Genomic DNA, 72,089 nt, shown 5'->3' on the forward strand with positions numbered 1-72,089 from the left:
CTTCCTCGGCTTTGGGTTGCATCTGATTTTACCATTGATAGGAGTTCCTTTGATAAAGTAAACAATTTCCTTAAACAGTATAGGTTGGTTAATGCTGTGTCTAGATTCTGTGATCCTGAATAATTTATTAAAGTTGCATTGCCAAAAATGACACCTTGGGCCACAATAAAGGACCATGAACCATTGGATGATGAAGATGTGGTTAGAAATTTGCTGAGAAAAGATGAAGTACAAGAAAGGAGAAGAAAATGGAAAAATTTGATGAGAGTTAAAGCAAAATTGAAGGCTGCTGACCCTAGTTTCTCAAGTTTTTGCCCTGATAGCCCGTACCTGGAGAGGATTAACAAAATGTTGAGTTTATATGAAACTCTGATGGAACAAATGCCTCAAATTCCAGAAGTGGCTGCTCAACAGCAAGACCCCCAACATGGACATTCTTCACATGGCAAGAGGCCACTTAGTGTGTATGTTGAAGATGTAGAGAGTGGGGATGAAGTTCAATCTACTCGAGTGCCAGCTGCAAAGAAACAAAAAACCAATGAGGTCGGTACAATTGTGAGGAGAGACCTTGCTAGAGCAATTGTTATAGAACAAGGACACATCTAAGAGAAGCAGGGCAGAATGAAGAACACGGAGAAACAAACGAAGCCCTTTCTCAAGGCTTTGATGAGCGTGTGATGTTGTCAGATGAGTTCATGGAAGATGATGACTTTATGAAGTCAGATGAATTTAAAAGTTTTTTTACAAGGTTGAAACAAAAACAATTAAGACAAAATCTTATCATAGAGGAAGCAAATGAAGAAAAGAAATAGGAGATCATCAACGCACTGTAGGAATATGATCCTGACAAGGAGCAAATATCTGTGGAACATGCAAGACAATTGATTAAGAGTACTAGTATGATTATGATCCCTGATTGGGATATCCAATCTACTTTTATTATTGACCAGATTAGGAAACAAGAGGACCCAATGTTTAAAAATGAATTTGAAATTGGAGATGTAATAAGAGGATTAGGATTTAATCCTAAGTCAAAGACACTTGTTGCTTGGTCTTTGGCCCCTTCCACTCAAAAGCCCCACCTTCTAAATATCCAAGTAGAAAAGAAAGCTGACAGAATGATCTGGAACTTGCAGATTACAACTGACATGGAGATTGCCTCATTTTTTACTCAAGTTTCTTTCATGAATTTGTAAAAAATAGAGGATTTGTCAAGAAGATACACAAAAACATATACCCAATTGATTGTATTGTCTAAAAAATATGAAGAGACACTGATGAAGAAGGGCGCTTTGGAGGAAGAGTTAGTGGAGTTGAAAGAAAAAATTGCAAATGAGCCCCCTCCAATACAGATTACAAAACAAGTACAAGAAATACCAGTTGATGTGATAGTAAAAATGGAGGAATACACAGGGAAAATTGAAAATCTTGAAAATGAACAAAATATCAAGGCTATCTCCCTTGTGTCACGAATTTTGAAACACAGGATTAATGTATTGAAAGGAAAATTGATGGTAGTGCATGATTTGCACATTTCTTTGAAAGAGGCAAGTAAAACATCCTCTGAAGCTGTCGCTTTTCTTGGACCTTTGTTCAATGTTTGGTCAGGAAGAAGCAGATTAATGGATAAGCTAGATACTGCAATGATGTATAGTGACGAGTTCCCTCCCAAGATCAGTGACACTAAAGACATGGTGGAGGTAATGAATGCAGCTTATGCATTTTTCACAGGGAAGGATGTGCTTATAATTGAAAAATTGCAGACATTTGGGGAAGGTTATAGTTAATTGGTGCCTTCAATTTATGGTAGTAATGGAGATTTGAAATTAGTTTCTGGTTGGACTAGCAAATTTGATTTGATTCTGGAGCAAGAAGAAATAATCAAGCATGTAAATGAACAGGTTGATGCTGATTTCTTTAACGGTATGCTTGATTCACTGTTCAAGGTTGAGGTTGACCATGCAAAGTTTATTGTTGAGTCTAGGGAAGTTACATATGCTAGATGGACAGATTCAGTTGCAAAGCTAGAAGAGGTAAAGGCATTTAGTTGGCCAATAGACAAAGAGGTGGATAGGTGGCAAGCCATGCTAAAGCCAAAGAAGAAATTTCAAGTTGAGGTTGCTACCCAAGAATCCTCACAGTAATCCTAAGCTTGTTGAATCCTCATCTTATAAAAGGATTCCAAGATTAATTTGAGAGGGATGGCCACTTTTTTCTTTTTGATCAGTAGGGAGGGATGGCCAGTTGGCCACTTTTATTGATGTTGAACTTGAAAACTCTTATATAGTTATAATAGCTCAACTGTTGAAGAATTTGATAAGTGCATAGTTGAATCGCATTGTGAATTTACTTTCTAATATCATTATGAATATAATATCAATATCATTTGTAGTTTGAGATCTTCACATAATTATCTTTGTGTTGAATTTATGTTTTCACTATGAATTGAATGGTCAAGGGTTTTTAAATTACATATGAATCTGGGTTGTGTATGTAATGGCATTATTCATAATTTCATTCCTATTTATCTACAAATGAATCTTATTGAAGTTTATTATCAGGTTGTCTTTAAATTGTAAGTGACTCTATGCCCTAGGATAAGGCACTGGTCTGTTGTCTTGATGTTTTACTAATTATGTTGTATTCCTATCTATTGTGGTGTTTAATACTTTCATTCTTAATACTCTTATGATTTTATATGCTATGGATGTTTATGTAATATATATGGAGGTGTTCTATGACTATGTCTATAATCCGCCCACCAATTACAATGAGGTGAATCCTTAATATGATTCCAGACTAACAAAAATTTTGCATTCCTCGGCATAATTGGATTAGGAAGCATTAAATGAAAAATTACATACACCATAACAATGCAACAAATGAAAAAAGTTAAATCTCATGATTCTGATCATTTGAAAGAGATAGAATTATACACAAAATAAATTTATATATAACTCCTTCAAGAACTTGCACAAAGCTTGACACTAAATGCTTTTCATTTTCTTTGTAAATGACTATACAGTATACAACTTGCTCCCTTCACCTAGAGTCTAGAATCACTACTAGAACCAGAAAAGGAACCCGAATAACTATACAACTTGGAAAACTGCTTGAGCCATGCCATTATCACACTGGTGCCTTTAGATGGAATGTGAGATGTTACGTTCTGTCCAACAAATCATTTCCAAATAGAGGAGGAAGCCTTCATGCCCAAGAACAGAGACAATGGAAAGAGGAGCTCGAGCCTTCATGCCCACGATCAGGGAAAGTAGAAACATGAGCTTTAGGGTAAATGTTATATGTTGGGGAGGGGTTGCAACTTCCATGTCATCACAAAGATGACTAGCTGCCACTCCCCACCCAAACAAATCCTTCTTTCATTCCTCTACGAGCTCCTTCTTCAAACCCCTTGCCATCCTATGGCAAAGTAGAAGCAGAGGATGTGTCATGCTTGGCCTTTCTTGACAAGAAAAGGCTTTCACACCCCCTTTGGAAATCCTTCTCACTTTCACAACCCCTCTGACAATAAACAAACTCACACAGAAGAAAACAAAAAAACACCCATCCGGTATCACAGATCACACAACAAATCCATGCACCAGCACAATCCTACTCAAACATCATCTTCCTTTCTGAGGAAAAAAACACTCTCAAAAAATGAAAAAGGTTTCTTTTCTGAGTTTCTCTTCTACCAATTAAGTCACCACTCCATTGTATTTATAACATTTTCACACTTCATTTGGTGATGCTCATTCACGTGAAAAATCATCATTTTGGTGTTTTTCAACATGACTGTAGACTCTAGAAGTCATGCCTATCAAATCCACTACATCTTGCTAAGGCTCATCTATTGTGAATGATTTTGTTCTAATTTTATTGCTCCTTGATTGCACAAATTCTACTTTAGAATCCTTGACAACAAGAAACCTTAGCTCTTATTTCTCAGAGAAATCCATGATCTCCCATCTCTAACTCAGAAGCTATCAAATCCTTTTATGCCTCTGAAACCGTCATCCTCGCTTGTCTAATCAACCTTGACTCAAGAGAAACCTTCAAACTAGTCCCTCAAGAATGAGTCAACATCCAAGCCTTAAAAATTTTAGGTTGCGAGCTAGAAACCAGATAGTTTGTGGTTAAGTTTTATGGTTATGGCCAACTCGCAAGGTAAAATGTCTGAAGACGTGATCAAGCCGCGAGCTGGCAACAAGTTGGTTTTGGTTTACATCGCAAGGTCTCTAGCTTTTTGGGTGTTAGCATTTTATGTTACCGAGCTGGAGATTGTTAGTGAAATTGTTTTGGTCGTGAGGTCTCGAGTTGGTCTGATGTCATACATTATAGCCGCGAGAGTTAGCAAGTAACTCATTTCATACAGTTGTCGCTAGCTCTCATGTTTCTTTAATGTTAGCATTTTTAGGTCACGAGCTAGCGACTAGACAGTTTGTGGTTAGGTTTAATGGTTATCGCCAACTTGCAAAGTTAAATGTCTAACGACCTGATCAAGTCGCGAGCTTGTGAGTGAAGTGCTAGCAGTTAAGAGATAAACAATTTTATGTTGGCGAGTACACGACAAGGGTTAAAGTTACCACTATCTCCAAGTCGCTGCGGTGACAAGGACTTAACATTTGTGGGTGAGAATTGGCGAGTGCCAGTTCAGTTTCCCTCAGTCGCTAGATCTTGAGGTTACGAAGGCTTCTCATTTTCAGCTTGCGAGTTGGAGATAGAGAGAGTCGTAAGGGCTTATCGCTAGGTCACGAGCTTTTCTAATGGGCAGTCTTCCAGGCAAAGAGTTGACGACTGTGTGCCACGTGTTTTAATGACTTAAAGTTAATATCTTGAAATCGCCAATATTTTTTTTTATGATTTGAAAATAGCTTGAAATCGCCAATATTTTATTTTTATGGTTTGAAAATAGGTTGAAATCGCCAATATTTTTTTTTAATGGTTTGAAAATAGGTTGAAATCGCCAAAGAAAATATTTTTTTGGTTTTAAAAACATTACAATTCACCCATGGAAATATTTTTTGGGTTTTAAAAACATTACAATTTGCTAGGATTTTTCACAAACTTTGAGCGATCACGACTAATTCGCCAATGGGGATTATTATTTTTCTTCGTAAACCGCAAAAATTCGCTAGTAAAATTAAATTTTTCCTCGAAATTATACAACTTTTGCCAGGTTTTTACACCTTGTCCAAGGGAAAGGTTTCTTAAAGTTTTCCCTGGAGGACATTGTCTTTGTTGCCATTAAAGAGGAGACATCAGATCAGAAGGCATTAGTCTCTCACATGGATAGTTTTGATGATTTTATTATACACAGTGGTTGTTCACACCACATGACTAGGACCGAAGTAAGTTTCTTACTTTGAAGGAATTTGATGGAGGTATTGTGAGATTTGGAAATGACTCACCCTGCATGGTAAAAGGAAAGGGAACCATTTCTCTTAATGGAAAGAGCAGTGCAGGTGATGTCTACTGGGTTGACGGATTGAAACACAATCTTTTGAGTGTTGCTCAACTCAATGGCAAAGGTTATCCACTGGAATTCAAGAATGGAATGTGCAAAATCTATGGGAGCAAAGGTGAACTGATTGCAACCGGCAAGAAGAGAAAAGGTAACTTGTTTCACCTAAATTCTAAAGTAGAAGATAGTTGGTTTTGGCATCAGAGATTTTGTCATGTAAATTTTAATAACATTGTCAAAGTCAGTAAGTCCAAATCGGTAAGAGGTTTTCCTCAGTTGGACAAACTGGTGAATGCTCTGTGTAAGGAATGTCAGTTAGGGAAGATGACATCCTCAACTTTTAAGAGCAAATCTTTAGAGCAACAAAATGTTTGCTAGATTTGGTTCATACAGACCTCTGTGGGCCAATAAGGACTAGGAGTATTCAAGGTGATCGTTTTTTTATGATCTTCACTGATTATTGCTCAAGAATGATGTGGGTCACATTCTTGGAGGACAAAATAGAAGCCTTCAACAAGTTTAAGGCATTTAGAGCCTTAGCTGAAAAGGAAAGTGGAAAGAAGATAAAGTGCTTAAGGACTGATCAAGGTGGTGAGTTTACTTTACAGGAATTCACTAGATATTATGAAGACAATAGAATTAAGAGGCAACTTTCTGCACCTAGGACATCACAACAAAATGGTATTGCAGAGAGGAACAACCAATCAGTTGTTGAAGCTACTAGAACTATGCAAATACAAGGAGGTGTTGCTAAGACTTTCTGGAGAGAAGATGTTAGCACAACTATCTACACAATGAACCGGATATTGGTTAAAAGAGGTAAAGATAAAACTCCTTATGAATACTGGTATGGTTGGTCGCCTAATGTCAATTACTTTAAGATTTTTGGCAATAAATGTTTTATCAAGATAGGTGACTATGTTGGTAAGTTTGATGCTAAGAGTGATGCAGACATATTTCTTGGTTACTCCATCAAGAGAAAAGCCTACAAATGTTACAACAACCGGACAAAAAAGATCATTGAAAGTGCTAATGTTTGAGTGAATGAGTCTCCTGAAGATTCATGAGAAAACAGTGAGGAGAAGAAGGAAGATGAATCTTACATTTTAATTTTGGAACCAAAACCGGTGAAGCCAGAAGTTGGTGAAATGAATACTGCAACACCAATTCAACTGGAACAGGTAGATTTTGTAGAAGATGAAGATAGTGAGGAAGAAGAACCTAAAGATCATGATCATGTTATTCCAAGGTATGTAAGACTCAATCATAATCCTGATCAGATTATTGGAGATAAAGATGCTAGTGTGTTAACCAGAAAAAGAATAAGAGAGAATTCTTGTATGATCTCCACTATTGAGCCTAGAACAACAAAGGAAGCTTTTGGACATGATCACTGAATCAAGGCTATGGAAGAAGAACTTGACCAAATTGAGAATAACAATACTTGGACCCTAGTACCCAAGCCGGTGAACAAAAATGTAATAGGTACTAAATGGGTATTCAGAAATAAATTGAATGAAGATGGAGTAGTAGTCAGAAACATAGCCAGACTGGTATGCAAAGGTTATCCACAAGGAGAAGGAGAAGACTACAGTGAGACATTTGCACCAGTTGCAAGATTGGAAGGTGTTAGGACTCCACTTGGATTTCTAGAATATAGAGTATTCAAAGTATATCAGATGGATGTAAAGTTGATATTTCTAAATGGAATACTGGAAGAGGAAGTCTACATTGAACAACCAGATGGTTATGCTTTGATTGATGCAAAGGATATGGTGTAAAAACTACACGAGGCACTATAAAGTTTGAAGGAAGCACCAAGAGCATGGTATGAAAGACTACATTCACATTTGGTGAAGATAGGTTTTCAGAGAACTAGTGAAGACAACAATATATATCTCAAAACTGAAGGAGATAAGATACTGGTTAGTGAGGTATTTGTGGATGATATCATTTTTGGAGGCAATGCTAACATGTGCGATGACTTTGCAAATGAGATGAAAAGTGAATTTGAGATGTCTCTGGTAGGAGAGATAAAATTCTTTATAGGTTTGCAAATTCATCAAATGAAGAATGGTATCTTTATCACACACTCCAGATATGTGAAAGAGGTATTGAAGACATTTAGAATGGGAGACTGTAAACCAGTTAGGACACCGATGGTTATAGGTTGTAAACTATCTAAGGAGGATGATTCTGCATCCGTGGATGAAAAGGAGTACAAGTCTATGATAGGGAAATTGAATTATGTTGTTCACAACAAACTAGATATTGCTCATGTAGTTGGATTAGTTGCTAGATTTCAGAAGAATCCGAAGGAGACACACATGGTAACAACTAAAAGGATATTTAGATATCTGAAATGTACTATTGATTATGGATTATGGTATCCATATGCAGGTAACTTTGATTTGAAAGTCTATACAGATGCAGACTGGGAAGGAAATGTTGATGATATGAAGAGTGAAACCAGAGGAGCTTTCTTTCTTGGAGGAAGGATAGTATCTTGGAGCAACAAGAAGCAGAGTTGCATATCACAATCAACAACTGAACCTGAATATGTTGCAGCATACATGAATTGCACTTAGGCAGTTTGGATGAAATAGATTCTAAAAGATTTTAAGTTAAAAATCTCAGAACCAGTAAGGATTTTTTATGATAACACCAGTACAATAAACATTTCAAAAAACCCGGTGTTGCATGCTAAAACTAAGCATATAGAGCTGAAATATCATTTCTTGAGAGAGAAAGTGCAAAGTAAAGATGTGTTACTGGAGCATGTATCTACTAAGGAACAACTTGTGGATATCTTTACTAAACTGCTGCCTAAGGTTACTTTTGAGTATCTTAGAGGTCAGCTAGGGGTTGTGCCCCTACATGAGGTCAATTAAGGTGATGTGGAAGACATCAATCTCGGAGCTTATTGAAGATCTTGAAGAAGGATTAGTGTAGAGTGGAACTACTCCACAGGGGGAGTAGCTAGTTGTAGAACAGTGAAGTGTGACACTATATGTTTTACTTTCACTTTGGCATTGTTGTCAAAGGGGGAGAATAACTGTAGCCAGTTACTAGCTAAAGACATGGAGACTTTGTTGAAGGAAAGTACATGAAAAAATGTAAACTAGGATGCCTGTGTATGTGCATTACTCTCAATCATCACAATCAAATGGTATTGATATTTTGTATTTCCATCAATGCCAAAGGGAAAGATTGTTGGCATTGCATGAAAATTGCATTAATGAAGTATAAGTGTTGTCATTGATTTCAATTGTAACTTCTAATGGAGTCGTATTGCAACCAGTAGTGATGTAGTAATGCAATCAGTAGTTGAGCAATGAAGGAAACCAGTATTACTATTGAAGAAAAGAGATCAACCGGTAACCCTAACATGTTGATATGTCGAAACCTAACCAATGGAGCTTGGTGAATCGATTGTGTTGATCTATGATCGAATGGTGATCAGAGATTATTATACCGTGTATGCATGATTCACGTGATGAGTTTGAAAGTGGTTTTGGCACATAGAGATAACTATTTTATCTTGGGAATGAGCCAGTACATTTCATGAAGTGGAAACTGCATGATGAGTTACAGGATTTGATGAGCGGTGATCAAGGAGCAGTCGAGGTTGTCTAGGAATATGTGCAGATGGTTTCTATGTAATCTAATGGTCATGTTTGAACCGATTTGTTTGTAATATATATGATATCTTAGGTTTTGTGTTGTGTGACTGACTTATTTTTTTGGTTATAAGGTCGATGAGTTGTTTTGTAATAGTGTTGGCAATTTTGGTTAAGTGTGTCAGTGTGATTGATTACCGAACCAGAAGGAGTATTTGCAGAAAGTGTGAAGGTAGATAGGAGCATGAAAAGGATCCAATCAAGCAGAGTAGTTCTATTACCAGATCAACAAAGACCCTATTTTTATCTAACAATTACAATAGTTAAATCCCTTAACCGGGTAAACTTTAACAGGCTCGGTGTTTTCTAAATCCTTTAGATCTAACCAGATGATCCATCAGCCTGGATTTGAAAACCTCTATCGAGGTTACTCCTAACAGGGCATTGCCTTTAACAGGGTATTGTAGTCAATCCCTTAACCAAGTGGTCCTTAACCAGATTTATTCCTAATAGGACATTTTTGTAAAGCTTCTAACAAGGCATGGATCCTAACAAGACAAACTTCAGAAGAGTTCAAAATACTTGTGGGTATTCATCCTCACCGTAGTTTTTCTCATTTGGGTTTCCACATCAAAAATCATTGTGTTAAGTGGTGAATGATTTTGTGGTTATGTTTTGATATGGTTAATCTGTTTAACTGGTAAAGCCACTTAGATATGTTTAGATGACTAGAAGTGATTTGAAATGTGCTATTACTAATATTAGTAAAGTGGTTTGATGTTTTGATTAAATAGTTTGAGAGTTTAAGATCTGTTACACTTATATTGGTATTCTAGTCAACCGGTAAACTTGACAGTGCAGTTGCAGTTTATAGTTCAGTGTTTATACCGGTTAGTTTAGTGATTGATTTATGAGTTGGGTTTGAGTTTGGTGAAAGTTTAATTTATTTTCTATCTACTGATTCACCCCCCTCTCCCAATAGTTGACCAATTCATTATTGATTCATCATATCATCACATCGGGGCTTCTTTCAGATGGACAAAATAAGCTATGGTTCACAGTTATGATTTCTCAATTGTTAGGAAATTTCAGACACTTGTGAATTGGAGAAGCAATAGCCTTCATGGAAGATAGCCAAAGATAGCCCAAATTCACACGGAATTGCTTAGAAGAGGGTATGATAACAAAGTCAACATCCATGGATTTAGTTTGAAATTCAACAGGAAGGGTGATAGAACCAATGGTAGGACAAGAGAAGTCATCAAATAACTTCACAACCACATTAGAAGCATTACATAGTGGTTTATGCAATCTTAAAGTGAAAAGATACTCTTCAGTTATGACATTAACCATGCAAGCGGGATTAATCAAGGCACCACGGCAAGTTATATCCTTAACCTTTGCAACTATGTATAAAGGGCCATCAGGTGCTCTAATGGTCTCACTAGGGTCAAATGTAATACAAGGATCCTTAGGCATATCTTATGTTTCTACCATATTAACCAATTTTGGAGCCATAGAGGTGAATTCTTTAGAAGAGAGAGAATTAGGCACAATCTCAATAACGTTAGAGGTATGACATGGCAAGGGATCAATGAAAATCTTAAGATTTTGATTAGGAGGAGCTACTGATTTATTCCCTTTATCATTCACACGTACCACAGATATAGTATTATTATTATCAATCGAGTCTTGAATCTTATTCTTCAATGCAAAGCATTTCTCAGTATCATGACCAGGTTGACGATGAAATAGGCAAAAAGAATTGTTATAAAAATAAGGGGATGCAAGTTTAGAAGGATCAATTTGTTTTGTAGAAGAATGTTTGATAACATTCTTGTGCAATAAATGAGACATAACACTATATAGAGATTCATTTAAGGAAGTAAATTGTCTTTCTCTTTGGAAAAATTTAGAAATAGAAGGCACACCTCTTGTAGCATTCACATTGTTGTTGTTGATTGGATCATAGAACTTGATGAAGATTTTTGTTGGTTTTAACTTCACAAATGGTTGTTGAACACTCTTCCCCTTATCACTCAGAGCCATAGGAGTGGATTGCTCCATTTGACTAACAACCAGTTGATAATTATGGAGTGTTGCACACAACTGTGGAAAGGAAGTAAACTCAGACAAAAGAAGCTTTTCCGTGATATCTTTTTGTAAATTAGAAATGAAAATTCTTTGAATATCATTATCAGGTACATGAAAAGAAATTTGAGCACACAAATGCTTATATCTACCAATGAAATCAGACACTTTTTCTTTAATGCCTTGTTTATAATACATTAAATCAACCAACGTGATTCTAGGGTCAATATTGTTTTGATATTGCTGGATGAAAGCATTTGCCAATTGTTGAAAGGAAGTGATAGAAGAAGAAGGCAAAGAGAAATACCATTCTAAATCCTTCTCTTAGTGTTCTTGTAAACAATTTTGCAAGCAATCTTTGATCATAAGCAAAATCAGTACACAAGGTTTGAAATGTTTTGACATGCGTAAGAGGATCACCTTTTCCATTATAGAGTTCCAATTGAGGGATCTCAACATGTTTAGGTGGCACAACTTTAACAATATCAAAAGAAAGTGGGCTCGACACATAAAAGGTGGGAACACTAAACTTGGATTAACTCATGGAAACAATTTGTTGTTGTAAGGAAGACACGGTTTGAGCAAGATTGTTAATTGTCTCTTCGGTAGAAGAATTGATGTTAGACATAGGTGATTGGTAAGGTGATGTGATGTTATTGAAAGAAGCCACGGACTAAGAATAAGGTGGAGGGACATTATGGTAAGTAGGTATGGGTGATGATTGGGTAGGAAAAGGGACACTCAAAGGAGGAATAAAGTTGTTGAAGGAATTGCCCCCTTGTGTCACACTGATTGGTTGAGGAATAGCAAGAATACTTATGAAAGACATAGGTAAAGATGAAGGATTATATGAAGAAGAGGGATTGCCCCATGACCAAGCGGTGTAGGAATGACACTTTGAGTTGAAGTAGCCATGATATTGGAGGTAAAAGTAGGAATACTAGTTGTAAGAGTAGTCAAAGGAATTGAAGGATTGACTTGTGTTGAAGGTTGTGAATAGGGTAAGGGCACCAAGATGGTGAACAAAAAAGTGGCCTCATGCAAAAAAAAAAAAAAAAATTTCATAACCCGTGCGTGTTTTGGAAATTCAAAAACATGCTAGGCTTGGTAACACCAAGCCTAGCCAAAAATAATTTAAAAAACAACAAAAAGTTCCTCAAAACCCATAGGTTTTGAGGAACATTATATTTTACAATAAAAAATCAAAAGTTCCTCAAAACCCATACTGGTTTTGAGGAACAATATATTTTATCATAAAAAATCAAAAGTTCCTCAAAACCCATACTCGTTTTGAGGAACATTATATTTTATAATAAAAAATCAACATTATACTTTTTAGAAACCCACAGGTAATGCAAAACTAGAAGTTTTTTTTTTAGTTTTGCATAACCCGTACGGGTTATATAGAACTAGGAACCAAATAGGAAGTTGGGAGAGAGAGAGGGGGGGGGGAGGAGAGGGTGAGAATATGATTAAGAGAGAGAGAGAGAGAGAGAGAGAGAGAGAGTAGGGAGTAGGAAGAGGGATAGAATAGGATAAGGAGACGGGGAGGGAGAGAGAGTTAGAGACAAAGACAGAATGTGATAGGAAGAGAGGGAGAGATAGGGAAAGGAAGAGAAGGGGGAGAGAGGGAGAGATAGGGAAAGGAAGAGGGGGGGAAGAGAGAGAGAGAGAGAGAGAGAGAGAATTGGATGAGGAGAGGGGGATGGAGGGAGAGGGGGATGGAGGGAGAGGGGGATGGAGGGAGAGGGAGAGAGAGGGAGATTGAGAAAAGGAGATGGGGAGAGGGAGAGAGAGAGAGAGAGAGAGAGAGAGAGAGAGAGAGAGAGAGAGAGAGGAAGAGGATAAAATAATGAGAGGGAGAGGGAGAGAGAGAGATAGGGAAAGAAAGAGAAGGGAGAGAGAGAGAGAGAGAGAGAGAGAGGGGGGGGGGGCGGAAGGGAGGGAGTCAAGGAGAGGAGGGTGGAGGGAGAGAAAGAGAAAGAGAGAGAGGGAAGGAGGGAAAGGGAGAGAGGGAGAGAGAGAGGGGGAGGGAGGGAGAGAAGAAGGGGTATGGAGGAAGGGAGAGAGAGAGAGAGTAGGGGATAGGAAGAGAGGGAGAGAATAGGATAAGGAGAGGTGGAGGGAGGGAGATGTGGAAAAGGAGGGGGAGAGGGAGAGAGAGTTAGAGATAGAGAGAGAAGGGGATAGGAAGAGAAGGAGAGAGAGAGAGAGAGAGAGAGAGAGAGAGAGAGAGAGAGAGAGAGAGAGAGAGAGAGAATGGGGGATAGGAAGAGAGGGAGTTGTGGAAAAGGAGAGGGGGAGAGGGAGAGAGTTAGAGATGGAGAGAGAAGGGGATAGGAAGAGAAGGAGAGAGACAGAGATAGAGAGAGAGATTGGGAAAAGGAGAGGCGAAGAGGGAGAGAGAGGGAGATTGGAAAAATGAGGGGGAGAGAGAGAGAGAGAGAGAGAGAGAGAGAGCAGGAGAACAAGGAGAGGGTGAGAGACATGAGGTAGAGAGAGAATGAGAAGGAGAAAAGGGTGAGAGACTCGACAAAAAGAGAAGTGTGAGGGGGAGAGAGATGAGATAGAACTCAAGGAGAATAATTAGGGCTCAAAATAGACAAATACGGTGATGGGGAAGGAAGATGAGAGAGAGAGGAAAATAAGGGATACATGCATGTATACAAACATATATACATATGTGTAGTAAATTCTAAGTTTACAAGCATACATTACTATATCTTCATAACCCGTACGAGTTTTGTGAAACACAAAATAATGGTTTTATTTCTTCATAACCCGTACGGGTTATGTAGAACTATGAATAGTACTTTTTGTTTTTCAAAACCCGTGCGGGTTATGAAGAACTATGAATAGTATTTTTCATTTTTCAAAACCCGTGTGGGTCATATGAAGAATTGCAAATAGTTTTTTTTTTTTTCAAAACCCGTGTGGTTTTTGGCTTGGTAAGAGGGTTGGAAAATGACCCTAAGGCTTGCAAGCCCATTTTCCCCCTATTTTTGTCCCTTTACATGTTTTTTCATCTTCCAACATGATTTCTCGACTTTGTCATCATCAGGTTTACAAATGATCAAGTGGGTATCTCTAAAATTACAACCATAATCTCACACGTCTTCTCAATTTTCTGACCATATAATTTTTTCTATTTTTGGACAACATTAGCATAGTAAACTTTAATTTTCTTTACCAGTGCCTTGAGAGTCCTTACAGACATATGTCTACCATTTTTTTAACAACTTTTTATATACTTGACCAAATTAAAAATAAATTACATATTATTGTTCTAAACTAGATTCTATACACTTTTTAAAAAAGAAGTTTTCATTTTCGATTATTTTGATGCCAGTTATGCCCAACGCACGAACAGGTACCAAATTTTCAGGGTGCGGTCACTTAAAAAAATCATTAAAAAAATAAATAAATGGAAAATTATAAAAAAATACACAACTTCTAGATCTCACTCTTACCTATCATCCTACCAAAGGGTTCTACAAAATAATATATATAACTATATATTTTGTGTAGTGCACGAAAACAACTATGTTATATTTTTCAAAAAAAATCAGGAACAGGTTTTCATGCGTAAAAGGTTTGACCCTCTTAATCTTATCCAATTTTTAAAAAAATTAGTAATTTAGAAACTATATTCAGAGCATTACAATTCTTATTCTTTTCTCAACTCTTAGTTTTTAGTGCATGACCTTCAAATATCTCTTTGAAGTTCAGGTTTACCTGTTTTCAACAAAAAAAAAAGTGGCCACTTATACCCCCCTTTTTGTTCACCATCTCGGTGCCCTTACCCAATAACATAGGGTTTCGACACAACTCTTGATGGACATGAAATTAGAAACAATAATGTGTGCAATGCCACACAATATATCAAATTCCATTCTTATCACTTTGAATAATGTGTTTAAGGCCTTCAATTAATGGAAGAGCTTCACTATTAGGATATTCTTGGGACATCCATTGTTGAAAGTTATCAAATTTATTGTCCAATGTGCAAAGTTGATCTATAGAAACCCTAGTTAAAGCTTCTTCTTCATCATGGGATTCATCAATGGGGTGAATAGGCACATGATTAGGATGGGAATAATTGGCATGATTCTCATTAACGAAGTCACCCAAATTAGGCTCCATCTCCTCGGTAATTAAACCTGGGAAGCCTTAATTCTAATGCTTCATCTAACGGGGATAGAATAAGTAGGACTAATAGTGGTAAAACTCATGCACTAGAGGGAAAATTTGAATTTTGAATTTTGGAAAATAAAATAATGACTACACAATTTGAACTTTGTTGGAAGAAGGGGATGACACAATTTCCAAAAATGAAAGGAAATTGAAAATTTTAAAATTAGGACCAAGGGATTACCACTTAATTTTAAAATCAGAATTTTTTAAATCAGGGTAGATTATAATTATTCTCTTAATTTAATTTAAAAAAATTCTTGAAAATTTGACATGTTGGATTTTGGAGGTACTTTCAATTCTAGAGGGATAAAAAATCGACAAAATCAGCAAATCTTCTGGATTTAGGCTATTAAATACAGTCATAACACTCCCCTAAAATTTCAGGAAAAAAGATGAGGACCATGGCGGGAACACACATAGTCCGACCAACTTTTTTTGAAATTTTCAGGGATGAATATTACGATGATTTTAAAGCTAACCCCCCAAAATTGGCAAATTTTACAATTTCTAAATAGGCAAAATTAAGGTGCAAATGTCAAAATACGACCCTATTAGGGTTTTGAAGAAAAAGAGGATTTGAGTTGTAATTTTGAAAAAGGTCAAACCTAATGGATAGGGACACCTTGGAAAATGTTTAGAAATATGAATTTGAATGAAATTGATTGAAATTTACACAAAATCTAATTAAATCTAAAAATTAGGGTTGTATTACCTAACCACTTAATTTTGATATTTGAATTTTGGGAAAAGGGGTGAAATTGAAAATTTGAATTGTAGGAATGAAGACAAATCTAAGAACAATCAAAAATCTGAAAATCAAATGGAAATGCAATTTTTGCACAAGTTCAAGATGATTTTTTGAAAGTTAGGGTTTTAACAAGTTACCTCTTAATTTTGTAAATTTTATTTGCAAATTGAACAAGAGAATGAGGAAATTGAATTTGATAAACAAGAGAATTTTTAGATCTAAGATAACCACAAGCTATTTTTACAAACCACAAGTTCAATTTTAATTTGAAAAAAAAACTAGGGTTTTTAATGATTTAACCACTAAGTTTGCAGAAAATTTAAACTTGCAAATGAAAAATATGCAATGTTGTTCAAAGGAAAGAATGCAAGACATTGGGTTCACCAAAATGTAATGGTGGGAAAATGGTAAATGATAGATCAAGAGGAAAAATAAACTTTCCCTCAAAGAGAGATAGGAGTTTCACTATTGATTACCCTTGAAACACTTTTCACCATGTTACATTTGGAAGAGGAGAGGAGAATTCACTAGATCCAACCTTCAAGGATGAAGATTGAATTCTTAATGAAATGAGACTGATAAGTTTTTGATTAATGAAAAAGCAGGTTTTGAAGGGGCCCCGAAACCCTTTACAAGCAAGACTTAAACAACAAAGCCACGAGAAAAAGAGAGGAACACAACTGAAAAGAAAAAACCAGTGGAAAACCGAAGAAAACCCACAAAAGCCCTGAATAGCCAGCAAGCCATCCAGGAATCAAATTTTTTCCAGGGCTTTAGCTAGGGTGCTGTTGATTTCTTGTAGCTCTTTGATGTTGAATAACAATGATAAGTTGATCCCCTCTTCCATGTTTGAAATGTAAAGGAATTGATTGAATTATGAAGTGCAAAAGTGACAAAGAACTAATTATAACTTTAGAAAGAAATATAGGATGAAGTTGTGCACCTGGATTTGGCAGTAATATGTCAAGACGAAGTCACCCTCCGAATTTGAGGAAAATTTGTCCAGACCGTGGTGGCAATATACACAATCCTCCAAAAAAATCCGTGAAAAGAAATTTGTTTTTCTGCCTCCACAAATGAAGCTCGAATCTGAAAGTATAGTTGTGCACCTACAACCTGCACATAGAAAAGAGAGGAATATGGGTTGGGATTGGGGTTTTGCCTTTAGGTCAAACCCCAGTTTTGGAATTAACCAAGTAATGAAAGAAATTACTTGCAAGTAGATGTAAATGAAAGACTGAATTGTAAATCACCTCAAGGAGGTTGTGATAGCAATGTTGATAGAATTTCTTGTGTGGAATTGAATGTTGGAATCAATCTCCTCTTCAATGGTTGAATCCTTGACTTTAGTGCAACATCTAGCCTTGAAGGGAGATTTGAGAATGCTCAATGTTGGAAAAGAGAGCTTGAATGATTGAATGCTCTTAAATGCTTGATCTCTTATGCAACTTGACACACTCCAATCTTGTCCAACTTCAACTTATGAAAATGAGAGGATGAATGCCCCTTAAATACATGTTAGTGGATTTGATTTTTATCATAGGCCGACATCGGGGGAGTTTCCCGCCCAATGTACAAACAACAATGAAACCCTAGGAAGGGTCCTGCCCCAAAATAGGGCAGGAACAAGGTCGTCATGCTCCTTTCCTGGGAGGAAAATGGAACCACACCCCTATCCAAGGGGGGATAGTGGTGCCACGCCCCTGTCTTGCCCCTTTCTCTAGGGCAGAGTGGAGACGGGATGATGTAGAGGCCAAGGAAGAAGCTGTTTCTAAGGGTTGAGCAATCACTAGTCACCGATCAGGCTAGAGGATTCGATCTCGCATGCATGAGTACCTTAATGCAATCAAAAATTGCTAGGGTCACAATTTTATGACACTACACACGTGTTGTTGTAGGATACATATTGAATTTTCCATGCACTATGATATTTTTCGTCATATATATTCTACTTTGCACACTAACAATGTTTTGTGAGAATGCAATATACAAGCACCTCCTAAGTTGGAAAGATAATTTATTTCAAGTGTGATATGTAATAGATACTGTAGCGTCGTAAATTGTACGCACTTGCTAGGGTGGTACAATTTCACACCTAGTTTAGCACCCACCTTAGTGCATTTTACATTTTGCATTGCATTTCTCCTTTAGCACTTAATTAATCAAATTAATTAGGTCTAACGTCCTATTTCATCATCCTCTACATCATAAAGTTGGGCCCTTTCATCATAGTGTGCCCTTTTCATTTTATTCCTCCAATACATCACTCAATCAAAAAACCCTAATTAAGTCCTATTTCGAACTTGGGGGCTTGGTTTTGAGGTCAAAACATCTCAAAATCACCTGTAACTTCAGGATTCTCTCTAAAATCATCATATCCGACGGCCCTAAAAATTTGGTGAAAAGTTGTCGGGACCGTGGCGCCCGAAGTGCACATGGTCTCGGACATTTTTCCCGAAATTTTAGGAGCACAATCCAATCATAAAATAAAGCTTAACCCCAAGAAATTGGTGGGATATTCAATCTCTAGGTCGGCCAAAAGACGAAATTATGACCTAGGGTTTCCTACATAAGAGCTCTCTTTCTTCATTTGAAGGGATCCGATTTTTGTTTCCGGGAACTTCATATGCAGCGAAAGAGAAGATCTTGGAAGACTTCAACAACATTCAACATCCTTCTATCAAGCATTTTTATCAATTTCATTCATCCACTTAGGGCTTGGAAGGCATTGAAGAACAATAGGAGATTACCGACTGAAGATTGGCTTGTACTCCTCCCTTGAGGGTTGGGTATGATTTCATGTTGTTTTCATGTCTTTGCATAAGCTTCAATACATCATTTATTCATGCTTTAGATCACATTGTATCTTGATTTAGAGAATTTACATTATCATTTACAAGCAATTAGGGTTTACTTTCTAGGTTGCTCTAGTTTGCTTTCTTGCATTTTAGGACCTTGCACACACACTAGGTCTGCACACACAATACATTTACAATACAACTTGGCTATTCGTGGAGGTGGAAATCACCGAAGCGGGGGTTTGACTAAGGCAAAACCCTATATAGCCGCCCACACACCCTTTTTCAGATATAAGTGCAGGTTTCAGACTCGGACGACGCCGTAGGAGACAGATCCGGGAAGAACAGGCGAGACAGCACCTTGCATCAAATTGCAGAGCAAAAGACTGGGACAGGGGCGCTGGGTACCCTGGTCCTGCCAGGATAGGGGCGCTGGGCGCCCTGGTCCCTGGGACAGAGGCGCTGGGCGCCCTGGTCCTCCGGACAGACAGCATTTCCGATAGTTTCCGACAGTGTTCCAGAGTGCAAAACAACAGCTTCCGGTGCAGTTTTCGAGACAGAATCAGGACAGTGGCGCCCGCGCCCCCGTCTTGAACATTTTCAGTCCATTTTTGACTCTGGGTATGCATTTGCATTCTTATTTCATCCTTGTATTTATAGTTGTTCATTGTTTAATCTTAATTCTGCAATCTTGTATTAGTTCATACTTGCATTTTGGGATTAGGGTTTGAACTTGCATCATTTTATCTTTCAATTTCAACAAGGGAATAGAAATCCTAATAGCTAGCCCGTGGCTCTCTCTTTCACAAAAGAAGTAGCCAATTGTGTGATACCTCTAGGCTCTTTCATATTCCGTAATGTGTGTCAAAAGGTAGGATTAGGGCATGTTAACCTAGTCTCTCTTTTTCCCCTACACATTTTGGTGAACCCAACGTGAATCTATCATTGCTTCCTCTTGCATTAGATTTGTTAGATCTAGATCTAGATTTAGTGTGTTTTCATTTCATTTTCGTTAAAAAAAAAAAAAGTGTGTTTCTTTGCATTGTGTGTTTAAATTTTATGCAATCTTTTCAAAATGTCAGATTTTTATTTGCAAAATGTTCATGCTTTTGATGATTATTATGAGTATAGCCAAGATGAATTAGATGAAGCTTTAGATGAGTTTTTGAACCCTAAAGATGCCAAACCTTCATTTTACCAAAAACTCGTAAACCTTGTTACTATGCCATTTAGGTGTGATGAGAAAGATAAGTCGAATGATTCCTCTCAAGGATACATTCCTATCAACTCTTCCCCTGAATCTAGTAACATGGTTGTTTTCAATAATCCCCTCTATGAGGAGATGTCTCCTTTTGAATCAAAAGATAAACCTTTTAATCGATATGATCATGCTTTGTTGGATAATGCTCTTGATGACTTTGTGGCTTTGTCAAAATCTTTAAACGAGAACAAGACCTCTAAATTGGTTAACATGATAAACTTGAATGAACATAATAAGCCTCTCTGTGAAGTCCAAGGTGCTTATCCTTCTCCCACCTTTCAAGTTCCTAAATCACCTCTCCTTATTGTCCAAGGAGGGTATGATCATGATTCCTTTCGTACTCCAAATAAACCAATCATCACTGTGCAAGGAAGGAAACCTATAAGTCCTTATAGTTATGCCAAGCAAATAACTAGAGAGAGTTATCATGCGGTTGCCCATACTTATCATACCAGAAATAATAGGCAACCTAATCCTCCTCCTGTTATTCCAGTTTCCCTTCCTAATCCTCAACCAATTCTTCCACAAGCTCCTCGTATCTTGCAAGTTATGGGTAGGGAATATGATCTCATAGAACAACTTAAAGCTACCCCTGCTAAGATATCCCTTTGGGATTTGATTCAAACTTCTTCCGCTCATCATGGAATGTTACAAGATGCCTTGAAAGATTTGAATGTTCCTCCACCAAGTACATCTAGTAACATAGCATCTTTGGTTAACTCTGTGATGAATCCTAAAGCTCAAATTGTGTTTACCCAAGATGAGATGCCTACTAGTGAAATTCAACAACAATATGATCCCTTGATGATTGTGGTTATCATGAAAGACACTGCTATAAGACGAACACTAGTAGATAATGGCTCTGGCCTTAATGTGTGTAGCATTAATCTATTGCATAAGATGAATGTGGATACGTCTCTTATTGAGCCTGACTCTCGTCCCATTCATGGCTTTGACAATGTGGCTAAGACTTCATTAGGTATCATCACCTTACCCCTCATAGTAGGACCTGTTACTTTGGCTACTCCTATCCATGTTATGTCGGGAAATTTAACATATAACATGTTATTAGGGAGGCCTTGGATTCACAGCATGCAAGCTATCCCCTCTACATTGCATAGACAAGTTAAATTCGTCTATAACAATAAGACATATACTTTGATAGGTGATACTAATTTTCAAGCTTGTCTACAAACATCTACTTCCAAAGGGGATTCCTCTAAGCCATCCTCGTCTAGTGATGACTCTTTAAACAAGATACCTATCGATGAATCCTCGCTCCCCGATGATCAAAATTCTTTGGATGAGTCTGGAGCTCTTGAAGAAGATTCTTCTCGACTTGAAACTACACATAAGAAGGATTATGATCCTGAAAAGGTCCTCGCAGAAGACGATTGGGGATCTCTTGATTTCAATCCCACCTTTGTAGGTGAATATAACGTTCCTTCTAGAGAGCTTAAAGTTGAAAAGAAGGAAGAAGCTAAAAATCAATCAACCTTACCTGAATCTATGAGTAATAATTTTGTGGCCGCTTCTCAAACTTCTTCTCCTCACACCTCTAATTATGAAGAGTTTGATTCTTTGTCTTATGAAAAACCACCTTCTCTTCCTAAAATGGCTGATCGTTATGGTCGTGGTTTTCGCATTTTTGCTAAGCATGGGTATCATGGAAAAGGTTGTGGTGCTCATGAACAAGGGATAAGAGTTCCTCTAGAGACTAATTTTCACAATTATGCCTTTGGACTTGGCTATAATCCCTGCAAACGTACTAAAGCTTCTAAAAGACCATGCATTAGTGTTAATGCTATTTCTACATCTCTATCAATGCAACATCCTGAGTATATTGATGGGGATCCTTCTGGTGACTGTGCTTTGGATATCTTCCCTACTGACAATGCTTTAGCTGAGTTCTTGGGAGCCTATGACACTCTTCCTCATTATCATCACAATAGGGGACTCCCTTATTGTTTGAACACTGAAGCCTATTTTGGAAAAGAGATTGATAATGATGAGATTGTGAAAGAATTCCTTCAGTTAAAGGATACTCCTCAACAAAGTAATCTTCTCATAAGTGACACCACTGATGTTAAGATGGACCCTTGCAATAAAGAGAAAGTTATTGAAATTGGGAAATGTTTGGATGAAGAGGAACAAAAACAATATGAAGATTTATTGCACGAATTCCCCGAGATCTTTGCTTGGACATACTCTGACATGCCTGGTATAGATCCTAAGATTGTTACTCATAATATTGTCTTAGTTCCCGATGCTAAGCCCGTGAAACAAAAGATTCAAAAAATGAATCCTAAGGTGGCTTTGCTTGTTAAAGCTGAGATTGAAAAGTTATTGGAGGCTGGATTTATTCGCCCTATTGACTATTCCCTGTGGATTTCAAATATTGCCGCTGTGGCTAAACCAGATAATAAAATAAGAATGTGTACCAATTTTCGGGATCTAAATAAGGCTTCTTTAAAAGATGATTTCCCTCTTCCAAACATTGACATGATAGTTGATTCTACGGCAGGACATGCCTTGTTATCCTTCATGGATGGTTTTTCAGGATACAATCAAATTTTCATTAACCCTCAAGATCAATTCAAAACCGCTTTCACCACTCCTTGGGGTAAGTTTTGTTGGATAATGATGCCTTTTGGACTTAAAAATGCCGGTGCAACTTATCAACGAGCGATGACCCTTATCTTTCATGATTATATGCATAAGATTTTAGAGGATTATGTTGATGATATTTTAGCCAAATCCTTTCTTCGCATGGGTCATGTTAAAATCCTTCGTCAAATCTTTGAAAGAATTCATAAATATCACATGCGCTTGAATCCCCGAAAATGTGTTTTTGGTGTGGATAGTGGAAAACTATTAGGGTTCATAGTTTCGCATCATGGGATTGAGGTGGACACTAAGAAAATAGATGCTATTGTCAACATGCCACCTCCTAGAAATGTGTCTCAACTTAAAAGCTTACAAGGAAAGATTCAAGCTATTCGTAGGTTCGTATCTCAACTCGCGGATCGTACCTTTCCTTTTACTCAACTCCTTAAAAAGGATATCACTTTTCAATGGAATGAGGATTGTCAGCAAGCATTTGAAGATTTAAAAGTGTATTTGGCTAGTCCTCCTATTCTTCAACTTGCCGAACCTTCTAAACCCTTCCTTCTGTATACAGCTGTTTCTTCTCATGCTCTCGCAGCATTGTTGGCACAACATGATAAAGATGGTAAGGAATGTTCGGTTTATTACATAAGTCATACCTTACTCGATTATGAGACCCGATATTCTGCGATAGAAAGACAATGCTTGGCCTTGGTGTTTGCGACTCAGAAATTGAGACATTATCTTTTAAATTCAGAAGTCCACGTCATGATAAAGTTTGATCCTTTGAAGCATCTTTTCTCTAAAACTGATTTATCAGGACGCCTAGCTAAGTGTGTTATGTTGTTAACTGAATTTGACCTTAAATTTGTTTCACAAAGAGCAATTAAAGGGCAAGCGTTGACCGATCACTTAGTTGAGGCCCCTTCACCTTTCTCCTTCCCTAACCCTGAGTCTTTTCCTGATGACTTCATTCTTTCTATAGAGAAAGATGAAACTTGGGAGTTATACTTTGATGGCTCTAAGTGTCGTACGGGATCGGGGGTAGGTGTTGTTCTGATTTCTCCTACAAAGAAATCCACTCCCTTATCCTATCATCTAAATTTCTTGTGTACCAATAACATTGCTGAGTATGAGGCTCTTATAGCGGGAATAAAAGCAGCCTTAGCTCTGAATATAAAACACATACATATCTATGGAGATTCACAATTGATTATAAGACAAGTAATAGGACTATATCAAGCAAAACAAGACAAATTATCACAATATAAAGACCTTGCTATCTCTTTATTACAAAAATTCGATTCTTATACCATGGAACCTGTTCCTCGAAAAGATAATCGACATGCGAACGCAATGGCATGTGTGGCTTCTCTTGTATCTTTAGAGGACCCTATGGTTGATCTTAAATTTGTTATTCACAACCTTATTTCTCCAGCTATTGTAGACGATTCTAGCTTGGTAACATGTTGTGACTTTGTAGATTCAGATGAATGGTTCTCGCATATCGTAAGATATTTGACCGATGGTACCTTTCCTGATTCCGCTAATAGAAACACTAGGGCTAGAATCCGCAAGCTGTCTGCTAGATATATCATTCTTTCTAATGTCCTTTACCGAAGGGGTTATGATGGTCTTCTCCTTCGCTGTCTTAACAAATCAGAAATCCCTGTTGCTCTTGAAGAGGCACATTCAGGTGCCTGTGGGGGGCATTTTGGGGGCAAATCCTTGGTTCAAAGATTGCTTCACATGGGATACTATTGGCAAACTATGCAGAAGGATTCTTTTTCATTTGTTAAGAAGTGTCATCAATGTCAACAACACAACAATCTGATTCATGCTCCTGCCCAAGAACTTCGTTCTCAAGTAGCTTCTTGGCCTTTCTCCACATGGGGTTTGGATCTTATTGGTAAAATCTCTCCTCCTTCATCTCAAGGACACACTTTCATTATAACCGCAACAGATTACTTTACGAAGTGGGTAGAAGCTATTCCCCTTCGCTCTACTACAGCTGAAGTAATTTGTCAATTTCTTTTAGAAAACATCATTTCTCGATTCGGGATACCTTCCACTATAATCTCAGATAATGGGACATCATTTAAGAACAAGGACGTGAAGAAATTCCTCGAGAAGTATCATATCAAACATCTATTTTCTACACCATACTATCCTCAATCAAATGGTCAAGCCGAATCATCTAATAAAATAATTGAACAAATCCTTCGCAAAACCGTGAATAAGCATGGTAGGGATTGGAGTAACCAGCTAATCTATGCTCTTTGGGCCTACCGAATGAGTGTACGAATTGCTATGGGAACTACTCCTTATAATCTTGTTTATGGTGCTGACGCTATTATGCCCTTAGAGTTAGAGATTCCATCACTTAGGGTTTCTCTCAAAGGTATAATAGATGATGACTCTTATAGATAACAATGACTTCAACAGCTTGAGATGCTTGATGAACAGCATATAAACGCTCTTGAGCATATTCAAGCATATCATAAAACTCTACAATGAAGCTATAATGATAAGGTTATTCAACGTTCCTTCTCAGTAGGTGACTTAGTCCTCTATGAGAATCAGCGAAATGTGAATGCCTTACCTGCAGAAAAGGGAAAATTTAGTCCTAATTGGCTTGGACCATATATCGTTATTGAGGATTATGGATCAGGTGCTTACAAAATAGTGGATGTAGACAGTACGCCTCTTAAAGAACCTATCAATGCTATGCACTTGCGTAGATATTACACTTAATTCTTCATTCCTTATTTATCTTCTTTTCAGTTCTTCAACATTGGATAATATGTTAGTATCTCCTAATTAGAGCAAAATAGAATTAAATGTTATGGTGTTTAATCTATATTGCTTCATTCTTGACAAGCGTGTCTCTTTACTTTATAGTTTGTCTTGAATTCATTTATGTAAGTTGTAAAAGATTTACATTTCCATTATGCTAGCATATTATACAGTGTCTTTATGTGTTAAGTAGAATCGTATCATGTTGTGTTTAAGTTCAAAATTAAATCACATTAGTTATATGATTCTTAGACTTAATGCATATTTCTTCCTTATCATCAATGTAGTACTTGATTAAATATTTTAATTAAGTCACGCATGTATCAATTTAATCATGGAGCATTGAGAAATCAATCAGATGGAAATTAAATCCTGACCATACATGTACATTTACCAAATGTATTAGATTTAATCAAAACAAAATACACATTGTTTTAAGCATTAAAGATAACACATTTGAGACAAAAGAGAAGCATGTATATATACATATATATATGTGGATCGTATACAAATACAGGTCACTGTACATCCAAAATGTGACCTCTCCTACATCATACAATCATCTCCTATCCCTAGGGCTAGTGGCTGGAGAGTGTCGACTGGACGCTCCCTCCTAATCTGGCCGTGAAGGTGGACCCATGGGTGTGTAGCACGATACAAACCGTGAGTGACTCCGAGAGGAACTCCTACGATCCCTATCCATAAGGATCGCGCGATAGGTGGTAGCCTCGGCCTGAGCTGCTGCTAGATCTCACCGCGCCTGTTGAAGGTCCTCTAATAGGACTCTCTCTCTCTCCCTCCATATGTCTACCTGTACTCGGAATGGGGAAAACAAGTCCTCATGCCGGTCCGCGTTCCCCTGAGGCCTATAAGCAATCTGTGAGGAACTAGGGATCTGTGCTATCGTGGAAATGTCTGTCACTGCCTGTTGAATCAGGGAACGCCACTCCTACACATTAGCTGTGGCAGTAGAACAGATTTTTGTTAGTACCATTCTATATCATCAAAACATTAATCAAATAATATAAACTTACTATACCTGGGTCTCCCTCATGCCAGTAGGGATCATGATACGGTAGCATCTGTGACTGGGATCCACTAGGCTCCCCTCGCTCGAATACTCTGTGCATGATGGGTGTCGGCTGGACGGTACTGGGAACGGGTCTCCGTATCACCTCATGTTCCCCCTGTTGGGGAATAAGAGGAGGATCCAGAGCTATGGTATTGTCTCCTGAATGGTGGGGAGCTGCATCTGACTCCTCATCATCATCTCTATCCTCCTCCTTGTCGTCTGCCTCGTCCTCATCCGTGTACTCACCTGCATCCTCCTCGTCCTCATCTCTATCTGTGTCCTCTTCCTCCTCGGCACTGGGCTGATCGCCTATAGGTGGATCAGGATCTCCCGCCTCCTCATGACCCTCTCCCTCCTCTGGCTCCTCTGACCTGGATCCCTGGTCCTCGTCTCGGTCTCCATGTCTCCATGGGCCTGGATGGCCTGTCGGATGATCTGGTGGAAAGATAGGACCTGGATATGATCTCATAAACCATGAGACATACCTACGTTGTGCTCCAGGCTCTACAGAGTAATTAATGACTACATCCTGATCAGATCCCTCTATATCTGTAGTCTCGATGTCATCTATCGTCGGTCTCGCTACTGCTCTAGGTCTGGGAAGGACCCGTGAGTGTCGAGTATAGATGGGCACATCGGCTGGAACACACTGCTCTAGCCCGAACTGCCTCCATACTCGGTCGAAGTAGAATGGGACTATGATGTGTGAATATCATCCCTGCAGTAGGCGGTTCCTTTGTAAGCATGCTAACTGTCTCTCCATCCCATCCCATCTGTGCATCCGCAGGTAGGGTCTCCACACTGTCACCTCGGCTGTCAGTCTATCAAAAATCACTCTCCAATATAACAAATCTCCAAATCTCCACTCGCTGGTAAGTGGATAAGCGAACACCCTAGGTTGCTCGCTCACTGTACTCAGCAGAAAGCCGACGGGCCTGGTGCATGTGAAGTGCTCTAAAATCCACACCTGTAGAAGTGTGCATGTCATCAAACTGCAACCCTGTCCAAATACATACTCCTCAAGGTTGTGATAGAGATGTGCAAGCATACTCCGACCCCAAGCATACACTCTCCTGTGTCTCTCCATAGCTCTGATGCACCATGTGAGACCCCCATGCATGTGCGTACCTCGCCCATTAGGGTAGATGGCTAGTGCTATGATGGTGATCATAAGGTGTCTCAGAAGGGGTACCTCCCCTATAGGATGTAAGAGCCAGCTGACCATAATGCAACCTCTCGTCTCACTCGGCATGACTCTCCCTATGCAATATACCTTCTTTCTGATGATCCTCCGCTGACCGATCGGTCGCGTATGTAACAGTCACTCCTCTGATAGGAAGACAAAGTATACGGTACACATCCTTGAGTGTAACCGTCAGCTCCCCTACTGGAAGATGAAATGTGCATGTGTCAGGATCCCATCGCTCCATCAATGCCATCAGCATCGCAGGATGGAACTGAATGGCTGGCATGAGGATCACATACCATAATCCCACAATTAACAATGTGTCTCTCTCTACCTGAGTCAGCCGCAAAATCTGATCTCGCAAACTGCGAAGAATATGTCCCGTCATATGCTCTCTCATGTATGGGAGACCCTGCAACACAAAAACATAACTGTAATCAGTACTCGATCATCAAAATCGCTCATGCAAACTGTTGAACATCGTATGCCAACCCTAAAACCCCTCACCAAGCCCTAATTGGGACCATGGCGCCCTGATTGGGACCATGGCGCCCTCTCAGGGACCATGGCGCCCTGGGGGGACCAGGGCGCCCCACAGGGACCATGGCACCCTGGGTGGGCCCCGGGTCAGCCTTCAGGGCCCGCATATGATCACATAAAAATCAAAATGCGAAAAATCAAAAGTCAAACGTTCAGTCAACTCACCTCATCTAGTGGCTCGTCGTCGATCACGGCCTGGCACAGGATCTCAATCCTCGTGGGACGCTCTGGTCATCGTGAAGGCATGATGATAGCTATGTGGGCTCCGGTGCAATGAACAGTATTCAGAAATCAACAAAGTGACAAATGTGAATGTCACTTTCAAAGTATATACTTTCATTTCTTTATCTTTACTTTCGAAACCCTAAATTTTCTCTATCATTCATTTTATCATAACTTGAGTTTGGGAGATGCGATTTTCGAGCTGTTTGTTGCGTTAGAATCGTATTTTCATTCCCTACTCTCGGGATGTTCCAAAAAGTGCTTTGTTGAAGCCTATTCAGTGAACACCCCTCATCAATACTCTCTTACACAATTTGTCGCAAGTAAACATGCTACCCTGTTTCACCTCCCTAATAAGCAAGTCGAAACAGGGGGGGCAAATAGCTACTCACAAATTTCATCACTTTCCTTAGTAAGCATTAGGTGATTTTGTGATCTAACGTGTGTTTTGTAGGTTGCGGTTCCTGACTGTGTACTGCAGATACTGCTGGGGGCTTCGTCCGACAACTTATGGATATATCCTTTTTCAAATAATGTTTACTTTTCTATACTTTAGCTTGCATATGCACGTAGTACTCATATGACCGCTAAAGTGGGGGCTAAATGTAGCGTCGTAAATTGTACGCACTTGCTAGGGTGGTACAATTTCACACCTAGTTTAGCACTCGCCTTAGTGCATTTTACATTTTGCATTGCATTTCTCCTTTAGCACTTAATTAATCAAATTAATTAGGTCTAAGGTCCTATTTCATCGTCCTCTACATCATAAAGTTGGGCCCTTTCATCAAAGCGTGCCCTTTTCATTTTATTCCTCCAATACATCACTCAATCAAAAAACCCTAATTAAGTCCTATTTCGAACTTGGGGGCTTGGTTTCGGGGTCAAAACATCTTGAAATCACCTGTAACTTTGGGATTCTCTCTAAAATCATCATATCCGACGGCCCTGAAAATTTGGTGAAAAGTTGTCGGGACCGTGGCGCCCGAAGTGCACATGGTCCCGGACATTTTTCCCGAAATTTTAGGAGCACAATCCAATCATAAAATAAAGCTTAACCCCAAGAAATTGGTGGGATATTCAATCTCTAGGTCGGACAAAAGACGAAATTACAACCTAGGGTTTCCTACATAAGAGCTCTCTTTCTTCATTTGAAGGGATCCGATTTTTGTTTCCGGGAACTTCATATGCAGCAAAAGAGCAGATCTTGGAAGACTTCAACAACATTCAACATCCTTCTATCAAGCATTTTTATCAATTTCATTCATCCACTTAGGGCTTGGAAGGCATTGAAGAACAATAGGAGATTACCGACTGAAGATTGGCTTGTACTCCTCCCTTGAGGGTTGGGTATGATTTCATGTTGTTTTCATGTCTTTGCATAAGCTTCAATACATCATTTATTCATGCTTTAGATCACATTGTATCTTGATTTAGAGCATTTACATTATCATTTACAAGCAATTAGGGTTTACTTTCTAGGTTGCTCTAGTTTGCTTTCTTGCATTTTAGGACCTTGCACACACACTAGGTCTGCACACACAATACATTTACAATACAACTTGGCTATTCATGGAGGTGGAAATCACCGAAGTGGGGGTTTGACTAAGGCAAAAACCTATATAGCCGCCCGCACACCCTTTTTTAGATATAAGTGCAGGTTTTAGACTCGGACGACGTCGCAGGAGACAGATCCGGGAAGAACAGGCCGAGAGAGCACCCTGCATCAAATTGCAAAGCAAAAGATTGGGACAGGGATGCTGGGCGCCCTGGTCCTGCCAGGACAGGGGCGCTAGGCACCCTGGTCCCTGGGACAGAGGCGCTGGGCACCCTGGTCCTCTGGACAGACAGCATTTCCGACAGTTTCTGACAGTGTTCCAGAGTGCCAAACGATAGCTTCCGATGCAGTTTTCGGGATAGAATCAGGACAGTGGCGCCCGCACCCCCGTCCCAAACATTTTTAGTCCGATTTTGACTCCGGGTACGCATCTGCATTCTTATTTCATCCTTGTATTTACAGTTGTTCATTGTTTAATCTTAATTCTGCAATCTTGTATTAGTTCGTACTTGCATTTTGGGATTAGGGTTTGAACTTGCATCATTTTATCTTTCAATTTCAACAAGGGAATAGAAATCCTAATAGGTAGCCCGTGGCTCTCTCTTTCACAAAAGAAGTAGCCAATTGTGTGATACCTCTAGGCTCTTTTGTATTCCGTAATGTGTGTCAAAAGGTAGGATTGGGGCATGTTAACCTACTCTCGCTTTTTCCCCTACACAGATACGATAGTTGCATTTATTACAAGATTCATGGTTTGTAAGGTTCTTGTGTTATATGTGGTGGTTTGAAACGTTTACCAAGATGTGTACATTTGGAGAGCACACATTAAATTGGTACAAAACTAGTTTCTTTTGAAAAATACATGACAGTCATATATGGAGTTAAAGATGGAAAATATTTGAAGAGATGTGAGTTAGTGAAAAATGATATGTGTAGCTGAATTTATGAAAATATTTCAAGAGAAACTAGTTTATGAGTACATAATGCATACACAAATCTCGATGGTTAGATGAGAAATTGAAGCTATGTAAGGACACATTTCCTCTTGGCATCATTGTCTCTATTGTTGATTTTTCTGAAAATTATACACTACAACCTCAAAATGAAGTGCGATCTATGTATTATCATTCTACACAAGTTTCTATTTGTGTACACATAACATTCATGCATGTAGACGATAACACAGAGGAGGATAGAAAGATTGTGAGAGAGTATCACTTCTACATAAGTGATGATCATACTCATTCATTGGAGTTTGTATAGGGATGCTTTAAAGTTTTCTATGATAATTTAAAGGAAAGAAACATACAATACAACTGACACTTAATATGGTTAGATAATTGCACCACACAATTCAAGAATGCAAGGATGTTTTATTGGTTGACAAGGATGCATATGACAAACAGTGTACAAATGTTTTGGAATTTCACTAAGGATGGACATGGTAAGGGAGAGCATGATCGTGCAAGAGCATGTGTAAAAAAAGCCCTAGCTAGAGAAGAATTGGAGTACAAAGGTGGTGCTAAGTTGATAGATGCAGAAACAATTGTGCAATGGTGTAACTCTACAATGGGTCTAGGTAATCCAGGTACGTCAATGGTTCATAGATATTTTTGGTTGATCACTAAATCTAACATTGAAAACTATCAAGATTGTTGTATAGTTGCAGGATCGAGTGACATACACTCATTTATGAGTTCAAATGCAAGTTCACTAGTAATTTATACGAGAGAGATGGTTGACAAATAGTCTTGTAGAATGTTGGTTCCCATTGATACATATCAAATTCCCAAAGCACTACAATTGAGCTAGATGGAGACATCAGTGGATTTTGACCATGTATCCGACCTAGTGGATTCAGGTGATTTTTTGAGTTAATTTTTTTGCAAGTATTCTTTTTGGTTCATTTTGTTGTACATAACACTTTATTTTTGGTATTAATTATCACTTTATAAAATGCAAGTCACGTGTATGCAGTTGTTGTAGAAGAGAACAATGAAGAAGGAACATATTACTTTTTGTGTCACCCTGTTGAGCCTAAAAGAAAATTGACAACCACAATCATTAACGGAGAGGGTATTGAATACCCAATAGGGTCTGTTGTCGTGACAGGAACATGGCTTAGGAGATACCCTATCAAGAATTCTAATGTTTGGTTGTTTGAGGACTTTGAAACATACAGACATATTCTTCATTTCTCTAACCTTGTTGCAACAAATATTCATTTGATGAAGTGTCATGGTAGACCTCATAACAAGATTTTATGGAAAGTTCATGAATCCGACCACAAGGCAATACTTGACACAATATGGGTTAGAGCCGATCCTGAAGGCTCACTTGATTGATTCTATGGTTCAGAGCAGAATGATTTTGAGAATTTTGTATATATCATCGACGAATTGTTTTATATTCATTTTTTTATATATATAAATGCCCATGAGCTGATTTTTACATGTTTAGGGACATAATTTTGTATATTTAAATGACCATGAGCTTATTTGTACATATTTCGATGCCAATTTTTGTATATTAAAATGGTGATGAGTTGAATCACACATATTTAAATGCCAAATTTTGTATAAAAGCCCATGAGATGATTTGTAACACATTTTTTTGTATATTTAAATAGCCAAGAGATGATTTGTCCATATTTAGAGGTAAATTTTTGAATAGTATGTGACAATGTTTTGTGACTATGTTTTGAGTTTATGCGATGTGATAAGGTCAATCATGACCATTCTTGATAGGTCAATCATGAGAATTCTTGATTTTTGTATAATCATGGAGAATTATTTGAGTCATTATTGGGTCGTGGGAGTCATAAATTGAGTCTAGATACAATTTGAGAAAAAAATTATCATTATTGTCAAAAAAGTTGTCAAGCAACTTCTACATCGCACTGGTAGGGTATGGCTCTCGGTTTCGATACTTTTGGAGGCACGACAAGAGCATACCTAACATAAACCTTCCCACCCAAACATGCTCATGAAATTGGTTTGTGCATATGACAAACATAATCAATTCAATCATATCTTGCAACTTTGCAATGCATGCAACTAACAGTTTTTGCAGCAGGCGAAAAAATGCTACCAATTGAAAATGGCTCTGAGTCATTAGAAACTAAGATATTACATTGTAGACGAGCCTCATATGACACTACAGGTTCAAACAGATCAATCATATGTATCCTGGATTGGGAGAAATAGTCCGTCAAAGATTGACAATTTCTTGGACTTATGGCACTTGAGAGATCGCGCTAATAGGGTATGGCTCTCAACATTCCGACACTTTGGGAGGCATGACATGAGCATGCCTTGTTGGCATTTTTGATAATAATGGTGTGATTGTTATTGATGGACACACACTTGCTTTGAGATCACTTTTTGTATGTATGAGTTATGCTCAACTGGTATTTGTTCCAAACCGGTATTATGTATTATAGTCTTTAGACTATCGGTGTTTTGCAGAAAGTGTTTACCGATCCCAAGTGGTATGAAGACCTCAAGCGGTTCGAGGATCTCAAGTGGAAGGAAGGAACTAAAGCGGTAGTTATCATTTTCCCAGTCTTCATTTTTGTCAACCGGTAATCGGTTTATTATTTGAACCGGTATTACTCTATGATGAGTTACCAACCAGTAATCGGTAAAGTTGTATGAACCGGTAATACTCTGTGATGAGTTACCAACCGGTATTTTTGTGATGAGTTACCATCCACTAACACTATGACGGTGATTTTGTGTCGTGTTACCAAATGTGTCTAGATGCAATGAACCTAGGAACTTGCAATGTAATCCTATTGGACCGACATGAAATCAGATTCCTTTTTAAGGACATCATGTCTAGGGTTTTAGTAGAGAGAGTTGGTTAGGGTTTTTTGGTGGTTGATAAGTTTTTGTATGTGTGATTTTAAAAGAGAAGATCAAGTCTGTGTGTAGTAACAAAGTGTGGATTTATTGAAGACTAAAGTAATGTTGAAATGCATTAGCAATGAGCTATCATGGATCTAATCAAGATGACTGTGCTATTTGCTACATCATTCACTTGGTGATTACTCATATCTTCGACAAGTCTGAAACCCTTAACCGGGTAGGCTTGGCAAAGCCTTTGTAAATCCTCTAACAAGGTGGTTCACAACTGTGGATCTGAAATCCTCTCACAAGGTAGTCTTTAATCGAACTTATCTCCTAATAGAGATTGAGATTCCTATCAGGATCTGTTCTGGTGAAGAACATTGTATGACCTTAACCGGTCTGGTTACTATTCTGCAGATAGTTACTTGTGAGTTTCATTTCACCGTGGTTTTTCCCATTTGGGTTTCCACGTCAAAATCTCTTCTATTCTGGTGATTGTGCTTCTATGGGTGAATGCCTGATTTGTTGTTTGGTTTGCATTTGTGTTAACCAGTTTGTTAGTAAAACTGTTATACCGGTTTACTGCTAAATTGTTTAAGTGTTTGAGTTCAATAACTTTTGGTATACTAATTCACCCCCCCTCTTAGTATTCATCAATAGGTATCAGAGCTAACCTTTCTATAATTTTAACCACTTGGAAAGAGATATGGGGGAATATACTATGAGGGAACTTACTCATTGGCTCACTCAGATTGAGAAAGCCTATGATGAACTCAAAGTCAAGTATAAGGCCTCTATGGCAAAAAGAAGAGAGCATGCTGAGAAACTTATGGAGCTAGCTGAAATTAGTTCCTTTGATGAAGTGGACATGGAAGCCCTACTTGAAGAAGTTGAAAAACTGAATGAGTCTAATGCTAACCTAAGAAGGGAGCTTGAAGGACTGACTATCAGGATGTTTCAAGAGCTTGAGAACTGGAGAAAAGTTGAAGATCTGGTAAAAGACAAAGATCATGAGATCTCCAAGCTAAAGCAAAAAATCAGTGCACTTACCGCTCATCTCCAAGAAAGCAAAGTGGAAAAAGAAGAAATGCAAGGTGAACTAAACATGGCTATTTCTGAGAATGCAACTTTGAAGGAATCCAATGCTACTATTTCCAAAGAACTCACTGAGTCAAAGGAAATACTTGCCAAATTCAATAAGAGCACTGTTAAGCTAGAGCAAAAACTTCAATTAGCTAAACCGGTAAAGAATACTAATGGAATTGGCTTCTCTGAATATAAGGAAGGTGAGACCTCTAGAGCAAAAGATGTAGCATCAAAGAAGCAATCGACATCAAAGGATAAAGGTAAGCAAAAGTTCAAACCTATTTTCTTTAATTGTCTCAAGGAAGGACATATTGCTAATGTATGTAGAAATAAGGCTTACAATAACTTTCCTTAGTTTCTAAGCAATAAGCCTAGAACCAATAGATTCAATGGAAATTGTTATGCATGCAACAAGTTTGGGCATAGAGCATTTGAATGCAGGTCTTTCATGCACAACACCGAAAGGTATCCTCAAAGGAGTCAAGGAGTTTTTCGTTAACCCTCTGAGAACCGAAATCCAAACTGGTTTAGTACCTATAATCATCAGTCAGGTAGCGGTGGCTATCAAGCAGCAATTGGATGGAGAGAAACCTGTTTGATTTGTCATAATAGTGTTCACACTGTTGCAACATGTAGAAGGGAAAATGGAAACATGAATAATGGACCTTGGAGAGCACTTGGAATGGTTTGCTATCATTGCAACAAACCAGGTCATACAACAAGATTCTGCAGAATGAGAAAGAATATATCCGATAATATACTGGTCACTCTGGAAGGAAAGATTGATGTTGAAACTGTTCAAGCGGATATGAAAAAAACCTGGAAAAAGAAGCCATAAGAAGTGTCTCAAGAAGAACTGGTTTCTGCACCTAGTGTGGAAACCTCTGTACCGGCAAACTAAGCTACAGAAAAGCTTAGGGGGAAACAAATCGGTGAAATGTTTTGAACCCTCGATTTGCACCAGTAAAAGACCTTAACAGGTATGAGATACCTATCAATTGGCAGAAGACCGGAAACGGTAAAAGGAAAATTAGGGTTTACACCCTAATAGTGGAGCATTTATTATGGTAGGTGAAGAATTTGTTTAAAAGAAATTTTCAAGTCATTTTCACTTATCAGTTTGCGAGCGAAGAAGTTTTCAAGTGCAGAGTGACAAAAGATGAATTTTCTTGTTATTTGGAAATATTTCAAAAACCTTGAAGAAGAATCAGAAGATAATATCAATCGGTCAAGTGGAGAACACAAAGCGGTGATCCAACAACTGAAGTAGTGTGTGGCGAAGTGGAATTTGCAAGCCCTAAATCTCAACTTACGAAGGTATTTTTTGAGTTTCTCTGTTTATCATGGCTTCTGCATTGCACTCTAGTTCTAGTGCACCCGTTGATTCAATAGATTTCATCCAACGGAAGGCAAAATATAATGCCCTATCCCAAATACCCATTGGTGTTATAGTTGAGGAAGGTATTTCAGATTATATTGATTGTAAAATTGAAGACTTAGGATCTCTAGCAATCCAATCTTAGTTAAGTTTATTTTGCGGGAAGGACAAGAAGATCAAACCGAAATTCAACATCTTAGAAAAGAAGAAGCTTCACAATGCGGTCTATTTCCTTGAAGAATTTTACAGATGATCACATCCGCATCATTCTAAGCAGAGTGCACGGTGACAAAATGTATTTAGAGCGGACACATGACATCACACTGGAAGCGATTCATGCCGTCACCAGTTTCTGTAATGTTGGAGAAGTGCCAGCCTTGAGGAAGATCATCAAGACCGAAATGACCAAGCTCACCAGTTCTGTGAGTGACCAACAGGGAATGACCATCAATACCATCAAGGATAATCTGGTCAAATATGCCTGCATAGTGATAGGTTACTGGACATTCTATGCTAGCAGAATTAACTTTGTCTCTACTATAGTAGTAAATGCCGCCAACAGGATGATCATGGAAGATGCCTTGTTTGATTTATGCACCTATATGAAAAGGCAAGTTCTGGTGAACCTGAAGTCAATTAAACAGGACAATGCCTTAAGATTTAAATTTGGACAACTATTGGTCGGATTGTCATTCTACTTCCAAGGCTATTTCCCAGGAGTCAGAGATATTCAGTGGTCTACTGACCAACTGGTTACAAAGCAAATCAAAGAAAGTCTTCAAGCAGTTGGAACTGGTTATCCTGAAGTCCTGAACAAATACTTTGATGAGTTCAGACACAAGATGAGCCAAAGGGTGAGAATATCTGGTGATATTCTCAAGAAGTATGAAGAAGATATCTGCTTTATCATCAGAGTAGATGAGTGCATAATGGAGGTGGTTGAGCCCAGAAAGGAAGAAGTAAAGCCTATGGGATATGAGGTGATGTATGACATGCTAGACGGGTATGCTTCTACCCTACTTGCCTCACCGCTTGATTGTAAGAAGAAGAGAACCGACACCTATTTGGAAAGGGTTACACCGGTTGAAGAACCTTCAGTAAACAAGAGAAAGGCAGTGTCATCTATATCAGTACCAGTTACTTCAGCAAGTCCTAAAGTGACCAAGCGGTCATCAACAAAGAAGAAACTGAAAGTTGCACCCGCCAAGGTATTTGTGAGGAAACGGAAGACAAAAGGCAACACACCGAACTCAGAGGACACAAAATCTGAAGAACAGCCTAAGAAGACTAGGCAAACGAGGAAGAAGACAAAGACAACCAGCAATGAACCGACATCATCAACACGGGTAAATATTGATATTTCCCCTTACAAACCATTGACACATTGTCAAAGAACTATTAAGAATATTAGGAGAAAAGTGTTGAGCGATTTAGTAGATTATTTTGATGATTTCAATGACAATGCGAAAGAGGAAGTTGAACAGGAAGTTATTCAATATTTATGTATTAATGACCGATCGCCATCAAAAATTAAATCTGTAACACTAGATCCTTTATACAATTCTTTAGACAACAAATGGCGCATTGCCATAGAAAAGGAACTGGAAATAAGAGAGGAAATATTTGCTCAATATTTTCCTGATGTGTCTAATTCAGAACTTTATGAAGTTATGGAAAAATGTAAAGGCCTCTTCTTCATGAGAAGAAGGAGACTCTTGTTGCTAGAAGGGAAAGCCCCTGAAGTGGTAAAAGATACCCACTCTCATGCCAAAGCCGCTCTGAGGTTGCACCAAGTCTCCAAAGCCAACAAGAAGGCTGAGCAAGAACCAGAAACTGGAAAACCGGATGAGGTGTATAATAGTGAAGGAGAACAGGTCATTGAGAAAATGGACCCTATTGATGTTGATGCCTTGGATAGTAAAAATGTCACTCCTGATGCACCAAAGGAAAAAGTTGATAAAGAAAGAATGGACAAGGAGAAACAGGACAAAGAAAAGGCTGATAGAGAGTAAGCGGAGAATGAGGAAAATAAACAGGAAGAGGAGAAGAGAAAAGAAGAGGAAGCAGGAAGAGGAGAAGAAGAAGAAGGATAAAGAAAAAGAGAAGCGGAAAGAAGAAGATAGGAAGAAGGAAGAAGAGAAAGGAAAGAAAGAAGAAGAGGAGCAAAAGAAGGCAGAAGAGGAAAAATAAAAAGCTAAGGACAAGGAGGAAGCGGCAAAGAGCGCACAAGTGGAGACCTCAAAGGCAACTGGTAGTCAAGCCAAACCAGCTGACATTACCAATCCCATTGACCTCCAATCTGCAAATGAATTGGAGCTGCTGCAAAGCATTAAGCTTTTCCAAGAGTGACTAGAAGCGCTAAGGAGGAAAAAGGAGCAAGATGTCATTCAAACTGCGGTGGAAACTCTTACCAGTTTGATTCCCGGTACCAATCTCCTAAGTACCGATTCCTCTCTAGCTCAACTGAAACTCTTATGCATAGTTGTAGAAGACCAAGTGCAATGTCTGGAAGATGTTGTTGAAGCCAATGCACAAAAGAAGCATCAAAAGGCATTGAACACTGCCTTAGTGAAGAAGTTAAATGAGCTCCGGTCTGAACTACAGAAAGCACAAAAAGACATTAGAGATTCTCTTGATGAGGGGAATCTACTACTTAGTAAGATATGTCAACCCCATCTATTCTGTGATGATGTGCTTGCTTAGAAAGATAAACTACAAACTGATTTGGAGGCATACATAAGCACCTTCAAGACGCCCTATGATTCCTTCACCACATATGGGCAAACCGTTCATCGGTTTCAACTCCAGACTGCAAGAATAGAGTTAGAGATTAGCAACCGGACCAGAGATTTGCAGGAACTTCAATTAGTTCTACTACCTCGACTACAAATACTTCAGAAATGCTATCTCAATCTGGATGCCTTAACGGTCACTCAAGCAATGAGTACCTTGGACGCCATGGAAGAATAGGTATCCTAGCTGCAAACGGAAAGTGAGGTTGCTACCTCATTTCTTGAGCCATGGTCCTTATCCATAAAGACATTTATGCAGGACTTTAAATCAGTTTTTGACAAGTTTCACTCTTTATTGTCATAAACACTTATTATTTTTGATAATATGAATAGGGGTTATTCAGTTGTACTTTGTCATTGTTGGCAAAGGGGGAGTAGTATTCTGTATTTAAAATTTTGCTGCATCTTATGTATACTTTCATGTTCATCTCTGTAAGGGAGTAGTATACATTGTATTTTTTGCAAAAGGGATAGTGTATATGCTTAAGGGGAGTAATTTTGATTAATGGTATATTTTTGTTGTAAAACACTTAGATGTCAAAATTTTTCCTAAGTGTTGCCATCAATGCCAAAGGAGGAGATTGATGGCATTTTTTATAATAATAGTGTGATTGTCATTGATGGACACACACTTTCTTTGAGATCACTTTTTGTATGTATGAGTTATGCTCAACCGGTATTTGTTCCAAATCGGTATTATGTATTATAGTCTTTAGACTATCGGTGTTTTGCAGAAAGTGTTTACCGATCCCAAGTTGTATGAAGACCTCAAGCGGTTCGAGGATCTCAAGCGAAAGGAAGGAACTAAACTGGCAATTATCATTTTCCCAATCTTCATTTTTGTCAACCAGTAATCAGTTTATTATTTGAACCAGTATTACTCTGTGATGAGTTACCAACCAGTAATCGGTAAAGTTGTATGAACCGGTAATACTCTGTGATGAGTTACCAACCGGTATTTTTGTGATGAGTTACCATCCACTGACACTATGACGGTGATTTTGTGTCGTGTTACCAAATGTGTCTAGATGCAATGAACCTAGGAACTTGCAATGTAATCCTATTGGACCGACATGAAATCAGATTCCTTTTTAAGGACATCATGTCTAGGGTTTTAGTAGAGAGAGTTGGTTAGGGTTTTTTGGTGGTTGATAAGTTTTTGTATGTGCGATCTTAAAAGAGAAGATCAAGTTTGTGCATAGTAACAGAGTGTGGATTTACTGAAGACTAAAGTAATGCTAAAATGCATTAGCAATGAGCTATCATGGATCTAATCAAGATGACTGTGCTATTTGCTAGATCATTCACTTGTTGATTACTCACATCTTCGACAAGTCTGAAACCCTTAACCGGGTAGGCTTGGCAAAGCCTTTGTAAATCCTCTAACAAGGTGGTTCACAATTGTAGATCTAAAATCCCCTCATAAGGTAGTCTTTAATTGGACTTATCTCCTAACAAAGATTGAGATTCTTAACAAGATCTGTTATGGTGAAGAACATTGTATGACCTTAACCGGTCTGGTTACTATTCTGCAGATAGTTACTTGTGAGTTTCATCTCACTGTGGTTTTTCCCATTTGGGTTTCCACATCAAAATATCTTGTGTTATGGTGATTGTGCTTCTGTGGGTGAATGCCTTATTTGTTGTTTGGTTTGCATTTGTGTTAATCGGTTTGTTAGTAAAACTGTTATACCGGTTTACTACTAAATTGTTTAAGTGTTTGAGTTCAGTAATTTTTGTTATACTAATTCACCCCCCCCCCCCCCCCTCTTAGAATTCATCATACCTAGCATAAACCTGGTCACCTGGGTGCTCTTGTGATGTTTTTTTGTGCACACAATGAACAAAATCAATTCTAGCCTATCTTGCAACTTTGCATGCATGCAACTGAGGATTTTTAGAGTAGGCAAAAAAATGCTACCAATTGAAAATGGCTTCGATTTGTCAGACTAAGATAGGCCATTGTAGACGAGTCTCATGTGACCCTACAGGTTCAAATGGATCAAACATATGTTTCCTATATTGGGAGAAACAGTCTATCAAAGTTTGAAATTTTTTTGGACTCAAGGCACTTGAGAGATCGTGCCAGTAGGGTATGCCTCTCGACATTTCGGTACTTTGGGAGGTATGACAGGAGCATTCCTATTATAATCCTTCCCACCTAGACGTGCTCGTGACATTGGTTTGTGCACATGATGAATGGAATCAATTCTATCCTATCTTTCAACTTTGACAACTTTGACAACTTTGACAACTTTGACAACAACTAAGAAAAATTTACATCTTTTATCCAAATGAGCCCGGACTTTGACAACTTTGACAACAATTGAGCAACTTTTACATCTTTTATCCAAATGACCCCAAACTTTCACAAATGGCTTCAAATGATCATTAATGGTCCCAAATTACCTTATTTAGATAAAACAATGGTAAAACAAGACGAGAACCAAAATTTGAGCATTGTGGGCATGAGGGTGCTCTCACACCACACACATTGACTAATATAAATGAAAGGAATCAAAAGCATCCAGTGATCATTACCATGGATCAAATTTGACCATTACCATTGAATTTCATTTTCATTGAAACAAAGAGTTTTGTAGGGTTATTTCAACATTTTAGAAAGTTTATCAAATCATATTCCATGATTGCAATGTTTTATATCATAGATTTTTGTTGTTTATATTCATATTGTTGATTACATAGGCAAATATTCGTTTAACTTTATAAAAGGGCAGCCATAAAATACAACGAATACACAATAATGAACTCAATACAAGGAGTTTTGTAGGGTTAATTCAACATTTTAAAAAGTTTATCAAATCATATTCAATGATTGCAATGTTTTATATCATAGATTTGTATTGTTTATATTCATATTGTTGATTACATCGGCAAATAATCATTTAACTTTATAAAAGGACAATCACCAAATACAATGAATACACAATAATGAACTCAATACACATTTATTGAATCAAATATCAACATTTATATATATCAAAAAGGCATGTATGCCAAGTCAATACAAGTATTACAAAAATGTGGCATATGCCATGTCCAAATCGATATATAATAAAAATATAAAATATATCTACATGTATTGGTCATTCAATGACCACAAATAACACTATATGATCCCATACTTGTGGTGGATCATCAAAGTCGAGCCTTTTCAATGCAATACATGGCTACAAAACCATATTTCAAAAGCCAAGTTAGAATCCTTTTGTAGAAGATAGCTCACAATTATCAACATAACTATGCATTTAACTATAAATTCTTTGCAATTGAAATGTAGATTACCTCATTGGTTGATCTCGGATCTAATATCTTTTCTCTCTTCTCCTTGTTAGTCTTAGGAGTTTTCAATTGAAAATACCAAGTTATGGTCGAACCGTGAATGGGGCTATTGTAGATTAAATGCACAATTAATACAATGTACTAACATATATACATCAAAAACACTAAAAAACTATAATATAGAGAACAAAAGTGTACTGGAGCCTAAGATGCTTCTCTAATAGACTGAGGAGGGCTCACCATTGATGGAGTAACTATCACTATTACCTGTACAAAAAATGATCAAAGATTAAATATAATGGTAAGTATTATAGGTTAAAAACAATTAATGGAATATATCGAACAAAAGTGTACTGGAGTCTGAGATGCTTCTCCTATACACGGAGGAGGACTCTCCATTGATGAAGCAGCTATGGATATTTCTTGTATGAAAAAATGATAAGGTTATAATTTATCACAAGTTCACATGTACACATGCATATAATCATCTTATCATTTTTTCAATTATAATCTTATCATTTTTCAAATTTGTAATTCAATTCCTCTTTTCCTTCAAAACCCTAATAGGGTCCTATTTTCACATTTGAACCTTAATTTCGCCTATATAGAGATCGTAAAATTTGCCAATTTTTTGGGGTTAGCTTTAAAATCATCGTAATATTCATCCCTGAAAATTTCTAATTGGTCGAGCCATGTGCATTCCCGCCACAGTCAACTTTTTTCCCAAAATTTTAGGAAACTGTTATGACTGTATTTAATAGCCTAAATCCATAAGATTACCCGATTTTGTCGATTTTTTATCCCACTAGAATCGAAAATACTTCCAAATTCAAGAAAAATTTTAAAATTAAGAGGTTAATTTTAATCTGCCCTAATTTTAAAAATTCCAATTTCTTTTGATTTACTCCAAAATTATTATTTTTGTGGAAATTGTGTCTTTTTTCTTTCTCCAACAAAGTTCAAATTGTTTAATCATTATTTGCTTAAATTTTGCATTACTCAATTTTGTAAACTTTGTTCCTATAATTCAAAATTCAAAATTTTCTCTCTAGTGAATGATTTTTACCACTATTAGTCCTACCTATACTATCCTCGTTAGACAAAGCATTAGAATTAAGGCCTCCCAAGGTTTAATTATCGAAGAGATGGAGCCTAATTTGGGTGACTTCTTTAATGAGGATCATGCTAATTCTTCCCATCCTAATCATGTGTCTATTTATTCCATTTATGAATCCCATGATGAAGAAGGTTTGACTAGAGTCTCTATAGATCAAGTTTCCAAATTGGACAATCAATTTGATAACTTTCAACAATGAATGTCTGAAGAGTATCCTAATAGTGAATCTCTTCCATTAATTGAAAGCCTTAAATGCATTATTCAAAGTGATAAGAATGGGATTTATATATTGTGTGGGATTGAACATATTATTGATTCTAATGTCATGCCTATCAAGAGTTTTGCCGAAAACCTAGGTTATTCACAACCTTCAACACAAGTCAATCCTTTTGTTCCTTTGACTACTCCTATGACTAGTATTCCTACTTTCACCTCCAACATCATGGCTACTTCAACTCAAAATTTCATTCCTACAACAATTAGTCATGGGGGTAATCCCTCTTCTTCATATCTTCCATCTTTACCTATGTCTTCAATAAGCATTCCTATTATCCCTCAACCAATCAATGTGACACAAGGGGGCAATTCTTTCAACAAATTTGTTCCTCCTTTAAGTGTCACTTTTCCTACCCAATCATCTCCTATGCCTACTTATCATAATGTTCCACCACCTTATTCTCAATCCATGCCTTCTTTCAAAAACATTACACCACTGTCTCAATCAACTATGTCCAACATCAATTCTTCGACCAAAGCAACAATTAATAATCTTGCTCAAACTGTGTCTTCTTTACAACAACAAATTGCTTCTATGAGTCAATCCAATTTTACTATGCCCACCTTTGATTTTGCAAGCCTAGTTTCTCTTGATATTGTTAAATTCATGCCACCTAAGCATGTGGAGGTCCCTCAATTAAAACTTTATAATGGAAAAGGTGAACCTCTTACGCACGTTAAAACATTCCAAACCTTGTGTACTAATTTTGTTTATGATCAAAGATTGGTTGCAAAACTATTTACAAGAACACTAAGAGATAAGTCTTTACAATGGTATTGTTATTTGCCTTCTTATTCTATTACTTCTTTTCAACAACTAGCAAATGCATTCATCCAACAATTATAAAATAACATTGGTCCTAAAATCACTTTGACTGATTTAATGCATTGTAAACAAGGTGTTAAAGAAAAAGTGACTGATTTCATTGGTAGATATAAGCATTTGTGTCCTCAAATTTCTTTTCCTCTACCTAATAATTATATTCAAATAATTTTCATTTCTAATTTACAAAAAGATATTAGAGAAAAGCTTCTTTTGTCTGAGTTTACTTCCTTTCTGCAATTGTGTGCAACACTCCACAATTATCAACTGCTTGTGAGTCAAATGGAGAAATCCACTCCTATTTCTTTGAGTGATAAAGGGGAGAGTGATCAACAACTATTTTTGAAGTTCAAACAAACAAAAAGCTTCATCAAGTTCAATGATACAATCAACAACAACAATGTGAATGCTACAATAGGTGTGCCTCCTACTTCTAAATTTTTCAAAAGAGAAAGGCAATTTACTCCTTTAAATGAGTCTTTACATATAATTATGTCTCAGTTGTTGCAAAGAAATATTATAAAGCTTCCTCCTATTAAACCAATTGATCCTTCTAAACTTGGATCCCCTTATTTTTATAACAATTCATTTTGTCAATTTCATCGTCAGCCTAGTCATGATATAAAGAAATGTTATGCGTTGAAAAGTAAGATTCAAGATTTTATTGATAATAATATTATATTTGTGGCAGGTGTGAATGATAAGGGAAACAAATCAGTAGCTCCTCGTAATCAAAATCTTAATATTTCCACTGATCCCTTGCCTTCTCACATCTCTAAGATGATTGCAATTGTGTCTACTTCTCTTTTCTGAGGAATTCACTTCTATGGATTTGAAATTAGTGAATATGGTAGAGAAACAAGATACACCTAAGGATCATTGTATTACATTTGACCCTAGTGAGACCATTAAAGCACCCGATGGCCCTTTGTACATAGTTGTGAAGGTTAAGGATATACCTTGTTGTGGTACTCTTATTGATCCCTCTTGCATGGTTAATGTCATAACTTAAGAGTATCTTTTCACTTTGCAACTGCATAAACCCATCTATGATGACTCTAATGTGATTATGAAGTTTTTTGATGGATTCTCTTGTCCTACTATTGTTTCTATCACCCTTCCTATTGAATTTCATACTAAATCTATGGATGTTGACTTTGTTATCATTCCCTCTTCCGAACAATTCTGTGTGAAGTTGGGCTATTGATTCTCCAATCCATGCGTTTGAAATTCCCTCACAATGGCAAAATCATAACTGTGAATCATAGCTTATTTAAACCATCTGAAATAAGCTTTGGCATTCCTATTCATTTCTTTTGGCCTAAACAATTTCAATCTCTTCCATCAAGGAGTGATGCTCTTTTTCAATCTTATAAAAAATGGAAGAAATTTATGATTTTATCTTTAAGTCAACCTAGATCCCCAACACTTGACATTCTTATCATTCTTGAAGATGAAGTTCTTCCCCTAAAAAACAAGACTAATCTTCTTTCTAAGGAAGATCCTCAACCCGTTCCTATGGATGTGTCTATGCCTTCTCCTACGAAACAAAACAATGTTCCTCCTAAGGTTAGACCCATACCTCCTCCTCATGATGGACCTGGTCTCCTTCCTACACCTAATATTCTTCCTTTATATGGTGCAATTCTGCCTCCTTCCTCTTATAGAGAGAAGAGGCCTGCTTCTCCTCTTGTTCAACCTAGAAGACCTCAACCTAAACCTTCAACTATCAAAGATGAGAATATTCCTCCTTCAACGAATGTTCCTCTTCCTTCTCAGCCTTCCACAAGACTCGACGAAATCGTTGTGTGAGAGAGCACTGATGAAGACTTCATGTTCAAGCTCGTGAAGTTGTCCCTCAAACTATTCAATCTCCTAAAACTCCAGCAGTTGACATGATTCCCTTCTCTCCTAAGCAAGCTATGGAACTTAAATCTCCTAAACATAAGTTGCAAAAAACGTGTGATGGTTTTACTTCTATTCATGTGTGAGATCCTCTTTCTATAAATCTTGATGAGGAAATAGGAGAAAATGATATTCATGATGGAAATACAACTCCTAATGCTTCTGATAGTGATTATGAATATGTTGATGATGACAAGCATTTATCAGCTGAATTTTACAAAGCCCTAATCCTAGCTCCTAGATCTGAACAAAGTGACTTACCACATGAGAATAGTCCTTGTTTGAATCTTGTGATAGCTCCATCTGCTATTCTTGATGTCGCTCCTCTGGCATGTCAACTGCCCGCTTTCTCGAAATAGTGATCAGCAAGATCAGGAGGTGGATGTCATGCTAGATTAACAACATTAACACTGCAGATCTTCTCTCCCTCTCCTTACTCTTTTGTGACCATTCTTCTATGTGTATCCCTGTTCTTCTATTGTTCCCTTAATGCCTATTTAAGAACAATGCAAAGAATTAAGATCTTGTATTGGTGTCTTTCATGTTGACTCAAAAGACTCCTCTCTTCCCTTTCTTCCAAGGAAGTTTCCTTTCTTTGGGAAATGACGATTATTATATGCACATACATATATGATATACATGAGTTTTCATATATCATACTAACCCCGAGGAAAGTGAAACTACCTCATGTTTTGAGTTCATTATCCTTGGGTTTGCTCTTCAATTGGGGGCTAAATCCTTGCAATAACATGCTCCTTCTCTTCTCTCTCTCTATTGGGTGTATCCTACCTTAAAGTAATCACTCCCGATAAGGCATGCATGATCTCTTTAAAGTGGGGGCATACACTCCGCTCATATTTTCCTTCTTGATACTTAAATATACTTAGTGAACTTGGTTTTCCTTTGTAATCTTTGGTATCCTTGCTTTCATGACTCATAGTGAGGGGAACCTTGCTACTTGCAGTCATGGTTTTCCTCTTCTCGATCTTCCCTTTTACTTTGTCAATCAAAGTTGTAAGATCCTAAGTCCACTGGGGGAATGGTGCATCTTGCCTCCTTGACATGGTAGAAGTCTTTCAATCTTATTTCCTTGTACTTTATCGACAGTATTGGCGTACGCTTATACTCCCGCTAACTTAGGGGTTAAATGTAGTGTCATAAAATCGTGACCCTCACAATTTTTTAACACATTAGGGTCCTCACACATGCGAAATCAAATCCTCTAGCCTGATCAAAGATTGGAGACTGCTCAACCATCAGAATCAATTTCTCCCTTGGCCTCCACACCACCCTATCCGCATTCTTCCTTGGAGAAAGGGGTAGGACAGGGGCGTGGCACCCCTATGCCTACCCTATTTTGGGGCAGGACCTTCCTAGGGCATGCATTGTGGGTTATGCAGTGAGTGGGAAAATTCCCTCGATGTCGGCCCATGACGAAAATAAATTTTATTAACCCTAATTGGCAAGTATAAAAGTTACATTTACCCTCTTATTTGCATAAGTTAAATAAGGTGAAGTTCGGGCATTCAAGAGAATTCAAGCATCCCTTTCAAGCATTGAGCATCTCGAGTCTCCCTTCAAGGGTAGGTGTTGCATTCAAGTCAAGGATTCAAACATAAAAGAGGAGGTCCATTTCAACATTCAACCTCAGTCAAGCAATTCTATCAACATCTGTGTCACAACCTCCCTTGAGGTGATTCACATTTCAGTCTTTCATTTACATTTAATTCCAAGTACTTTCTTTCATTACTTGGTTAATTCTAAAATTGGGGTTTGACCTGAAGGCAAACCCCCAATCCCAACCCCTTTTCCTCTCTTTTCTGTGTGTAGGTTGCAGGTGCACAACTATACTTTCGGATTTGGACTCCATTTGCAGTGGTAGAAAAACCCTTTTTGTTTCACGGATTTTTCGGAGGACCGTGTACAATCTCGCCATGGTCCGGGAAATTTTTTGTCAAATTTTTTAGGTGACTTCGTCTTGACATATTATTGCCAGATCCAGGTGCACAACTTCATCCCATACCCCTATCTTGAGTTATAATCACTTCTTTGTCGCTTTTGCACTTGGTTTTAATACACCATTCAATTCATTTCCATTCCAAGAAAGAAGATGGGATTAACTTATCATTCTCATACCATTCAGAATTCAATCTTCTTCCTTGGAGGTTGAATCTAGCAAATACTTCCTCCCCTCTTCCAATGTAATGGGTGAAAAGTGTTTGAAGGGAAATCTATAGTGAAACTCTCATCTCTCTTTGGAGGGAAAGGGTATCTTTCCTCTTGATCTCTCTTTCACATCATCTTTTCTACCATTATATTTTGGTGAGCCCGACGTCTTGCATGTTTTTCTTTGACCAAAATTGCATATTTTTCATTTACAAGTTTTTTACAAACTTAGTGGTTAAATCATTAAAAACCTAGAGAGAAGTGTCAACTCAGCCTAATGTTTCTAAAGTGACTCCTGAAAAAACTGCCCTTGAAACTGATGATACTTTACCTATTAGTGAGTCAAAACCTGAGCCTTATTATATATCATTGTTTATAAATGGTCATAAATTAAACAATTGTATTATAGATTCAGGTGCATCAGATAATACAATGTCCTCTGTAGTAGCCAAAGTGTTGGGGATATCCTTGATGTAAACTTTTGGCAAGTGTTATTCAATAGACTCTAAACAAATACCCCTATTAGGACAGATTAAAGATGCTCAATTAGTTCTTGCTACCCACCCAAATAAAAGAATCAAGTTCACTATTCTAATAGCTGACATTCCTGCAAGTTATGGCATGTTATTAAGTCATACATTTTGTAGAGACTTAGGAGGTGAGATAAAAATGGATTGGTCTCAAGCCACTATTCTGTAGGAAAACAACGAGTCATTTTGTAGCCTGAACCTAAATCTAATTTCACTATTTTTACCTCTAATGATCCAAGGGCACAAATTATGTATCATGAATGTCAATTAGGAAATTACATGATTTTATCTGATAATGAAGTAGCAGGAAGTGTATCATAGCTGAAGGTAGAAGAAAATTTGTGGTTAATGGAGTTTGATGGGAGTTGTCCAACGTCAGGTTTTGGTGCAGGGGTAGTACTTATTCCACCTTCTGGTACTCACATTCCTTTTTCTTTTAAATTGGAATTCAAGAACACAAACAATACGATTGAGTATGAAGATTTGTTATTGGGTTTATTTGGAGCAAAGAAATTGGGAATAAAACTTCTTCAAGTCAAAGGAGATGCGGAGTTGATTGTGAAACAGGTCAGAGGATTGTTCAATGTAAAAAATGAAAGACTAAAACACTACCGAAATAGAGTCTGGGATGAAATTGAAGATTTTGATGGATTTTCTATTGAAGCTATTCCTAGAGAACAAAACTTTAAAGTAGATTCATTAGCCGTATCGGCTTCCTTATTGATTCCTCATCCTGAGTTTGTCGATAATATTTATCGAGTGGAATTAATATATCAGCCTAGTGTTCTTGATAACTCAAAATTCTGGCAAGTGTTTGAAAATGACAAACAAATTAACAATTTCATGCAGTGTGTTGAAACATTTGCTACTACATATTTTGAAGGGTCATATGCAGAATGTAAAGAGTTTTCACCAGAATGGGCCAAGGAGTTGAGTGATTTGCTAGAATGCTTACAAGAAAAGAAAGGGTGAACAGATTCCTGCAGTCCAAGATGATGGAGCCTATGAAAGAATTAATATTGGGACTGGAGATGATCCCAAATATATAAATCTAGGAAAATGTTGCACACCTGTGGAGAAAGATGTTGGCATTGTGTTGTCATTGATGTCAATCGATATGGGATGACCACCGACAAAAGAGATGTATGTGCAACACTATTATGAAGGAGTACATGATGTGATATCTTGGATATCACCTTGTGTTGCAGAACACCGGTAAAGGTAAGGAAGATGACCTCAGAGGTCACCAGTACACAATTTAGTGCCTGACTTGTGTGATGAGATAGAGAGGTAATTTGAGCGGTTGTTTATGATGAAGAGGCAGAATGTTATCTGAATCACATCAACACTAGAAGAGAAGAATGAACCGTTATGCTATGAGATTGCAGAATAGTAGGACTCCCACCGGTTGAAGATGCAATCGTCATGAGAAGCAATGACTAAACAGTGAGTGTTTCCACACCGGATCACATGTACCTATTTGAATAAATGTTGCACAAACAGGGAACTCACATGAGCAGATGACAAGGTTTTACTCCACCAAGTTAGTGGGGCTTATCTCCTAGATGCATTGAGGCATTATAGTTTGGTGAGATAAGAGTGAAGAGGTAAAAGAAATGACTTGAAGGATCACACTAGATCCATCGGTGAATTGAGGAAATGTCTTAAGTGTATGAGATCAGGGTTATGCACTGGACCGATAGAGAAGGCATGCTGAAGAAGAGTGATATGTTTGTCATTCAGACAAACCAGCTGAGAAGATACAATTAGAGGAGAATGGTTTGACCGATGAAGGAGTCTAGTAAAGGTTGATGATTGGTGTCATCAAGAGTGATAACTGGTATGTAAGCCCACCGTTAATATGAGCAAGGTGCAAATGCAAATGACTCTCCACCTTGGGGAAATGAGAAAATGAGCTTGCTCAAAGAAAGACATGTCTGACAACCAGTCAAGGTGTTCCACTCACAATCCAGCAAGATGCAAACATGATGAGGTTATGGGTACAGTGTGCAATACCGACAGGGTTAGCAAACTGGTAGGAAAGAGGAACCGGTTGGTCGGCTGCTCAGTGATCCCATTTGGACCAACATGAAGTGCCAAGCTAGCAGTTTGTCGATATGGATGCCACATGGAGTCAACGTGGAAAACCTGCATTTGGATAAAGATGGAATGTACATCAACAGGGTTATTGTAGGGTTGGTCCACTTTAATGAAAGGTCACACAAATCACAAGACATGTTGTAGAGCAATTGCAGGGGTTTGAGGCTCAAGGTCTAGAAGACAACTACGAGTCAGCCAAGAGTGATTGAGAAGATCAAGGAAACAGAGGTAAAAAAATGACAGTTCTTTCATGATTGACCAAGGGATCAGCTATTAGGGTAAAAAGAAAGTCGCCAAAGATGGAAGGCGTGATCCAGAAGATGCGAATATGGCGGAGTTGTGCAAATGGATGTCAGAAAGATCAGATCGTGCAAGATTTGATTGGATCTGGTTTACCTCGAGGATGGTGAGGAAACCCTAACCGCCTAAATTTTGAATTGGTTTTTGGAGGGAAAACTGGACTATAAGTGTGTGGCAAAAGAGAATGTTCAGAGCGGCTGAATAGTACAATATTGTGTGATTGCGAAGTTGAAGACTTCTGCGAATAAGAGAAAATCAGCCAAGTGCTCAATGAGCATCTGTAAAAAGAGTGGGAGTGAGAGAGAACTTGGTTGAAGCTTTCAACCGACTAGAAAGAAGAACCGGTAGTGTTCATACTGGAAATGTAGAAGTGAAGGAGGTTGTAGAGAAGATAAACAGAGAACTGGTAGAGAGGAGAATCGGTGAAGAGCGGAGTGGTGAAGAGGAGATTTAGTGAGAGAAGTACATAAGAGAGAAAAACTGGTAAGTCCTACCAGCAGATAAGCAGTAGGTGAAGAGCAACAGAGAAGTGAGTTGGTGAAGGAATCTCATCGATAGAGCAAGATATATAATGGTTGCAAGATTCACTTGTAACAAGATAACCATTTATGTATTTGATGTTTACATTGTGAACACTGAGTTGTAGGTCAGTGCAGGGGTTGTAGTTCCTTGGGTTGGTGCCCTAAAGTCAGGGGTTGGTGCTCCTTTGGGTTGTAGCCCATAAATCAGGTAGGGGTTGGTGCTCCTTGGGTTGGTGCCCTAAACTTTGTAATTGTGTTTATTGTGAGGTTGGATTGGAGCAGTAGACTCCAACAACATTGCTCACCGAGGTTTTTCCCATCTTGGGTTTTCCTCGTATATGCTGGTGTTATGTGATTTTCCATTGTGAGTGTGTTTTGCATTTAAGTTAGTCTCCTCCCTAACCAGTAAGACTACATTAAGTTAAATCTATCAATCGGTGTGCTCACAAAGGACTGCAGAAGAAAAGATATTTGAGGACCACTGATTCACCCCCTCCCCCTCTCAGTGGTGCATTATGTCTAACAAAAGAGAGGTTTAGTAGTCTTCTGTTGGAATTCAAAGATGTTTTTGCTTGGTGTTATGATGACTTAAAGAACTTCAGGGATGGAAAATTTCAGCATCACAATCCTCTGAAGCCAAGAGTAAGTCCTTTCCAACAAAAGCTTAGAAGTTTTAATCCTAAAGTAGCCAAAGCCATATTTCAAGAAGTAGATAAAATGTTAAAGGCATGGATTATATACCCCATCCATCATTCTACATGGATAGCCAACATAGTTCCTATCTGGAAGAAAAATGGAGAAATAAGAATTTGTGTAGATTTTAGAAACCTGTATCAAGCCAGTCTAAAAGATAACTACCCATTACCTATTATGGATCATATTTTGCAAACGGTTTCAGGTTCAGAGATGATGTCTATGCTCGATGGCTTTTCAGGGGTGACCTTTCAGTGGGCTATGGACCTATCCTTTGGTCATTTGAAAGATAAGATAATTGTTGTATATCTTAATGATTTAACTGTGTTTTCAAAGAGGAGAAAGCATCACCTAAGAGATTTGAGGCAAGTGTTACAAAGGTGTCGTGAACATGGAGTGTCCCTAAATCCAAAAAAGTCATTATTTGGGGTTACAAAGGGTAAATTGCTTGGCCACATCATCTCTAAAGAAGGAGTAAGAGTGGATCCTAAAAGAGTAAAGGCAATTCAACAGCTAAGTCTACCATCAAACAAAAGTGCAGTCAGATCTTTCTTTGGACAAGTAAATTTTCTGAGGAGATTCATTCCAGATTTTGTAGAAACCACTAGGTATATTGTGAACTTGATGAGTGAAAAGAAAGAATTTAAATGGAATGAGGAGGGAAAGAAAGCATTTGAATCAATAAAGGAGGTCATTGGTCATGCGCCTATTCTGGTCAATACAGATTTTAAAAAGGATTTTATTATCTATTGCTATGCGTCAGAGCATACTATGTCAAGGATTTTGTTGCAAAAGAACAAAGATAATGAATAAGTCCCAATATCTTTCAAGAGCGTTCCCCTAAAGAAACACAAATTGAAATATTCCCTGATGGAAAAACAAGCATATGCGGTTGTAAAAGTTGTAAAACAATTCAGATATTACATTCTTCATTCTCATGTAGTTGTTTATGTGCCTCACTCTGCAGTTAAGAGCATTTTGACACAACATGATATAGGAATGAATAATAGAGCGTCATGGGTGTCCAAGATTCAGTAGTTCAATCTGGATATTAAACCCACAAAATTGGTGAGGGGGCAGGGTCTGTGCAAGTTGATTGTTGAAAGTAAGAGTGAAGTGACTGAGGAATTTCCCTTAGTCTTGTTTGTCAGACTTCAAGATTCCTGGTTTGCAGACGTTGCGTACTATTTAACCTATGGGGATTGTCCAATGCATCTTTCTTCAAGAGAAAAATGTAACCTAAGACTAAAAGCTACCAAATATGTCATTTTTGATGATGCGTTGTACAAAAGGGGTTTGGATGGAACTTCTTGCACTCTATGGATAAATCACTTCAGAAGTCACTATTGAATACCTTTCACGATGAAGGCTGTGGTGGTCATTTTTCGTCAACAATGACTGCTTACAAAATTTTGAGAAATTGTTATTATTGGCTAGGTATGTTCAAGGATGTATATGCATGGGTAGCCAAGTGTAAGAAATGTAAATTATTCACAGGTAAGCCGCAACTCGCAGCATTACCGCTTCAAGAAGTAATTGTGGACGAACCATTCAAACAATGGGGTTTAGATTTTATAGGTCCCTTGTCCCCTACCTCAAGTGCGGGACATAAACACATACTAGCAACCATAGATTATTTCACCAAATGGGTTGAAGCTATTCCAATGCGGAAGACGACTTATGAGATTGTTTGTAATTTTCTTAAAGAAAATATTTTGGTTCGATTTGGAGTTCCTCTAAACATTCTGGCTGATAATGCAACTAATTTCACTTCTACTGAGATTTCATTGTTTTTATATGATCATGGGATATCCCTTGCTCATTATTTAGATTATTACCCCCAAGGTAATAGCCAAGCGGAGTTTAGCAATAAAAATCTCATAAATATTATGAAGAAGTTGGTGAGTGAAAATTTTAAAGACTGGCATAAGAAATTGTATGAAGCTCTTTTGGCGGATCTAACATCACCGAAAAGAGCTATTGGGATGTCACCTTTTGAATTAGTTTATGGCATGGGTGCTCAGGTGGCACTTCCTCTAGAAGTTGTGGTAACCAAGTTACAGACTGTGATTGAGGATGCTTATTTTTTGGATTCTCTAGAGAAAAGCATTATGCATTTAATGATAATTGATGAAGAAAGGGGTAAGTTAGTGGATCAGATAACAGAACATCAGATGAGAGTTAATAAAATATTTGATAGGCGATCCAGGCCATGAAAATTCATGCTTGGTGATCAGGTTTGCTTTGGGACAAAAGAAGGGAACCAAAAGGGGCACATGCAAAGTTTGAATCTCTATGGAAATGACCATTTGTAATTCAAAAGGTAAAAGGGTCTAACTCTTTCAAAATAGCATATAGAGATGGTTATGTTCTTCCCCTGACCTATAATGGGCAGGATTTGAAACTATATCAATTGTAAACGAGAGTCCCTTGTGTGTTTTGTACATAAGTTTTGGTTTGTTTAGTTTGTATCTTATTTTCTATTGTTGTGTTTGTCTTGGTCTTTTAAATAAAGCCTGTGTGTGAAACCAGAGATCCTTGAGTTCATGTCTAGTTCCCTTACAGTCCTAGTCCCCAGTCAAAGCCGATGTTAGCATGCCCTCAATTTCTCATTAAAAAATTCAAGCTTGCGGGTTGCCTTTTGGTGTTTCTTTCCTTTTTGGTCTTTGTATCTCTTCACTTTGAACCTAAGTCGTTGAACTTTTAAATATTTCAAAGGTTCAAGGTTCAAAGTGCATTTTAGGTAACATCCTTAGTGGCTTTGTCTTAATTAAAAAACAAGCACATTGTTGTAATGTGTTTTGAACTTTGAACCCGTGAACCTTTTTGGTTCAAGGTTCAGAAGTTTCTTTTGTGTGAAGTCGCAGCTATGTAATATTATTTAATGAGAAAGTGTAAATGTGTTTAATTTGGTATTAAACTTGAACTTTGAACCTTTTGTATTTTGGTTCAACGGTTCAAAGTTCAAAGTCCTTTCACTTGTTAGTTATGGTTATTGCTCGTTCTTGGTATTGTTTTGAGCCGCTGGTTTGAAAGTTCTCTGTTATTCTCACTAAATGAACTTGAACCATTGAATTCCTTGTGAGTTGGTTAAAGGTTCAAAATGTTCACTCCAAGTTGAATCTAAGGATTTTGATAACACTGGAGGTAGCGCGGAAAGAAGGAATATTCCTGTCATATAATAATTTTAAATTTTAAATTTGGAAAGTAATCATGGGGACATTAACTATTTGTGTGGAGGTGATGGGCAATTAAGAAAGTCTCAGGTTTTGAATCATATCAATGTTACTTCACACATTTAAATGAATCATTATGAAGCGTGTGTAGTTTTTCTCGATTTTTTCCCGTTTGTTCAAAAAGATGTGAATTCATAAGAAAAATTTGTAAAGGTTGTAGTTGTTATAACTGAACGAACTGGAGACGCCAAAGGTAATTTCAGCTCTACTTTCCTGAGAGGGTTTCATAGATTCACGATGGTAACAGGTGTGGTCAGACAATTTCCCTATACTGTATTTCTTTCATTCAGAAGATTTGTCAGTGTAGGAGAAAATCTTTGGTTTGTTGGAATAGAATTCTATCCCGATTTAGAATTGTTTGGTAAAAATATGTATGCATTATGAGGTTGATAATGTCGAAACTTGGTCATACATCATGCTTAGAGAGCATACTTCCAGAATTAGATGATACTTCTTTAGCTCATGCCGACCTAGGGGAATTCTTAGAAAGCACCAAAAACCCTAAAGATAGTTCAATGATGGAGAAAATAGTAAGAAGTGGTCTCATTGAAGCCGCCACATTTACAATTTCTACCCCATGCCCAGATTTGATAATGGCTTGTATGAATAGATACGATGTTGAAAACAAGTGCATAGGAAGGAGTAGTGGTGAGTTGTTAGTTAATATTAACAGAGAAACAATAATGGCGGCGATGGGAATCTTGCATAAGGAACCATATGAGGAATGGTCAGTTGGGACCTCATACGCATACTTCTCTGAGAAGAAAAGTGTATATAGGAGCGTTATTGCAAGAAACTGGCTTCTGAAAGTCCAAAAGAGAGGTTGACGGCTACCAAAGCCCCTTACCAGGGAGCACTTCATTACAGAAGTACGAGACATTGTTATATTGTTGAATAGGCTAAAGGGGAATTCACACTCCTTCTATTGGGAGGACTAGATGTATTTTTATATTCAGGTGCTTCTATCAAGTGAAAAATATCTTGACTGGGTGCAAGTGATTACAGAGAGGCTCCATGAGGGTTTAAGTAATTTTGTGGGTATGTCTAGCTTTTATATGTCTTCTTATTTATTCTACATATTAGCCTATACCAAAGACTGGCATAGACTGCATAGTGAACCATGGGTGGATGGTATGAAAGTCTATGATTACTATCCTTTACTACAACAATAGAGCTATGTAGAGCATATCACCAGATGGAATGGCGTCTTTGGAGGAAGACTTGCATTTGAATTACATGGTGATGTTAATAAAGAGGATGCTCATTGAAGCCATGGAATTGATAAGTATATATGGCATCTTTTTCATCCAATTTCCCAGGTTTACCTATCTTCGGGTAGGTGGTTTTGAGGGTGAACCATTCAAGCTACCTACATACGCCTTTGATAGCTATGTACTCATTGAAGTGAGCAGACAATTGGCTCATATTTATAAAAGGTTAGGAACAAAAGGTGAATTTGGAGTTGCTTTTCCAATTGAACTTGGATATTACAACTATAAGTCCGTGTCTGATGCTTTGAATTTGGACTTAGAATTTAAGAAGATGAATTTGCAGCCCTATTTTGCTAGACGAAAGTTTGACAGTAGGGGATATGCTATGGAGAATCTAAATGTAGATGATCACTTTTGTCATGAACCCCAGTTGGAAGATTACTGGGAAATATGTAGTGATGAGTATGAAGTAAGGAGGAGACTATGATCAAGATTTACTCTAAGGGAAGTAATTACCATGATACTTCCCATCAATGTGTCTGGAGTACAAGAGGAAATAGGGGAGGATGTTTTAGATCCTGAATTTGATAAGAAGGTTCAAGGGCAGTCGATTCCTGAGATTGATTGAGATAAAAACGAAGACGAAAACATTCAGGCTAGGAGCTTGAATGTTATAAGGAGAAATGAGAAATGGTTAAGGGACCAGAAATTTAAAAAAGGATCACTCGTGCCTTCCCATGAACTAACAATTGGTTCGCATGTTGCGACTCAACTTCCTATTTCTACCTCTAATAAAATTATTGATGTTGCGGGTGATTCAAAGCCAATTGTTGAAGAAATTAAACCCAAAAGATCAAAAAGGTCCCCACTAAGTTCTTCAGCAATCTGAGTGACTCGGTCAAGAAGAAAAAAGAAGAGAAAAGAGCCAGCATTGAACCAAATTGTCGTAGACCTGGATCCGAGTGAGGAAGTTGAAGTAATAATGGATCAACAGGAATTGAATAACTCTCCAGTACAAGATGTGGATACAGGTAAAGAACTAAAAGGTGAACTGAATCCAATGAACACCCTAACTATTGTTGATTCTCTGAGTACTCAAACAACCCCTCCATCCAAAGCACCTTCAAGCTATTAGTTAGATGAGAGCGCGGGGGGGGTGAATCAGATAACTTTAATCATTAATACTCTAATCAGATTCAACCTCGATAGAACTTACTTGATATGAAACTATGATTGTAAATCATTCAAACTCATAAACAGATAAACTTAAACATTAAATCACATTTGACACCAGATTTAATGTGGAAACCCTAATAGGGAAAAACCACTGTTGGATTTCGGACCCACAAGAAAATATACTCTTCTAGAGTATGCTCGGTTAAAAGCAAATCCTGTTAAAGATTACATACACATTGCTAGATGTGACCCGGTCAAGGGATTTCCCTCAGATCTATCAGAATCTTCACTTTGTTAGAAGTGACCTTGTCAAAGGATTTCAAACACTCAATTAGAATGTTACCTTCCTAGAGGATTTACAAATAAGACTGTTAGGTCCACTCAGTTAAGAGATTTCTTATCACTTACAAAAATAAATAACAGTAATAAAATATATCTGCAACTCCACATCAAAAATGTTAAAGCAGATTCTATGTGCTCAAGATAATCTTGTTATAAGACTTATCTTTCTCCTTGTTGGGCTTCTCACTCTGTTTTTCAAACAAATCTTCAATCTTTTGTACTCAGTAATCACCTCTGTAGTATCACTGTGTTTCTATATTTGCCCGCATACTTTGTTCATAAACATTTCTTTATTTATAAGCAATTCCTTACCGATTAATCTCCTTAATGACATTTCCCATGATTAATCTTAACCATCAGATCTTCAAACTTGACTAGGTTCATTGAATCCTTTGATCTGAAAAATGTTTTATCTTGTCTTGAAACTTGTATTCCTTCCTTGGTACTTGTGCTCGGTTAGGATCGTTCAATCTATGTTGTAGATCTAACTCTTGAATTCACATTACCGTTGATCCTTAACAAACTTCTTGCACGACATTCCAATCTTCAATAAATCTCCAGCTTATTGACATCCTTCATTTAATAATGTATTCACTCATTTAATGCATTCTGTTACTACTCGGTTGATACTCAGTTAATACTGAACTTTACTCGGTAGACATTCTCTTCTTGGTGACTTTTTCTTTCTTTAACCAACATTGATAACCTTGGAGTTTACCGACTGGCTTTTTGCTCCGTAAAATAGAACAATAACAAACCTTTACTCATTCTATTGCATGAAATCTTTTCTCCTTCTTGTTTGGTCTTCGAATACACATATATAGGATATCAAAACAATCAATACATCATAATCTCATCACTGTCTAACTCGGTGATAGTTGCCCATTGAATAACTTATTACTCCCCTTTATTTTCACATTCTATCTGTTTCATTTACCGACATCTATATACTCATCAAAACATACTTTTTAAGATATGGCAACATCATACTAAATCAGAAAATCAATTGCTTTACATCAATGACAAAATAATAAAATTAAGACAATAATCATCCTTTATCAATTATATCATTCATCTCCAACAACCTTCTCAATATCATCAACCAATAAACTTAATGTAATGCCAACAATCTCCCAACTTATTGTAATGCCAACAATCTCCCCCTTTGGCATTGATTGCAATACCAATTTGATTTATTCCAAATGATTCAAATTGTTGTTATTCTTGTGTTGTTATCCTTGAGCTGTAAACTTCTCTTGTAGTCTTCTCCCCCTTGAGTTGTAACAATCATCTCCCCCTTTGACAACAATGCCAAAAGTAAGACTGATCCATAATTACTCCCCCTGTGAAGTAATTTCTTTGCAGTTCAAAAACATATACAAATGTATCTCGGTCAGAGTAACTTGTCTTCATTCACTATTTCCTGCACAACTTTAGACATCATTCTAAAGTGTGTAAATCAGCATCAACTTACAAATAGTATTCTTTGGAGTCATAGAATTGATGTTGTCACCGAACTCTGTCAATGAGCACTAGATAGGGGTAGGACCCCTAACTTATTTCTGAGATACTCAAAAGTGTCCCTTGGTAGTGGCTTTGTGAAAATATCTACGATTTATTCCTTTGTGCTAACATATCCTAGCACAACTTTCTTTTCTTGAAATTTTTCTCTAAGATAATGATACTTTATAGAGAGATATGCTTTGTCTTAGAGTGCATTACCGAATTCTTTGAAATGTTAATAGCACTTGTATTATCACAAAATATAGTTACTGGCTCGGTAACTGTCTCATTCATTCCTTCCAACAGTTGTTTGATCCATGCTATATTGGTACAATTCAATGCTACAGTGACATATTCAACTTCAGTTGTTGACTGTGAAATGCATCCTTGTTTCTTGCTAAGCCAACTTACTAGTCTTTCTCCCAAAAATAAAGCTCCACCGCTCGTGCTTTTCCTATCATCAATATTTCCTACCCAATCAGCATCAGTATAGACTTTTAAGTCAAAATCATTCCTCTTTTCATATAGTAGACCATAATCTTCAATGCCTCTCAAGTATTTGAAAATTCTTTTGACTGTTGTCATATGAGTTTCTTTGGAATCTGCAGAAAATCTTGCAGCTATACCTACTGCATGTGCTATATCAGGCCTATTGTGAACTACATATTGCAACTTTCCAATCATAGATCGGTAAAGTGTCTCATCAACAGATGCAGATTCATTGTTCTTTGATAGTTTACAATTAGTAGTCATAGGAGTAGTTACAGGTTTAGAATCCTCCATTCCAAATTTCTTCAAGATTTCCTTTATGTACTTGGATTGAGTAATGAAAATCCCATTTTTCATTTACAGTATTTGTAAACCTATAAAATACTTTATCTCATCGATTAATGACATCTCAAATTCTTTGCACATTTCATTTCCAAAGTTCTTACATAAAGAATCATTTCCACAAAAAATAATATCATCAACAAATATGGCTGACATCAGTATTCCATTCTCCTCATCATTCTTCAAATACTTGTTGTTGTTCTCACTAGTCCTTATAAATCCAATCTTTATTAAGTAATAGTGCAACCTTTCATACCATGCTCTAGGTGCTTGCTTTAGACCGTATAAATCTTTATTCAATTTACATACCTAATCTTTATTCTTCTCTTCAATAAATCCTTCAGGTTGTTCAATATAGACTTCTTCTTCTAGTATACCATTCAAAAATGCAGATTTAACATCCATTTCATATACCTTGAAATTTTTGTAAGCAGCGTATGCCAACAATGTTCTTACTCCTTCCAGTCTTGCTACAGGTGCAAAAGTCTCCCCATAGTCTATTCCTTCTTCTTGAGCATAACCTTTGCAAACTAGCCTTGCTTTATTCCGAATGACCTCACCTTTTTCATTTAGCTTATTCTTGAAAATCCACTTTGTACCAATTACATTTTTCTCTTTTGGTCTTGGGACCAGTGTCCATGTTTCATTTTTCTTGATTTGTTCAATCTCTTCTGTCATACCATTCACCCAATCTTCATTGCTTAATGCCTCTTTTACTATCCTCGGTTCAAATTCGGATATCAGACATGTGTTGTGTCTCAGTTTGTTCCTTGTCATCACTGGAGCATCCTTATCTCCTATAATCTGACTTGATGCATGATTTCTTGTGACATATTTTGCTAATATAGGCTCGGTAGGCTCTGTATGATCTTCTTCATCACTCGGTAACTGAGTATTTTCTTCATTGGCTTTCTCGGTAAAACCGGTTGGTTGTACATATACAAATTCTTCATAATCTTCTGGTTCTTTGGAATTTCCTTCATCATTCCTTTCTACAAATTCATCAATTTTTACATTTGCACTTTCCACAATTTTGTTAGATGATTTGATCAGACATTTAAATGCTTTACTCCTAGAGGAATAACCAAGAAATGTTCCTTCCTCACTTTTCTAATCACATTTTCCATTTCTATCATCTTTGTGAACATAACATCTACATCCAAATATTTTAAAATAACTTACATTTAGTTTCTTGTCATACCAGATTTCATAAGGTGTCTTCATAGTTCGTTTCTTCAGTTGTACTCGGTTCAAGGTGTAAACTGCAGTGCTTATTGCTTCTCTCCAAAATATTTGAGGTACTCTCTTTTCTATCATCAAAGTTCTAGCACAATCTACGATTGATTTATTCCTTCTTTTAGCTATCCCATTTTGTTATGGTGTCCTCGGTGTTGACACTTGTCTCTTTATACCATGATCATTGCAAAATAAGTTAAATTCATCATAAATGAATTCTCCTCCTCTATCAGATCTTAGACATTTCAACTGTCTTCCTATTTCTTTTTCAACTCTTGCCTTGTACCATTTGAACATTTGAAAAGCTTCTGATTTCTCTTTTAGAAACATAACTGACATCATCCTTGAGTAATCATCCACAAATAATATGAAGTATTTATCACCATAGTAAATTTGAACTTTCATAAGACCACAAAGATCAATGTCTACAAGATCTAAAATTCCTTTAGAAGTGTAAGACTTACTTGTAAAGCTTGATTTTGTCATCTTACCCATCTGGCATCCTCAGTATATTGCATTCACAGGTTTTTCCAAGCTCGGTAGACCTCTTACACAATGTTTTTTACTTATTTTGATTAGATTATCAAAATTTACATGACAAAACCTTTTATGCCATAACTAGGTGTCTTCTATTTTTGCATATAGACAATTGTTCCGAGTTGAGTCAAGGTGAAATGTATTACCTCTTGTTTGAGTCCCGGTAGCAGCCAACTTTTCATGTTTGTCATGAACTTTGACAATTCCTTTCTGAAATTCTATTCAATATCCTGTATTGTTTAGTTGTGCTACACTCACCAAATTGTATTTCAGACCTTCAACCCAATATACATCATCACATTTATCATTGTCAAGAAGTGTAATAGAGCCTTTACCTTTCACAGGACATGGTGCATCATTGCCAAATCTTACATAACCTCCATCATAATCTTCTAATTTAACAAACTTGTGTTTATCACCTGTCATGTGATGTGAGCATCCACTATCTATGATCCAAGAATAATTTTTATTTATGTGTGATATTAAGGCTTTTTCTTCATACCTTTCTTCATCTAATCCATCTTTGATAGCCACGTATGCAACTTCCTCTGTCTCAGCCTCATCATATTTATCATCATTGGATTCCTCATCAACTACTAGGCATGTCTTTCTATCTCTCCTTCTGAAGTCTCGATGCCTTCTGTATTGGTTGTCTTTCTATCAGTCATCTTGGTATTCTTTCTTCTCATCATCTTTGTCAGGACAGTTAGAAGCCATATGTCCAATTTTATCATAGTTAAAACATTTTAAAGGTAACTTCCCTTTATACTTACCTTTGCCACTCGGTAACCTTCTAGCCAATAATGCTTCAAACTCTTCTTGCTTTCTGATTTCCTCATATAGTTTGTGTACTTCTTCCATGTTTTTGCGAAATCTCTCACTTGCTCCACTGTGATTTCCTTCAGCATACTTATACATTCTATCATTGTAATCTTCAGATTCACTGAGATTAAAAGAACTAAAAGCAGATTCAACTTTGTTTACTGAAGACCCACTGTTATCAAAATTACTTAACTCAAAAGCATGTAGCTTACCGATAGTAGCATCCAAAGAGACTGGCATGTTTGGTACAAACCTTAATTCATTAATTGCAAAGACTTTAATGGCATAAGTAGGTAGAAGTGTTCTCAACAACTTACTTGTTACATCCTTTTCTTCAATAGTTCCTCCTTCTCCTTTGATTTGATTGACAGTTTCCTTTAACCTTGTATTGTATTGGATAATGTTCTCACCTTCATTCATCTTCATGGATTCAAGTTGTCCTCTTAGACTGTCTATTTTTTCTCTTTGAACATGTTCATCTACACCATACATAGATGTGAGCTTATTCCACATTGCTTTGGCATCATTACAACCTTCTAGATCATTAAACTCTGAGTCGGTCAAAGATGATGTTATCTCAATCATTTCTTGAATGTGTTCTTTCTTTGCCTCTATTTCTTCCATTGTCATAGGGTAGGTGCTAGGTGCAATGTAATCATTCTCCAAATAATATGTTGCATATTCTCCAATTCCTGATAAGTACTCGGTAATTACCTCTGCAGTATTACTGTGTTTCTATATTTGCTCGCATACTTTGTTCATAAACATTTCTTTATTTATAAGCAATTCCTTACCACTTAATCTCCTTAATGGCATTTCCCATGATTAATCTTAACCATCAGATCTTCAAACTTGACTAGGTTCATTGAATCCTTCGATCTGAAAAATATTTTATCTTGCCTTGAAACTTGTATTCCTTCCTTGGTACTTGTGCTCGGTTAGGATCGTTCAATCTGTGTTGTAGATCTAACTCTTGAATTCACATTGTCATTGATCCTTAACAAACTTCTTGCACGACATTCCAATCTTCAATAAATCTCCATCTCATTGGCATCCTTCATTTAATAATGTATTCCCTCATTTGATGCATTTTGTTACTGCTCGATTGATACTCAGTTAATACTAAACTTTACTCGGTAGACATTCTCTTCTCGATGACTTTTTCTTTCTTTAACCGACATCGATAACCTTGGAGTTTACCGACTAGCTCTTTGCTCAATAAAATAGAACAATAACAAACCTTTACTCATTCTATTGCATGAAATCTTTTCTCCTTCTTGTTTAGTCTTTGAATACACATATATAGGATATCAAAACAATCAAAACATCATAATCTCATCACTCTCTAACTCGGTAATAGTTGCCCATTGAATAACTTACTACTCCCCTTTATTTTCACATTCTATCTGTGTCATTTACCAACATCTATATACTCATCAAAACATACTTTTTAAGATATGGCAACATCATACTGAATCAGAAAATCAATTGCTTGACATCAATGACAAAATAATAATATTAAGACAGTAATCATCCTTTATCAATTATATCAGTCATCTCCAACAACCTTCTCAATATCATCAACCAATAAACTTAATGTAATGCCAACAATCTCCCAACTTATTCTAATGCCAACACAAGCACTCCGTGAAGGTTAGGGGCTTCCATTGGAAAGAAATGCAGTGTTGTCCCAATCACAATTCCCATGGAATATATGGTGAGCAAGTGCCTTGGAAAAGTGTCTAAGCCAAAGAAACTCAAAACATAGACAATGGTGGAGGTACACGAGTCTACAAGTCATTGGACAACCAAGATAGCTAAAATTATCCCATCCAGAGACTCGGATAAAGCCACTGAAGATGAATTCACTGTGGAGAAAATCAATTTGGGGGTTCCTTCACAGGTGGTTGATGTCGAGCACTTGGAATCCTCCACAAAGAGGATGATTTCCAGATCATGGAAGGATGAAAAAGATAAAAAGGAGTTGAAGTAGATCATCACCCAAATGGCTGAATACATTAATTCCATACACCATCCAAGTCCTCAACCCTTGTCACAAATGGCACTATCCTTCGATCCCAAATCTCTGGTGAACAAAACGATGTTAGATCGGGTTCAGAGGAACATAATGGTGGCAGATATGTTCAATGAATGGCTTGACCTCATAATAAAATAGGGTTTAGATTATATTGTCAGTTTGGTTAAAGTGTATGAACATGTTGTAACCGTAAGTAAGGAATTGGAACTAGAAGTTGTTTCCTGGGAAAAGGAAAGAACTAAGTGGGTGGTAGTACTTGCGCAAATGAACGATGTGCATAAATTCGGCGTAATGAAGTTCTTAGTTGAGAAACCCATGGAGAGTTTGGATGACAATGTACTATATGTGTCGAAGAAAAATATAGAATGGCAAAATTCAATCATCAAGCAAGGTCATTAGGAATCTACAAGGTTGTTGAAAGGGTTGATAGATCTTATTGACACAATACAAAAAGATCTTAAGTGTATCAACATCCAACTCATTAAGGAAGATGCTCAGACAATCGAAGCTGTTGGAGACATGGCAAAAATCTTCAAAGAAAGAATACAGTTCATCAGGGAAACAAAATCCTTGACTACAGATGATTTCTCAAAGGTGGCTAGAATAGAGTCAATGCTCATGGTTTTCTCTGATCATTTGGAGGTGCATAAAGCCAGGGTGTTGCAAGTAAATACGGATAAGGAGGTCTGGAAACAACGCATCTTGCATATTGGACTCCTGTATTTTCAAGTCATCTTGAATTTCTCAGCAACACATTTGGAGTGGCGTAACATGCACAGTTCCATGACAAAGAAGGATAAATCAGTGGCCTCCTCTGCCACCATGGAGTCCTAATCAACTAATGGACGATCTATCAGCCAATCTATGGTTGTTGTTTATTTAGTTTCATTTGTTTTCAAGCAAACAATTTCTTTAACTCTAGGTTAGAGTTAAAAGTTTTAGTTATGATGTAACAAACTATTGGCCTGGGGGATATTTATGTAAGTAAGTTTAAGTGAGGGTCCGAAAAATGGTGATATTGGAGGAACAAATGTATTTTATGTGAATTTCTCAAAAACTGATATTTCTGGTTTTTCAAAGAAATGTTATGGTGTGCAATCTTAAAATCTGTGTATTTGAAGAATTGGCAATCTCTGTTGGGATATTTGCTGATGTGCAAAAATATTATTTCATTACCAGTTATTTATGTGTTTCTGAATTCATTGATTTCATTACTTACAAGTAAATTCATTATCGTTTAAGTGGTACTGATCCCCCTTGTCTTGTGAGGCATGAGTGAGAATCGATCAACATTTATACTACTCTGAGTTTGCTTTGTTTTGAGTTTATGAAATGAACATGTGTGGAAGTAGGAGTCTGTGAGCTCTACATTTGAAATAAATCTTCATGATACTCTATTTAGTTCTCATAAGCATTCTTTTGTGTTGATGAATGAATGCGAAAGCCTTTCGCGCCTTCTAGTTAAAAGTATATTCATTTCAAAATTTTCTGCATAAAAAATCATTGTACATTCCCGTCACGGTCCTCAATTTTTTTCTTGAAAATTTAGGAGACTATTATGATTGTATTTAATAGCCTAAATCCAGAAGATTGGCTGATTTTGTCAATTTTTGATCCCTTTAGAATCGAAAATACTTCCAAAATTCAACATTTCAAATTTCAAGAAATTTTTTTAAATTAAGAGGTTAAATTTAATCTACCCTAATTTTAAAATCCTATTAATTTTAAAAATAAGTGGTATCACCTGGGCCCTAATTTTTTAAATTTTAATTTCCTTTGATTTACTCCAAAAAAAAAATTTTGTGGAAATTGTGTCTTTTACCTTTCTCCAACAAAGTTCAAATTGTTTAATCATTATTTGCTTAAATTTTGCATTACTCAATTTTGTAAACTTTGTTCCTATAATTCAAAATTCAAATTTTCCCTTTAGTGCATGAATTTACCACTATTAGTCCTACCTATACTATCTCCATTAGACGAAGCATCAGAATTAAGGTCTCCCAAGGTTTAATTACCGAGGAGATGGAGCCTAATTTGGGTGACTTATTTAATGAGGTCCATTAGGTTGTTTATAGGGAGCTTGGAGTGCATTTTTTACTTCAATGTAAAAAATTTTGTTTCGGCAAGACTTGCCTTGACGAAACCGCCAATGTGTGGAGTTCTACTATCGGGTATCGGAACAACCGGCTTTACCCTATCTCGATGCCTCGATGAGTACATATAAGGAGCAATGGTTTGATCGGGTATCAGCGGGAGTGTCTTCCACCTACCCCAATATCCCGATGAGGTCGCCAGTGGGTTGGAGTGAGTCAGAGTGAGTTCATAGTGGAGCTATCGGGTATCAGCAAGTCTAGTTTTCGTGCCGCCCATAACCCGATAAACAAGCATACTATTTGGAGCACACATTCGGCTATCAACACAACATGTTTGGAGCTACACCAAAGACCCGATGGAAATAAAAATCAGTTACAATCGGAAACCATTTGTGTCGAGTTCAATCTCGTCTGTTAGGGACAATTCATGACATGTGAAGGAGGCTATAAAAGACAAAATGGGCATTTGTAAGAGGGTTGGATGGTTTTGATTCCACAAAGAACAAGAACATCTTTTGGATAACAATTTGATGACCATTTTCTGGTTTCCTTTCTATGAGTTCAATTTTTGTTTGTAAATTGTAAACAATGGCTTAAATCTTTAAGTGCTAGTGCAGATAGAGTAGATGTTACTTTTTCGTGTTTTGTGAGTTCCAAATTTTTCAATTCATGCCAAGCTCGGCCCTGTAAATAAAGTTGTATTTTTGTTTCTTGTTCTCTATTGGCGTCCAACAATTATAAACATGGCTCTGACTTGACTCTCCGTCGTGAGATCCATACAACCATTGGAGGTTGTCAAGAAGAGCCAACCATGTACAATAAAGTTCCATTTGTAGCAAACTAGGGAATGACGTCGGTCGTTTCAACATACTAGCCCTAGGTGAGCTTGATGATAGCCCAGCTAGGTATCAGTGGCCTTAAGAGGAATCACTTGCAGGGTAAGCTGGAGTAAAAGGTACTAGCCTTAGACCAGAGGAAGATGGGATCAATAGGAGAAAGATCCAAGCATGAAGAGAAAATGACTTAGGAGAAATTGAAGGTATAGCCAATCGTAGAGAAAACCCTGCAAGACGTCTGGTGAGATTCAATGGAATGGTGAGTTGGTGGATTTATGAAAGTGAATTCACAAGAGTAGAGTAACAAACCTTGTAGTGAGGACCTAGAGTAGATTAGGGAGATAGAGAGAATAATTCCCGGGTTAGGGATAGGAAAAAGGCCTTGGAGTGAGTCAAGCTGACTCGAACATTTTAGGGTCCTCCCTATTAGATTGGTATTAAAGCAAGTTAAAGACTTGGGGTGAAGAGTGCAAGACTGATCTAGTATCAGTAGGAGTAAAGATGGTGACCAATGTGGAATTGGCTAAGAAGGTCGAAGACCAAGAAGATGAAAATAGATTGCTCAAGAAAAGGTTGGAGCAGTTGGAGCAGAAACTAGGTGAGGTGGAAGTCAAGACAACAGAAGTGAGTGAGAAGATAGAAGAGAAGGGTAAAATGGTGGAAATAGAGGATGAAGTCCCTATACCAGACCCTGTTATTGATCAAGAACCATTCTTGAAGTCTTTGAAGGCAATGAGTGGAAAATCTTTGGAAGGAGTACCACTGTTTAGTGGCAAAATGGAAGCAGAGTTGGTAATGGAATGGACAGAGGGAATGGAAAATCATTTTGAGTGTGAAGGTGTCACTGAGACACAAAAAGTTAAGGTGGCTAAGCCAAGAGTGAGAGGTGTTGTCGTTACTTGGTGGAAGTTTATACAAAATGAGAGGGAGAAAGAAGGTAAGGTACCCATCTATACTTGGAAAGGGGTGGTAAACAAAATCAGAGAGACTTATCTTCTTGAGGATTATGAAGTGCAATTGCATAGGAAAAGACAAAACCTAAGGCAAAAGGAGTTAGATGTAACTGTATTCTAGAAAATGTGTATCAACCTGCAATAGGAGGAAACAATTCAAACACACACATGAAACATTGCATTAGAGGTTAGAAATCAATCAAAATAGCAAGTTAAATGAATCTAAACTCTTTAATATCGTTCCATGTTCCTCTATCTCCAAGGATCTTCAAGATTCAAGGTGGCTCTCAGCCTGGAAGAGCACTTGATTCTTTAAGATGACAACCTAAAGAACGAGATTTATGATTCTAAGATCTAAATGGAATGCAACCATGATCTTAGTGATGATTTAGATATGAAACTAGATGATGATAAGATGCAAGATATAAGCTTGAACTAGTATAAAAATGATACTAAGATGAAGCTAACATGATATATCTAAGATTAGAATGCTATCAAAATGATCTAACATGCTATTCTATCAAAGAGAAATAATATGCTTAATGTTATGAGACTATAAGTTTGATGCCCAAAGACCTTTTCTTTTTAAGAAGGAATGGGATCTATTTATAGGGAAAATAGGGCAATGGATGGTCAAGATTGGATGATCTTATCAAGGGTCAGGATTGAAAGTTAATCAATCCATGTTCACAATTCTCACCAATCAAATGGTGATAATTGTCAACAAGAGACTGCTTGAGAGGAGATGTAAGAAGCATTAAATGCTTGAGAAGACATCATGGTTACCTTAGAAGGTAAGGGTTAAGGTTAGGTTAGGGTTATCCGATGGATAAAGGTTTTACCCAAAGGATAAACTCTTGTGCAAAGGTTAAATGGATAAATATGGTCAAAGAAATGAATGCTTGATGAGACCCTTGGGTTAGATGAAGGTTCAATTAAGAGAAAAAGTCTCTAATCATGCTAGAGGGTTGAGTTAACCATTAATGGTTTGGAAGACTTTCAAGGTTAACTTGTTGAAGACATAAAGCCTTTAACGGTTTTCAAAGACTTTGAGGGTTTGAGAAGTGACTTTCCTTTGCTTAGGGATGTGACAATATTTAGTAGATGGGTTAGGCTAATTTAGAAGGGATTAGAAGAATCTAGAAGGGGGTTTAGAGAGGCAAGTGGGAGATGTAGGAAAATGCAAGTGGGTGGGGAAAATAGAATTTAATTAAAATAAAATTAATTTATTTCAATTGTGGTTGCAACTTGCTTTTGTAGGATTTTGCAAGTGGGGGGATTTAATTAAATGGGCTAGAAGGGGGATTTTAATTAAATGTGAATTTAAATAAATGGGTTAGAAGGGGGATTTAATTAAATGTGAATTTAATTAAATGGCTTAGATAGAAGAATGGTATGTTAATTAAATCTTAATTTAATTAATTGGAAGAATTAAGAATAATTAACTGAATAAAATTCACTTAATTCATTGTGCAACTTTTAGGTGTCTACATTAACTACCTACACTGAAGAGTTCTAGAAGTTGTGTCTAAGATCAAAAGTGATGGAGGATGAAAGTATTAGAGTATCAAGATACCTTAACGGCCTGAGATGGAAGATACAAGAGGAAATAAGTTTGTTGAGTCCAACTACCATTCACAAATGTTATCAATTGGCCCTGAAAGTAGAAGAAAAGAACAAGAAGAAACATGAAAGCACTAGTAGAGGCAGAGGTAGAGGCCAAGATTCAAGGGGTCACAGAGGAAACTACGGTGGCAAAGGAAGTGAAACAAGATCACAAGGAGAGTCGAAATTGACTGAGCAGTCCAATGAATCCAGTGGAAGAGGAAACTATGGTAGAGGAAGAGGTCATAACAGCAACAACAGAGGTAGATCTGGAAGTTCTGGCAGAGGTTCATACTTTGCAAACATGAAGTGTTACCATTGCAATAATTTTGGTCATCCTGCCTATAGATGTCCGGAGAAGGCTACTTCATCACATTCAGAGAAAACAATCAATTATGTACAAGAGGATTATAGTAGTGTGAAGTCTCCTGAAGTAAACCTTGACTCAAAGAGTGGTGAGAATCTGATGATTAGAAGGGTACTAATCAGGGAGCTGGTTAAGGAAGAGCTTAAACAGAGGAGGTCTCTTTTCAGACTAAAGTGCAAGATACTTGGTAAGGTCTGTAAAGTGATCATTGACTCAGGTTCAACTGACAATATCATCTCCGAAGAAGCAGTAAGTAAACTTGGGTTGAGTAGCATACCACATAGTCATCCTTACAAGACCACATGGTT

Source organism: Cryptomeria japonica, chromosome 5 (genome assembly GCF_030272615.1).
Source record: "Cryptomeria japonica chromosome 5, Sugi_1.0, whole genome shotgun sequence".
In the NCBI taxonomy this organism is placed as follows: Eukaryota; Viridiplantae; Streptophyta; class Pinopsida; order Cupressales; family Cupressaceae; genus Cryptomeria; species Cryptomeria japonica.